The sequence below is a fragment of the Lycium ferocissimum genome, chromosome 6, assembly GCF_029784015.1.
Source record: "Lycium ferocissimum isolate CSIRO_LF1 chromosome 6, AGI_CSIRO_Lferr_CH_V1, whole genome shotgun sequence".
Classification (NCBI taxonomy): Eukaryota; Viridiplantae; Streptophyta; class Magnoliopsida; order Solanales; family Solanaceae; genus Lycium; species Lycium ferocissimum.
The window spans coordinates 52,664,685-52,736,773 of NC_081347.1; the positions used below are offsets into that span (position 1 = coordinate 52,664,685).

Here is a 72,089-nt window from a genome sequence, read left to right on the forward strand (position 1 = left end):
ATTTTGGGCTTAACAAAATGGGCTCGTCATTTATAGCCCAATTAAATGAGCTAGCCCAATGCATTTGGACCTTTTTAATTAAATCCATATTTATTGGACTTAAACAATTAATCCAATTACATTAGCCCATAATTTATTTGGACTAATATATCTTGAATTTAATATAATTCAAAATTATTGTACGGATTTGAATTTAATAAAATTTACACCACTACAAAGTGTTTTTGTACTGAATATATAAAATAAATTCTCTAGTTCATTAAATGTACTTATGCTCTTAATCTTGATATAATTATTATGATCAATGTGATTTGTTCATTATTTTGATTTATTATAAGGTACGACTCAATTGCGGGTCTATATATTCCTGGTAAATTGGATAATAGCAAAATACATTTATGAAATAATAATTAGTTGATAGAATCTATGTCTCGACTTTGAGATTTATGATACCCCTTTATGAATGCTTATAAGTCTCATGTGAAAATCCTGCAGGTGGAGTTTGTATCCATCACATGATATAAGTTAAGCGGAAATATAAAGGATTCAATTAGTCAATGAATTAAATTGTCAGTAATTTAATTTAATTGATTGATATCTGTAATCTTAACATGGGGAGTTAAATAAGATTTAATGAAAGATTTCGAAATTGAACTGAGTAGCGCAGTTACGATTTTTTAGTGGTATAATTCGTAATTTATTATGGTAGGATTAATTCAGATATTTCGAATTAATTCCATAATAGGAAGCCTCGTTAATTAAATTTTGTGGTCCCCGCTATGCCCGAATAATAAAGAATTAAATAGAATATTATTTCTTGGTGGAAAATAAAGACCCAACAGGTTTTGGAAAAGGGTGAAAACCCTAAAGCCTGTTGTTATAAAATAAGGGTCTTATTCCATAAGGAGGCCAAGGGTTTTTACAAGTTTCTATACTTTTTTCATAGAAATTCGCCCACACGAATTTCGCAGATTTTGGTATTATTCGGGTTACACAGTAGAAGACCGTGAAACTGGAGGATGAACGCGTGGATGATTTTGCTCGTGCTTGAAGGTTAGATTCGAGGTTGCATTCACGCTTCAAGAGATAAGTATCAATTTTATGTTTGATTAATATCTTGATTATGTGTTGTCTATATTATATGTAAATTAGATCCTGGCTATTTGCTTCCGCTGCGTATGCCTGTATTCCATCAATATGCAGTAGCAGATATGATTAAACTTTGTTTTATATATGAAGAACATTCGTAAATGCTTAAGCTTAATTAGTGAACTAGTGAATTTGCTCGCGCTTCGCGCAGTTTGATACAACATCGGCTAACAATTCTATGTTATCATGAAATTTTTTATTTATCGAAACCTTCTTATAAGTTACACAAAATACCAAGTGACAGATATATATCAACTCTTGCATCATGAAGTACTTTTTTTTAATTAATTCAACTGTTCCAACATATAAAGTATCAAGCGAATAAAGATGAAAAGTAGAAGAGAGAAAAAACAAGATACAACTATTCATGAAAACATTAACAATAACAATAATAATGAAAATTAAATAAATGGCATTACCAAAAATTAAGACATGGCTTGTGATGCTTTCCTTGAAATAAGAAAATTACAATTTTCGTATCTCTTTGAGTTTCTATGATCACCATATATTAAGCTGAAATACAAATTAAATGCGTTTTTATAATGTTATATTAGTAACATAATATAAAGCATAGGACTTGCAAAAGTTAGAAATTTCAACGTCTCAAGGTAGTACTTGGATCTGCTTGTATTTTGAAAAAAGAAATACAAGAGCCAAAAAAGTGCCACATAATATTTGTAAGCCGCGATTGAAAATTGGTTACTCCATTTATTTTGGAGAGAGGAATCAAGCCACAACTCCCTACTTGAAATGTTGCCTCGGTTAAAGAATACTTTAAATGTGACAATTGATTACTCCATTTACTTTGAGGAGAAGAGTCATAAGTTCATATATTTCAAGTCTTTTAGTGTATCAAAACTAATTAGGAAAGAAATTAATGTGAATAAATTTTAGAGAAGAGTTAAATAAAATACCTTTAAGTGACTTAAAGGTGCAAAAAGATGAAGAAAGAGAACAACAAATTGAAAAAGTGGATTGAAAGGGGAGAAAAAAAGGACCAAAATTATAAACTTTTAGCCAAAGAATTACTATCACTGTTATTCTCAGCACTTAGCGTGACATTCCCACTGATAATTTTAGAGATATTGGACTTTTAGTTGCAAATCGAAACAATTGATGACAATACATTAATCATCCATATTATAGAAGTATTTAGGCATTTGAGGGAAAGAAACAAAAAAAAAAAAAGGAAACTTATATTACAAGAGTATAATTAAAAACAATATTTAGATGCATAAATAACGTGTCTGAAACAAATGCTCACCATGCTTTAATATTGATCGTTCCATATCTCTACAAAATAGACAACAAATTGTCACCATTAATAAATCAGAAACAACAATTGAAAAAGAGTGTCTCGTTGCAAAAGTTTTCTAATCGATCTAGCTATAATAAGAGCCAAAACAAATTGAACACGTCAAACTTTAAAAATGCAATACCATTATCTCACTACTACTAACGAAAACAAAGCACCACATTGTTACCAAAATGAATATTCAAAAGATCTATAAAAATATGTCATATTTATAGACAAATAAAATGCTATTAATGTGAATACAACCACAAAAGAGTTTAAGGTAAAAATATATCATGTGAATCTTGAAACTGATATTATTATTCGAAGAGCAAATCATTTCCATTAACAGAACAAACCAGAGACTTTTCTTTACTTTGTGTGATGCAAAGCCCTTTTTAAACACAACTTTAAAAAATATTCCCCAGAAGCATGCATATCAAAGTTTATCACCGAATTGAAATTTTCTACTTCCATCAAAATGCACACTTTTTAAAGAAGACAAAGGGAAAAAACAAAAGGACGTAGTGACAGGAAATATTGGCATTAGCATATATAAAGTCAGTAGGAAGGAAGATGATAGTAATTACTAATTACTATGAGATATCAAACGACACAAACCAAAAATGGATGATACTAATTAATTTCTGCGTTAGGACCGAAACGCTTATTGGCAGTTATGTATGAAACTTTAGGGGATGCTTTAATATCAGGTAACTTCGTCGCCTTTTATTCTTTAATGACTAATGTTATTGGCTTTTTAGTATAGTAACACATTAATTTAAAATGAGGAAAAAAATTCAAAAAAAGGAGAAAAAAGATAAATAGTTTTTTAGGCCATAGAGAGGTGCCACATCACCTTATCTATGCCTAGCTTTATATTATATATAGATAGAATTGTTGGAAGATAAACAGGCATTGACAATAATATTTATTAATTGTTCAATTTAATTGGAGATTAAAATGGTTATAGACATGAACGGTAAAAATGAGCAAAATCCGCAGAATAAAAAGAAGATTAAAAGCATAGTCATTAAAGCATATTGATTGTTCCGTTTAATAAGAATAATTAAGCTAAATAAATAGGATGGAGGAGAAAAATTGCAAAAAAAGGAGAAAAAAGATAAATAAGAATGGTGGTCATAGAGAGGTGTAACATCACCTTATCTATGCCTAGAATTATAATATATGTAGATATTACTTTGGTCGTTTGACCAATTTTTTCCATCACTCTAATTTTGGACTTCACCATGGGCTGATTTTATAGCCCAACTAGGCTGGCAATTGGTGCAGATATGGCAGTCCCAGTTACTTGTTGAAGAATGTGTATAACTCATATGAAGTCAAGCAAAGACCAAGAGTTATTTATATTGGGTCGTTGGGGTGTCGTTCATTCTATAATATTAACAGAATACCTAAAACCATTCTAAGCTTGACACGAATTATTAGTTGTATGTGTAAACAGTTTGTGTTTGTAATTACTCCCTTGTATTAGCCTATTTGATTGGCTTTCGTGGACGATCTCATCCCAAAAGAGTGACATATATTCTTTTGCCACGTGGATTTCTTTTATTCATGTGATATTTTAATTTTTTTTACTTTTTCAAATGCATTAATTTTTTTTTTTTTTTTTATCATCTTTCTCTAGTCATATTAGTAAACATCTTGGCTAGACCCCAAAGAAGTATATAGCTGAAACTTTTTACAGATTTGACCTGGGGAAAAAATGCTGAATATATAGTTGAAATTGGAAAAAAAATACAATTGAAACTTCATTATTCAGGATAAAGTATTTTTGCTTCTCTAAAACTAATAGAGCTCTAACCAAGTTCTTTCTTTTATATAGTGAAGAAGAAAACATCTATAGTTGCAATAATTACTCATTACATCTAAGGAAGAAATAAACAAGAAGTACGCAATTGCAACTCCACTATTTTAGCTAAGTCTTTTTTATTTGCCTAAAATAATGAAGCTTTAAGTTTTAGCTTTCATAAATTGTTTCTGGCCCGGAAAGAAAAATAGACATTGCATCTAAAGAAGAAATACACTTTATTATTTTGGATAAAACTAATTTTATTTGGCTAAAATAGTGGAGTTCATGCCAATTATGTTTTTACAAGATGGCCTGAAAAATAAGAAATACACAGTTGAAACAAATAGCCATTAATTGCATCTAAAAAAAGTACACGGCCGATACTTTATTATTTTGGATAAAACTAATTTTATTTGGCTAAAATGATGGAGTTCGAGCCTATTTTGTTTTTTATAAACTAGTCTGGAAAGAAAAAAAATACACAGTTGGAACAAATAGCCATTGCATCTAAAGAAAGAATTTAAAAAATTTCAGAATTAAGGTAAAATATGCATTGTATATTAAGTTGACGCAATAAGAAATGTAGAATTGGAACAACTAAATTATGCATATGACTATGCAGTGATTGACTAATCAAAATACTCTGTTTGTGAATTTATTTTTTGATCTTTTTTATCGACACGCGCCTAAAAGAGAGTGTAGCTACGCTCTTTGTCATGTGATACGATCCCAAGGAGCACACATGATTCAAGATCCTTCACCCGAGGCCGAGCCAAGGAACTCCAAGCCTTACAAGCCATGATGATGCAAAGAGATGCGTTGGAGACCTTTGAGGAGCTTCATAAGAGATCATATGACGTGTGGATGATTGCTTGGTCGTGTGGAGTGAAGATGAGATGGAGGGAACCGATGGTGACTAGCCATGCAAAGAGGCTATTCTTTAAAATCAAGTCATCTGTTACACCCCGTAGTTCTGTACGTTGAAATTTATAAGTATTGGTTGTTTTAAGTAGGGACTCTGGAGTTTTCCTTCAAGGATATATATATGATTGTATGCGTTTATCTTGTGGTTATGAAGGTTTTAGTTCATATAATGAGCTATGGGAGGATTGGAGAGCAGCTGAATTAAGGAAAATAAGTTCATAGGAATTTTGGAGAAAATATGAATGGCAATTTTGGTCCGATTTGGAGAAAGAATATCTTTTAGTATATGAGAAGTTTTGAGGCAAAGCAAAATCCTAAATTGAAGTTCAGGAAGTCTAGTTTCCAACGCAACAAACCGCGCATCAATCCGACATCGGAATCAAACATTATGAGCATTTTAAGACAGACTGCCAGAGCAGGGAATTAACCCTGCGCGAATGCGCTAGAAGGTGGCGTGAACGCGCAGAGGAGAACCCAAAGAACTCAGAGCGAAGGCGCCACAAGGCAGCGCAATCGCGCTGAGCAATTTCAGAGTCGGTGCTAACCGAATCTAGCCAAGTATAAAAGGGGGTTTACCCCCTTATTTTCAGAACAAACACCCCTCTAAAGTTCCCAAATATTCTGGAAACCTCTCCCAACTTCCACACATCAAATTTTAACGCATATCTAGTATAACCCCCGAATTTTAGTCCGGACAGCGCATAGTTGCCATTATAAAATCATATAGTGGGGAGTCTTGGCTCGAATTCAAGGTAGAAAGTGAAGATATTGCAGTACTAGCGGGAGTAAGGTATGAATCTTTCCTTGTTAATATTCATTTCAGTTTATTTACGGAGATAAAGTTATTAAATTGTCGTATAACAAGTTGGTTAGTTGAGAATTTTGGAACACATCGTGTGGGATGTTTTATGGAGCATATTGATGTTGATAATGTCGTTGTTGATGTTGGTATTGTTGTTGTTGTTTGTTGGTTGTTGGATTGTGATTTCGGGCTAGACATATAAACAGGGGAGATCTTTGCTTGACTTTCATTCTAAACGAAATTAAATTGAAGGCTTAAGATGAGCATATGACATTGAGCCTAACAATAGTATGAATGGTTTATATGTAGATTTATGAGCTTGGAAGGATAAGCGTTGAGTGGCTAAGGAGACCGAAAGGTATGTAAGGCTAGTCCCTTCTTTCTAAAGGCATGATTCCTATGTTATGATTCTATACATGTCTTCCATAACATTCTTGTTCCCGAACAGCTAGAAGTTCCTGGTTCTCAAGGTTTTTATGATATTAAAAACAAGATGTTTTCTCTGATGACAATGATGACTCTTTTCTTGCGAACTCATATATATTTTCCATGACGTCCCTATCCCCACAAGTAAAGATTCATGATTCTTAAAGTTTCTACTGACGATAAAGATGATTATGTTTTCATGATGATAATGATAATGATAATGATAATGATGATGACTCTGTTTCTAGAAGTTTCAAAGTTTATGATTTTAATGCTATGATGAGATTATTGAGCTTATTTCATGATTTCCTTGATTTTACTCATTGTTGTTGATCTCACCTTATAATCATTGTTCCTTCAAGGTGAGGTAAAGTGATGATGATTGTTCCATAATATAAATCGGAGGTTACTATATATATATATCCAGCAATATAATATATATATATATATAAGGATCGGGCTGCACGTTCCGCAGTAACGTATATATATATATGGATCGGGCTGCACGTTCCGCAAAGAATGTATATGTATATATATATATATATATATATATATATATATATATATATGTATGTATATATGTATGTAATATATATGTATGTATATATATATATGTATATATATGGATCGGGCTGCACGTTCCGCAGCACTATTATGTATATATGAAGAAAAGTTTTCAAAAATGTTAAGCATGCATGATATCCGCCTTACGAGGCAATCAGATGCACGAGTTATCTCTTTATGTTCATATTTCTTGTTATATTGTTATTTATGCCTTACATACTCAGTACATTATTCGTACTGACGTCCTTTCTTGTGGACGCTGCGTTCATGCCCGCAGGTAGATAGGTAGACGGACCTGATCTTTAGGAGCTCCATCAGCGGAATCTCAGAAGCGCTCTAGTTGTTTCGGAGCCGCAGTTATTGGTACTACTCGTTTGTGTACATATACTTGGGGATGGCAGATTCCTGCCCCATCCTTATGGATTTGTGTATTCTATTTAGAGGCTCGTAGACAAATATATGTAACTAGGTGTTCCTTAGCTTTATCAGTTCTTGTTGTGTATAACATTTAGTGGCCTTATTGACTTATGCTTAAGGCATCGTTGCTGATGACTGTACTAAGTATGTTATTCATGAGTTGTCTGTGTGGTCCACCTAGAAGGGATTATGGAGTGTCAGACTGGAGGTGCTCGGTAGGCTAGTACCGGGTACCCGTCATGGCCCTTAGTTGGGTTGTGACATCATCATCCCTAAAGAAGACTACCAAACAAGGCCCTTACTTCATTAAGGGTATTTTTTTAATAGCTAGCCTAGTCTTCTTTAGCATAGAAATATAAATACTACACTTAGTTATTTCATTAATTAGACTTGAATGATGTTGTGATGAATACTCTAAATGAGTGATAGTTTGTTTGGTAGAATTAGTTTAGTGCTAGTCTAGTGGTTAGTGATAGTTAATTATGGTGGATTTCATTGTTAGCTATTGAACCCTTTTTCATTGATTTCTTATTAGAGTTGTTCATTTGTGGATTCATTTGATTAACTCTTAATTGAATTCAATAAGTATAGGTTCGTTAGTAGGAATTGAATAGGAGGGTTTAGGTTTCATATACCTAAGTTTGCCTATAATTCCTTTACTAATTGGATCCTACTCTATCTCTATATTTCTCATATCAATTTTTTCACTTCTCATATTTGATTTCTTCTCATTTTTAGTTTATGCGGTTTTGTCGTTTGAATCCGTGTCTTTCACAAACCGAATCATATTATCATGTACCGGGGTAAAGGCTATCAAATAGCCAACTCCAAAAGATAATTCAGAATATGAATTTAAGTATGCAATTATTAGTCCATGCCAAATTTAGGTATGTAATGTTTTTGGGTGTTCTGCCTATAATATTTGAATAGCATAAAGCATTAATTCTCTCACAAGTTTAGATTATTGTCAAACGTTGGAGGTTATATTTTCGAAAAAGACAGAGAATGAAAAGAGATAGAAAACTACGAGTACAGTAGCCAGCGCAACCTTGCTTTTTGGTAGGGAAAACTTTAGTCATGCAAATGCTTAAACTAAATAAAGTAATAATCAATACTTAGTGCATAGCAAGAAATTAAAGAAACAAAATTACAACCAAACGATAAGACAGTAACTTTTGAATGAACATGGCCGTTGGGCACGCCCAGGCGGGTCATCATCACAGCGATCCACCGTAGAGCTCACAACATTTGTGATCATTCTTCTTCAAAAGTCATATTATGCTCATAACATTCGTCACTAATAGTTCAGTTTTCGTGATAAAAATTGCATTTCGTATTTAAATACATAAGACACATATTTTTAGCGACGAAACACAAAATTTCGTAAGAAAGTTTTGTCCACTAAAGTTTCCCTCCAAAAAATGAGTTGACGGTATTTATTGAGTACAATTAGCCACGACACATTATTTTGTCATTAATGATGTACCCAATTTGTGATAAACTAATTTTGTCCAAAAATTAGTTAGATTTTGGACACGAAAAACTGTTGTCGCAAAAATTATATTGTATATTAGAATTTGTAGTTAATCATTGTAAACGTTAGCCACAAAATTTATAATTAATCATTGTAAACTTGATCACTTTTGGATGTGCCCCAATTTTTTGTATACTTATATGCATTTCTTGGTCCCTCTAAATGATACTGTTGCTACATACTAGTGGAGGAAAACGTGGATCATATTTTCTTCAATGGTGATATTGCTAACAAAAATTGGTCTTTTTCTTTAGCCAGGTTTATGGTTTCACTCCAGCAACTGATCATCTCAAGAGGACTCTTATGGTTTGGTGGCTGTCCAAACCTACTAATCTTGTCCATGCATGCTTGTGTACTTCAATGCCTAGCTTCGATCATTTCTCGGGAATTGTGGAAGCATAGATCTACCTAATGTCCGGAATTGAACGGGGAAAATTTTAGGGAGGAGGGAAATTTTTTGCCTTTTAGAATTGATCGAGAGGAAATTTTAGGGAGGAGGGAAGTCTTTTGCCCTTTCAGAATTATTGATCGTGGGGAGAATTTTCCCTAAAAGCAATATGGAGGAAATGTTAATTATTGTGAAAATATTTAGAGTACACTTAATAGAGTGTTTCTTCTATAAAAGTAAATATATCACTTAAAGTGTAGCAATTTTCATAATTAAGCATTGCCAATTATTTTATAATTTGGCAACACTTATAAAACGTCATCTATATTTCAAAAGGGCAAGTTTTTCAGGCGTTGCCTAATGTTCCGTAGCCAAAAGCGTTAAACAAAGGCCACAATTTAAAAGTGTGCCCTTATATATTTTTGAGAATGTTTTGTAAGTCATATTGTTTAAAACTAGTGTGGCCTTAGGTCAAATTTGTTATAGTGCGCGGGGGAAAAGAAATGAGTTGAGTCCTTGGTAAAGTATTCATGCAAAACTTTAACTCCCGCATATGAGTAATCTCGGCAAGTCCCCTAGGAACATGTCAGGATACTCACAAAACAATGGAACACTATCAATGGCAACATCCTCAGTCTGGGTATCACAAAGGTAAGCTATGAAACCTAGAAATCATGACTAATCCACCTGCGAGCCTTAGAGAAAAAGATGACATGATTCTTAAGTGTCCTTGGCATATATACCCTTCCATTCTAAACTTGACTGCCCAATAAGTTAAGTCTCACTATCTTGGCATGGAAATCAAGTGCATCATACGTGATATAAAGCCAACCAATTCAGACTCACAATGACATTAAAGTCAAGCACGTGTAGCACAATGAGATCAACCAAAGGTCTCTCTACCTTGAACCTGAAATCTTACGATCTAGTATACTCGATCTACCACAAAAGGATCAAGTAAGAACTCAAGTCCTCTCTCCAGACTCTAAATAAGAGGAAATGTATGGAGACACATATGAAAAGATAGATCCTGCAGGGTCTATCACAGCAAATGTAGCATGCGAGCAAACTATGACTATGAGCCCATTTGGATTGGCTTATAAGTTGCTTATAAGTTGCTTATAAGCTGTTTTCAGCTTTTTTGAGTGTTTGGCTGACCAGCTTAAAGTTATTTTGTGCTTAAAATAAGCTCAAAAAAATAATTGGGCCCATTTGACTTAGCTTTATCTAAAAAGCGAACATAAAAGGCTTAAAACGAACATAAGTCAAAAAAAATAAGTTAGGCTATTTAAATTTTTTTTTAGCTTATAAAGCATTAAACATATAGGCATAAGCCCATCCAAACAGGCTCTATAACTATGACTACTATAAGTCGGTTGAAAATATTTTAATTTTTCACTGTAACATGTAACAATAATATACTTAATTACGAAATAAAATATAATTGTAAACAATTAAGGTACTTGTCTCACATAAAATAATGATAGACACGGCTAATCAATATTACTTTTTGATTGAATGTTGCAACGTACGGCAAATTTCCTCATACTATTCCTAATTGGTTGAATGGGAAATCTCTAACAACAACTTTTCATGAAAGAGTCATGCACACACTGAATTAGCTCCTATGTGATGTTGTAGGTATTCAACGTATACTGCATGAATTTATGTCACTAAGTAACATATGACCAATTAAAGGAAATAAATGGAATAAATCAACTAAAAGAACAAAACTCACAACAAGGAAATAGTTGACTTTTGAGGAGCTATACAAGGCTTGAGTATTTGGGATTATCAGAATGAATCCGGGAGTTCCCCCAAACACTTCAAAAGGATTAGCTTTAAACCCTCATGAAGCGTTCAGGGGAACTCTAGGAAAGATCCTGAATTATTTACATGTCAAGAACCCTCATGAAGCGTTCAGTGGAACTTCAGAAAAGACCCTGAATTATTTACATCGCAAGGACCATCATGAAGCGTTCAGAGAAACTATAGGAAAGACCCTGAATTATTTATATCTCATCCCCTTTTTGTAATCTCCATATATTGTTAAATTCACTTGTTTGTTTACTCTTAGCTGCACTTTCCTATTTATAGCCTGTTTTCTTCTTTAAAAGAAGCTCACTGCAGATGGGACATGAATATGTATTACTGAAGTGAACCTGGTTGCAAATGTGGCTACTATGGAAGTTGAAGAATATCAGTACATATGCCTTTCCCTTTCTTTCTAGTTTTTCCAGAACCTTTCTTTCTTTTTTGTATTCCTTTTTTTGTTTGTTTGTAACGTTTCTTTGTTTGTCATGAACATTAATTACGTATCTCTTCTGATCAATACAAGCTAATATACTATAGTGTAAAGATTTTATATTTTAACTGATTACAACAGGTTTTTAAATTAAAAATTACTCCTATATATTAGGATTACCATAGGCAATTGAAAAAAAAAAAAACATAGGCAATTGCCTATTGCTATGGCTCATGATCTTAATTAACCTGATGCTCTGAATTTTCTTTCTATTATCAGTGCACATTAACTTAAACTCTATTGTATTTATTCAAATCAGTAGTAATCAAATGCAGTTGAATTACTCTCCATTATAAATGGATCCCAACAATCGCATTTTCCAAAGTCTGATTGTGAGTACTTTGGATGACTAGCTAGTTTTGGTAAATATGTTTGATTATGGAATTGTTTCTTTTGCCCTCCCTTTGCATGTTTGTTTAACCGCGTAAGAGGCTTAAAATTTACGAAAAACGCTGAAAGGGATATCAGATTTTGAAATGAAAAAAAAAAATAGAGATAGCGTCCACTGGTTACTTTTTAGCTTTGTTTCGAAAAATTAGTCATTGTTATAGTCTTATAGAGTTACAAATTTTACATATGACACTTCATGATAATATTGTCTTAAATTTTACTTGTGGAATTTGGAACTTCATAACAGTTATTATTTTTCAATTATAAAGGTTGAATGATGACTATCCGTAAAATTATCTTTACAAAATTAGGCCAGGGAATATTAGGCTACTTGTCAAAGTATAAAATTTTCTAGTCATCACTTCGTACATAATGCAGGTTAGATTCGAGAAATTGCTCACAGCTTTTGCTGCTCTGTCAGAATTTTTGCATAACAACTTGACTAATGAGTAATTTTCACTCTTTTTCAATCAACAAATGATAACCTAAAAAATTTCACTCTCAGCATTTATTTTTATTGGGTGTTTTCTCTATGTTTGGCGTGGTGGGGAGTATCACCTTTCTTTTTTATTTCAATTTTCATCAACAAAAAAAAATAATTTTGCTAAGAAATAATTATTAATTGAGCAACCATAAAAAAAATCAACTGTTACATTCCCCTGCCGCACCCAACGCGTAAGGATTAAAGCTAAAGAAAATAACTAAAAGTATAAATATAGAGAGAACTGAAATTTCTGATTATTTTCATTTATTGATTTAACTAAAAAAGGAAATCACTTTCGTCAAGATGACCAGCTCTCTAACTTCTGAGAGTGCAGCAAAAAGTTCGAGCGTCATCTTGAATCTAGCCTAAATTATGTGACAAAGTGATGACTTAAAAGTATCACTTTAACAAGTAGTCGTATATTCTCTGACCTCCTTTTATCATGTAAATCTAACTTATCTATCAGAAACAATTGTTAAAGTATGCCTCAAGGTTAATTAGCATCTAACATCGATGATGATTAACTAGCATTAACTCGAGCAAGACATTCACTACTCAAAATTAGAGTTATTATGACGCTCATGACAGAGGACGGGTAGAAAAAGACATAGGCATGTGGCAGTTTTATAAGGTTGTAAGCTTTTGAAGAAGGGGTGCACTAAATGATACCTTAAGCAAATACCATATCAGAATTGGATTCACATGCGCACGTTTATTAACTCAACGATAGCATAGCTCGAAGGAGACAATTATATCTGTGAAGTGTATCTGGCCGCAAAAGTTAATGATACACGCTATGAGCTCGAGCTATGACATACCATATCAATTTTTAGTTTTTTTCCTTCATATAAATAATAGTGATGGCTTGACCAACTTGCACGCACCTCAACTATACGCCCGCTTGCTACTTCTTACAACATATATACGGCCAATGACGGATGGAGCAGCTGAACAATGGGTTCAATAAAATAGAACCTAGCACTTTGAATGCGGATTATAGATATATAGGTGAAATCACTAGAGTTTCAAAAGAAATTCCTCCCACCTTCCTTTTTATGTGAAGGTGTTACTGTTACTATTTGGGGAATCAAATAATTTTCTAACCTTTCTTTAAAAAAATATTTTGAGTCATTAGTTATATTGACTTGTAGTACTTTTCATGTAGTTTTCAAATATATAATTTTTATTTTTAAAAAAAATTGATGAATGTATACAAAAATTAATAGTCAAAGTTTGTTTTGACCCTCTAACCGAACACCGTCACATAAATTGGGTAAAGGGAGTGTCATTTTTATCCTGTAATTTCAAAACTGTAATGTGTTTTAATGATAACAATTTATAGATTGAATAAAAATTTATAGATTTGTTTACCCCGAATTTAGGTAAAAATTGAATTTGTAAGTGAAGTATAGGATATGTGGATAACTTTAATCTATTTGGGTTTATGAGAAATATTTATGGATTTGCGTGCTACAATATGTATATACGAATATATATCAATGCCTTGAATGAATATGTTGCTATAGATGATTAAGCTAATAGTGTTAGAAGAATAAGCAAAAACCACAAAGATCCACTGATTCGGACTAAAGAGAGAGAGAGAGAGATAATGCTTTAATATATATTTGCAATTACAATGTTCTAGATCTCAAAAAACTAACCCCTAAAAGTAGGGAAATGTCTTCTATTTATAGTTTTGCCTCATGGGTCTTTCATACTACACAAAGCCCTTTTGGAATAAAGAAACCCTAAAAGGATAAGATAGAATCGTACGGTCTGACACCCGTACGGTTGTCAGTACAAAATGGCAGAACGGTCTTGACGCGTGGCTGTTCTACAGCTGGTAAATCGGACTAACGACTACGTTCAATTCGGACACAGAGAAACCGGGCTAACGGCCAGGAGAACTTGACTTGGCGAAATCGGGCTAACGACAACGCAGAGTTTGGTCCGAAGACACCGGACCAACAGACTTACTTCTCTTTTCTCGGATCAGCTACATCTAGTGCAATCCCCGGTCTGAAGAAAAGACTGATCATACTCGTGCTCATTTGATCTTACTCCCGGCCCTGGTGTCACCGGTCTTGCGCATATCCGATTTTTACCGTATACAGATAGTCCCCACACTTTCTGGACCGTAGTTTTACCGGAGTAACGGAAAGTGGATAAGTCACAAAACTGGTGGTTTCACAATCTAGCTCTTATCTTTAAATTTTGGCGGGAACAGTTGTGTCACGTCCCTCTGCCATCAGCCACGTGTCTCACCCCGAATGGCCGACTTCGGTAACCTCCGTAACACACGTCTCTTCAAATCACGTCTCATTAATTGTGGGACACGTGGCACCCTCCGGTTGGCTGACCTCTGTAACCGTTTCGGTCCCCCATGCCTATATAAGGCTTTTAACCCTCTCATTTTACCACTTTCAATTCTTCACCTTCTTACTTCTCCACTTCTGATCGTTTCCCTCTCCTATTTTCTTACTTGTTTCAATCGTGATCATCTCCTTTTCTTACTTGCTTTCATCGTGGTCATCTTTTCTCGCTTGTTTTTATCGTAAAAATAAACCAACCATGCCAACTTCTCCATTGTTGTTCTTTGATCGAAAGTGCTGTTGTGTTTCTTCTTTCATCTCGTCATTTTGAATTTTTTTTTCAACTGCCTCTTCAATCCTTCTTACACTTTCAATTTGTTCCGTATCCTACTTTGAATTCATAAATCTCCTTTTCCATATCTTCTAAATGTCTACCAACACCGAAACTACCTCCCAGGATGTTCCCTCGGTTTCTTCTCAAGGAGCCGAGCCAACCTCACAACCCAAGGGAAAAACCTTCATTGAACCTACCGCTTCGGACATAGTACCGTCCAAACCCAACTACAACAAAGAATTTGAAGCCGAGAAGCCTTCTCTGGTTGCGGATAGAAGGTTCAATGTAAGGCGATATCCTTCGTCTATTACCGAGCATAAACTTGATCAGGTCCGGGCTGGTTGCGGATGGGATAACCGTCCGGTGCAAGTGTTCGCCCCCGGGCCCGACGAATCTATCACCGATCATAGGGAAGGCTTTTTGTATGTTTTCACCTGTCCCTTCACACTCAAGCTCAACCCCCCAATTGACCCGGTTATTTTGGATATATGTCAAACATACAGCGTGACCTTGGCCCAAATTGATCCGATAATCTGGAGGACCGTAGCCTGCCTCCGGCTGTTGGCCAACGATGTAAAAAGGGAATTTACGATGACACATTTCATCCGTTTTCTCGCCAAGCGAGGTCGAAACCCGATCTTTTCGAAGATGGATGAAGACAGAGACCGAGGTTGGTTAGAGCGCTACGTCCGGGTGAGGACAGCGGACATTATTTCGGCTGATTATATGCCCTTTTCGGAGAGGTGGAACGATAATCGTAAGTTTCTCAGTTCTCCCTTCCATAATTAATCTTGAATGCTTTGTCAAACACTTGCTCCCTTGTATTCACACGATTTCTCCCCTTCTTTCTTAATATCAGCCATGTCATGGATACCTCCGGCCGTTCGAAACATGAATGAATGGGTTGAAACACTCCTCGGTCAACACACCCATGAAGAACGAACATGGGGGAACCTGTCGCGTGGCCGATGGGTTGCCCAAAATCACGGAAATACTCTGCTTGAATTGGAATATATTGTATCTTCTACTTTTTCCTTTCCTTTTTATAACCTCTTCAGTATTCAGGTTTACCCAAGGGCTCGGTGGAGCTAAGACCGGAGCCAGCAGCCGAGCCTGCTACGCCGGTACCTGAATTTGATTCAGCAGGGACATCTTGTCTTATTGCTGCTGCCAATAAAAGGCGGAGAAAGCCCTCGGACAAAGGGCAGAAACCGAAGAAGAGGGCAAGGAGCGTTGTTCGGACTCTAAGGGATGAAGTAGAGCCCGATTTCCTTATTCGAAGGGTCGGTGTATCCCCCTCCGTCGCCTCTGTTCCGGAGGAGGAAGCCACCATTCCGCCATTTCCTTCAGCCGGGGAAGGACATTCAACTCCGACTTTGCACACAGGTGGGGAAGAAGTTCTTTATCCAACTCCTCTAAGGTCAATTGAATATGTTGACATTTCAGGTGATGCTTCATCTAAGGAGACCCCCCTGCAAAGGACTAGAAGATCCGGGCTCGCCTCAACTGCTGAGGCCGAACAAAGAGCTGAGTCAGTCCCTGACACCGAGGCTTCAGTGGATACCGGCCCACTACCCGGTGGTGACCCAGCTGCAATATCTGAGGCACCTACCTCTACCGAGACCGCTGGGGCTGCTCCAACTTCTCCTGCGCTGAGGTTAGATAACTTCAATGACATGTTCTCGGATACAGGGGAAGCAGCCGGTTTCGGATATCTCCTTATCCCACGGGTCACGAGGGCAACTAGTCGGTCTACCGAAACTGGTTAAAGAGAAAGCCTAGTAAGTGTCTTCCCGGCCCCGAGCGTGGAACCGAGGAGGACAAGGTCAGTCGTGGTCACTGTCCCCAAGCATTGCAGTTTCTTGTCCCGTCCTGTGGGAATTGCAAGCTATCTGAGGCCCCTCATCTCGGACTCGGATAAGCGAAGATGGTCGGAGTCCCCTGGCAGAGTCTCATTAATAAAGGCATGCACGCGGGTAACCAGGTAAGCTTATCACCCAATCCTTCCATAATTCAATGTGAACTTTAGCTACGATTTTATCCAAGTTCAACTTCTCGTTTCTTTTACAGAGTGTGGTGCTCGTCAACGAGGCCTTCATCCGTGCTCAGCAAGAGGTTGACGACCTTAAGGGGCTAGGCCGGATGCCCGAGGTCGGGAAACGAGAGAAGTTCCAACACCTTTTCGCAAGTAAAGGTGGATCAATCAACCGGCAGGAAATGCCTTTCCAACCTTCAACCCGAGCTCGAAGCAGCGAAGGCTGAAAATATTCGGTTGAAGGCTGAGTTGGCCAAAATGGTCGAAAAGAACCGGCTCCTGGAAGCGGACAAGTTCGGCCTTAGCCAAGACAACACCCGTTTTTCTTCGAGGCTCGGTGAACTCGAGGCCACTGTCTCTCAACTTCGGAGTGAGCTGGACTCGGTCAAGGCTGATGCCGTGAAGATGGCCGAGAGGCATAGGCTGCTTGAATCCAAGAATGCTGAGTACAAGGAGAAGTTGAGGGTATTCGAACAAAAAGCCGAGGATAGGGCCCGGATATGTGTCGAGCTCAAAATTAAATTCGAGGAGACAGCCGAGTCCAATGACATTCTGAAGGCCGAGCTTGAGTCAGCTACTCAAGTTCAAAGAATCCTCGATGAAGAGAGGTTGGAATTAGTGGCTAAATTGGCCCAAGCTGAGACCGACTTAGTTGAGTCTCTTAAGAATGTGGAGGCTGTCGAGGCTCATACCACGATTGCGGTTGAATATGAACGGTGGAAGTCTCGGAGGGCCACCCTTAAGCAAGCCCAACAAGGATTTGGGGACCTCTCGGCCCTGATACTCGAAGCCAAAACGATCGAGGAGGAAGCTAAGAGAGCCCTCGATACCGATTCTGAGAGAATGGTATCCGAGCACTCCGGCTCCAGTCACACCGGGTAGACCAGGGCATGCATTAGCCTTTATTTTGCCTTTTCCTTTTTGGCTCGTTTTGTTTTTTAGCTTTGTAGAAATTTCGGATGTAAAAACTTTCATATATGGAATGTGGATTTTTCTTTCCGATTCTCTTTATTCTTTTACCTGAATGCTCGTTACGACTTTTTCCCTAATTGCTAGTCTCATTAAAGAACAAACAAAGGCTCGGAGTCATTTTTTCGGACTGTGCCTAAATATTGGCTTTTATTTTCGTTCGGTACATTTTGTCCGGGGATTTGATCGAGTGGTTTGCCCGTGGGACTTATTTATGCTCTGTGAATTCAGACGTCTCCGAATCACGTTAGGCATTTTAAGGTCGATATTTTTCGACAGCTTATTTATCATAGATTAGGTTCGGACACCTGAATCCCTGCCTTATCAGTTTTTGATATAGCAGTCCCCATTCGACGGTGTTAAAAGATTTTGGCTTGGTTCAATGCGACCTTCTTGCCTTTGTCGAATTTCGACTATAGTCCCCGGTATAGGGTATTTAGATAAAATAATGCTGAATTTCAGTGGTAATCATCGGGGTAGGGTGTTTAACAAGAAGACATATCCGAAATGCAATAATCTGAATTTTCAATAATCTTTATATTACAAGTACTTGCATGTACATAATATGAAGATTTCGTCCGTTTCCTTCTGATTTGCCGTAGCAACTACTAAGTGGAGACGATTCATTCTGATCGTTTGGTCCTTACATCGAAACCTAATACAGAAGGCCCGGTTTTGGATGAAGATGAGAAATACAAAATTTCGAGGACTTCTTCGGGGTAGTACCTAACAGCGTTCACTTGCTTTGTTGAGCTGCTTCATTTTCTATTAACCGGGATAAGCCTCGATGTGGGTATAGTAGTCCCCTAGTGTTTATCCGAGCTGCATGATCGGGTAAGCACTATCAAGCCCCCACTCATAGGGTATAGCCTCGAGTTTTCGGACACTTGTCCTCGTTTTTATCAAGTAACACGTTGTACTTGTTGCCTCATTAAAAACCTTGTCGGAAAACCCATTTTGGGACAAAACCGTACTAAGGAAAAGAGTGCAACACGTGTTTTCAGACTAGCACCTAACTTCATCCGGTACTAGACTTCCTGCAAAAAAGAAAGATTAAAACCACAAGGATAAGTGTCCATACCTTAGCAGTAGTATCTCTTCAAATGAGCCACATTCCAGTTACTGCGAAACCATTGTCCGTCTATGGATTCCAGCTGATACGACCCTTTACCCATTATTTCGGTTATCTTATACGGCCCTTCCCAGTTCGGACCCAACTTTCTATCGTTAAGATTCTTGGTGTTCAAAGTAACTTTTCGAAGCACCAAGTCTCCAACTTGGAAATGTCAAAAATTGGCCCTCCGGTTGTAGTACCTTTCAATTCTCTGTTTCTAGGCTGCAATACGGACCAACGCGTTTTCGCGAAGTTTATCCGTGAGGTCGAGTTTTACGGCCATGGCCTCCTCGTTTGACTCACTGGTGGTGTATCTGAATCGGAGACTCAGTTCACCAACTTCTACGGGGATGAGGGCTTCGGCCCCGTAGACCAACGAGAAAGGCATTTCTCCCGTGCTTGATTTTGATGTGGTTCTGTAAGCCCACAATACCTCCGGTAGCACTTCCTTCCAGTGATGCTTCGACGTTTCAAGTCTTTTCCTTAGATTTTGAATTATTGTTTTATTCGTGGATTCTGCCTGTCCGTTTGCACTTGGGTGATGCGGAGTTGATACAATTTTCTTGATCTTCAACCCTTCGAGGAAATCATTGACTTTGCTGCCAATAAACTGAGGACCGTTATCACAAGTTATCTCGGCCGGGATGCCCAAACGACAAATAATGTGGTCCCATAAGAAGTCAATAACCTCCTTTTCTCTAATTTTTTCGAAGGCCTGCGCTACAACCCATTTGGAGAAATAGTCAGTCATAAACAAAATAAAACGGGTCTTACCTGGTGCCCATGGAAGAGGACCAACAATGTCCATTCCCCACTTCATGAAGGACCAATGTGATATCACCGAGTGTAGTAACTCTCTGGGCTGATGAATCATCGGGGCATGTCTTTGACACCCATCACATTTTCGGATAAAATTCTTCGAATCCTCCTCCATCCGGTTCCAGTAATAACCGGCTCTGATAATTTTTTGAACTAAGGCTTCTGCACCGGAGTGATTACCGCAGGTCCCCTCGTGGACCTCTCTCATCATATAATCGGTTTCTTCGGGACCCAAACACTTGGCCAGGGGCCCAAAGAGAGACCGTCGATACAATTGGCCGTCTATTAAACAGAATCGTGCTGCTTTTGTCCTTAGTAACCGTGATTCTTTTGGGTTAATCGGGAGCTTTCCATCTTGCAAGTAGTCGATGTATTTGTTGCGCTAATCCCAAGTTAAGACCCATCGTGTTTATTTCAAAGATGCCGGTTTTCTACCACCGAATTCATCAACTACACTATAGTGTCGAGGTTGATTTCTTCCCCTTCGACTGAAGAGCTTAAAGTGACCAATGCATCGGCTTCGCTGTTCTGCTCCCTGGGTATATGTTGCACGGTCCATTCTTTGAACCGGTGTAGTATCACTTGGATTTTCTCCAGATACCTTTGCATTTGTTCATCCTTAACCTCGAATACGCCATTTACTTGGTTAACGACCAAGAGAGAGTCGCATTTTGCTTCGATTATTTTGGCTCCCATACTCCGAGCTAATTCCAAACCTGCAATCATAGCCTCATACTCGTCTTCATTGTTAGTCAATTTAATAGTTCTAATCGACTGTCTAATGGCATCCCCGGTGGGGTTTTAAGGACGATGCCTAGCCCAGAACCTTTAAGGTTCGAGGCCCCGTCCGTGTGTAAAGACCAAATACCCGAAGCTTTTCCCGAGGTTAGCAGAAGTTCTTTCTCAACCTCGGAGATCATAGCTGGGGTAAAATCTGCCACAAAATCGACCAAGATTTGGGACTTAATAGCCTTCCGGGATTTATATTTGATATCGTATCCGCTAATCTCTACGGCCCATTTGGTCAGTCTACCCGACAATTCCGGTTTATGCATGATGTTGTTTAGAGGATAAGTAGTTACTACGCATATCGGATGGCATTGAAAGTAAGGTTTGAGCTTTCTTGAAGCACTTACCAATGCCAAATCCAACTTTTCAAGGTGGGGATAATGGGTCTCCGCATCCCTTAAAGTTCTACTCACATAATATATAAGAAATTGCGTACCTGATTCTTTTCGGACCAAAACACCACTTACCGCTACCTCGGATACTGCAAGGTAGAGAAACAACTGCTCATCCGCCTTCGGTGTGTGCAGTAGAGATGGGCTAGACAAGTACTTTTTCAATTCCAGCAAGGCTCTTTGGCATTCTGGTGTCCAAACGAAGTCATTCTTCTTCCTTAATAAGGAGAAGAAACGGTGAATTTTATCTGAAGATCTCGATATGAACCGACTCAGCGCTGCTATCCTTCCGGTGAGCCTCTGCACTCCTTTAACGTTATTTACCACCTCAATATCCTCGATGGCTTTGATCTTGTCCGGGTTAATTTCAATTCCCCGGTTGGACACCATGAAACCCAAGAACTTGCCCGAAGGCACATTTTTTCGGGTTAAGCTTCATGTTGTATTTACGGAGTATATCGAAGGTTTCCTGCAAATGTTTTAAATGGCCCTCTATTTCCAGGGACTTGACTACCATGTCATCAATATAAACTTCTATTGTTTTCCCTATCTGTTCTTCGAACATCCCATTAACTAGGCGTTGGTAAGTTGCACCGGCATTTTTTTAATCCGAAGGGCATGACATTGTAACGTGATAAATCCCGCACCGGGTAATAAAGGATGTTTTCTCTTGATACTTCGGGTGCATCCGGATTTGGTTGTACCCGGAGTAAGCATCGAGAAAAATTAACATCTCATGCCCGGCCATCGCATCGATCATTCTATCGATGTGAGGCATCGAAAATGAATCCTTCGAGCATGCTTTGTTTAAATCCTTATAATCAACGCACATTCTAAATTTATTACCTTTTTTCGGCACCACCACTACGTTAGCTAGCCAGTTCGGGTATTTTACCTCCCGGATAGAGCCTATTTTCAAAAGCTTTGTTACCTCATCCTTTACGAAGGAGTGTTTTGGCTCTGCCATGGGCCTCCTCTTCTGCTTCACCGGGGGAAATCTCCAGTCAAGGCTGAGCTTGTGAGTCGTCACTTCCGGTGGCACACCTGTCATATCTATATGGAACCATGCGAAATAATCGGCATTAGTTTGAAGAAACTTAATTAACTTGTTCCTGAGCTTCGAGGTTAACCCCATGCCCAGGTATACCTTTCTATTCGGTAGATTTCGAACAAGATGAATTGGTTCAGCTCCTCTACTGTAGACTTGGTTGCATCCGAGTCATCTGGCATGACGAATGATATGGGTACACCGAAATCATCCTCTTCATACCCCGTGTCCGACCCCTTCTGCTCCGCTGTCAAACCCATACACTTTAGTTGTTATTTAGAGTCCTTGCCACCGACTGACTCGTCATCTTTTGGATCCGATTTTTTGGGAAAGAGTGGCGCTTCCTCGACCGCGAACATCTCCCTGGCACAGTCGTTCACCTCGGATGGTTTTTTTCCTCCGGTGTTGGGAATTTCAACGGTGATGTAATATCGATGGCACAACCCTCATGCTATGTATCCACTATTCACAAGCAAAACATTATACTTCATATCCCCTTCGATGACATAGAACACCGTCCGAATGGTGCCATCAATGTTGGCCGTGAACAATTCTCCCCCTTCGTGGTTTCACTCGCCATATTGAATCCACTAAGCACTCGGGCTACCGGTACAATCTGATTGAGTAGCCTTAGCTGTTCAACCACTCTCCACCGGATAATATTGGCCGAGCTACCTGGGTCAATCAAAATACGTTTAACTTGTGATTTAAAAATAAGAATAGAAATTACCAACGCATCATTGTGTGGCTGAATGATGCCTTCTGCATCCTCGTTACTGAAGGAGATGGAACCCTTGTGCACGTAATCCCGGCTACGCTTCTCACGCACAACGGTAACCTTTGTTCGTTTCATCATCGGCCCTCGAGAAGAATCTATACCTCTGATTATCATGTTGATTATATGCTGAGGTTCCACCGGTTCGGCCCGTTTGTGGGACTCCCTTTCTTTGTAGTGGCTTTAGCTCGTTCACTCGGGAATTCTCGAAGGTGGCCATTTTTCAATAACCTAGCCACCTCCTCCCTCGGTGGCGACGGTCTTCGGTGCCCATGAGTCCCATGGTACTCACACATCATGCTCGGGTCCCTTTGACTCGGATCTGATTTCAATGGTCTTGGCCATCTTGCTTCCGCGATACGACCAATGGCCGAGACGAGATCCGAGGTATTGATGCTGAAGTTGTACTCCGATATCCTCGGTAGGTCTTTGGTACTGCCGAAGTCCCGGCATCACTTCTAAATGATAGACCTCGACTGTTCAACGGGCGCTCGATCCGTTTATCATCCCGACCGGAGAATTGACTGGTACCAACCCTTGATTTTTCCGACCTGAAGCTTGGCTTTTCCGAATCAGAGTATGGACGATACCTTTCCCTTGATGTTCTTGACTCCGACTCATAACTTTTCCTCGATCTCTCAGAGCTTTTGCTTATACTTATAGGCCCTGAGGGAAGTTCGAATTGGTCATCCTCTACCCGAATCTTTGATTCGTATACGTATGGACATCGCCTGTGTCGCGACCTCGTCTTCCAGCAAGTTTTCTTTTAGTTTGAACGAGGCCGTCGAGCTTCGAGGATTAAGCCCTTTGGTAAAAGGTTATGCAGCCCATTCCTCCGGAACCAGAGGGAGCTCCATCCGTTCCCTTTGGAACCGGTTGACAAATTGATGTAACAACTCATCGTCCCTTTGGGCTATACGAAAAATATCCGCCTTCTGGGCCTGCACCTTTTCAGCTCTAGCATGGGATTTTATGAACGCATCCGCGAGCATTTCGAAAGAATTGATTGAATGCTCGGGCAGATGGTCGTACCAAGTCAATGCTCCCTTCGATAGGGTTTCCCCAAAAATTTTCAACAACACGGACTCAATTTCATCCTCTTCGACGTCATTGCCTTTTATGGCACAGGTGTATGAAGTCACGTGCTTCTGTAGGTCCGTTGTGCCGTCATATTTCTGGATATCCGGCATTTTGAACCTCTTCAGGATCAATTTCAGAGCCGCACTTAGAGGAAAAGGCCTTTGAATGTACCTCTTTGAATCCGATCCTTTTAGAATAGGTGGAGCCCCCGGGATCTGATCCACCCGAGAGTTATATGTTTCTACCCTCTTCTCAGGTGAGTCTACCCGCTTTGCCAATGTTTCGAGCATTCTCAGAACTTCGGTGGATGAGCCGGCTCCCGATCCATTACTCTCGACTATCCGTGTTTCGTCCCTTCTTGGTTCGGCGACGCCTTTCGACCTCTCCGGGACGACTTTTATCATTTTTACTTTGCAGCTGAGCTATTGTGATTCCTTGTTCGGCGATGGCGGTTCTCTGTTCCTGCAACATTTCAAAAATTAAATGTAAGTTAACCTCGTCCGGTACTTTCCGGCCTTGTGCCCGGGATAATTGAATTATGAGTATTTAAGGGATCAGTGGCCGGCTGGGTGGCATTCTCCTGGTTCACAGTGTTCTGCCGGTTGAGGCCTTCCCTCGAATCAACAGAATTTGGGTCGATGGGATCTGCTAGTAGGTCCTGTAGCACACTGTTCTCGTTTTCGGTCACAATCTCGTTATTGTTGACATGACCAGATTGCCCACTGCTTGCCATTTGGTCCAATTTCACAGAGATCAGCAAAAGATTTCTTAATCCAACGGGTAGGAGATAGAAGCCAAGATTAAAAAACCACTATTATCCTAGCCTCACGGTGGGCGCCAAACCTGCCACTTACCCGGATTTAGGTAAAAATTGAATTTGTAAGTGAGGTATAGGATATGTGGATAACTTTAATCTATTTGGGTTTATGAGAACTATTTATGGATTTGTGTGCTACAATATGTATATACGAATATATATCAATGCCTTGAATGAATATGTTGCTATAGATGATTAAGCTAATGGTGTTAGAAGAATAAGCAAAAACCACAAAGATCCACTGATTCGGACAAAAGAGAGAGAGAGAGAGAGATAATGCTTTAATATATATTTGCTATTACAATATTCTAGATCTAAAAAAACTAACCCCTAAAAGTAGGGAAATGTCCTCTATTTATAGTTTTGCCTCATGGGTCTTTCATACTACACAAAGCCCTTTTGGAATAAAGAAACCCTAAAAGGATAAGATAGGACCGTATGGTCTGACACTCGTACGGTTGTCAGTACAAAATGGCAGAACGGTCTTGACGCGTGGCTGTTCTACAGCTGGTAAACCGGACTAACGGCCACGAGAACTTGACTTGGCGAAACCGGGCTAACAGCAACGCAGAGTTTGGTTCGGAGACACCGGACCAACAGATTTACTTTTCTTTTCTCGGATCAGCTACATCTGGTGCAATCCCCGGTTTGAAGAAAAGACTGATCATACTCGTGCTCAGTTGATCTTACTCCCGACCACGTGTCACCGGTTTTGCGCATATCCGGTTTTTACCGTATACAAGATTGAACCCATCAAATTAAAATCCCGGACCCGCCTTTATATACGGAATAACTTACACCAAGAGTTATGAAGATATGGGGAGTTCACGTTCAACTCTAGTGAGATTTACCTTGGTTTCCAATGTTGCTACATTAGGATCCATAATTGAATTTACTTACCGATTTCCCATATTTGTTTTAATACGTACGAGCTTTAGTCAATGAACTGCTGAAATTTATGTTCATGACAAGCAAACGCAAATATGAAATTGAAAAAGAAATCCATGCAAAAAGAAAAAGGAAAGGTACTAGACAAGACGGAAAAAAGTAAAAAGGCATATTTACCACTAATATTCTCCAATTTCCACAGTACCCACATTTGCAACCAGGTTCAGTTCAACCATGGATTCATGCCTCCATGACCTTTTATGTGCACATTTCCTATAAACTTCTTTTTAAGAAAAAAACATGTTATAAATAGGAAGGCTCAACCAAGAGAAATACAAGCAAATGAAGTTATATGGCTGTTTTTCAGAACAGTCATTAAAATCGACATTATCAAGACTATGGTTTTTGTAGTGATTGGAGATCGATAAAGAAGGGGATGATCATATATGATTCAGGGTGCTCCCTAGAGTTCCTCTGAATGCTTCATGAGGGTTCTTGTTTAGCCCCTCTTGAAGTGTTTGGGGGAACTCCCGGGTTCACTCTGATAATCACAAGAGTATACTCCATCGTATAAGTTATGTTCGTCTACTTTATTTTTTCGTATTTATTGCTTTTAATATGTCATTTGTTATTGAGTTCAATTTCCATATGTGTTAACGGTGCAGAAGTTTTCCTATACTATGATTTACCGTAGTAAAATATTCCAGGTAGCCTATAATTAGTGGAACATTTTTCTTATCATATTTATGTGGGATTAGTTTCTCTTTCACGTGTCTCGCACGTGCGCCCCAACCTATTATAAATAGTTTATATCTGAAATTTTTAACACAATACCAAATTTGAAAGTAATTATTTAACCTATAAGTAAACGTCAAAACATACACAAAGTGCAAATTCCTATATTTGATTAGTTTCATATGTTTGACTACATATATTTTCTGGAATCTGACAATATGAAAGGTTAATATGAGCTTTTTTGGACAAGCTTCTAAAAATTATTTTACTATACTTTTGTCAAAATAGCTTTATAAAAGAGTACTTTTGGAGAATAACTTTTGTTTGGCTAATTCATTTTGAGAAGTGCTTCTTTTGGTACTTGATAAAGTGATTTTGTTTGGTTAATCTTCTTAAAATATGCTTTTAAGTGTTAAATTATGAAAACAAATGTATTAAGGTTAATTAGCAGTACTATTTAAATGAGAAAAATAATTCATATATTTTCTTAAGGGATTTAATTAGTTTTTTATTCGTTTATAGTTAAAATTTAACACAACAACAACAACATAATCAGTGAAATCCATAAAGTGGTGGGGTCTGGGGAGGGTAGAGTATACGCAGACCTTACCCCTATCTTAGGAGGTAGAGAGACTGTTTCCGGTAGACCTTTGACATAATTAAGGACAAGCAATTCAAAGTAGTATGAAAAAAGATATGATGAAAACAAATAAATAATGACAGCATACTATAAAAGCGTTATAGAGCAATAACAACCACAAAAAGGAGTAGTAACAACATATTAAAAAGGTAACCCACCATTGTTGGACAAGCTTAAAGAAGTGGGTTTGAATTTTGTTTTATTTTTGTGAGAAATTTGGAATGGGTGTGCTGTGTACAAGTATGTCAACCGAAAATATAGCTATTTGGATGTAATGTTTTCTGTTGGGATGTATTTTAAAAAAGGTTCCTATTTACGTCAGTATACAACAGAATTAGTTGTAGCAGGGAGGAAAAAGGTCATAATAAACAGGGGCAAAAGTGTACGACAAAAGGAAGTGGCCCATGCAGGTCTCGAACCTGCGACCTTCGCGTTATTAGCACGACGCTCTAACCAACTGAGCTAATGGGCCAGATGTTCAAAAGTTGCTTTTCACTAGATTAATAGACTGTCTTGAAGATCAATATAACCACGACAGTTTCAAGCAAGAGTTTAGCGTCGAAGCATAGGCTTATTATGCCTTGTAATTTCAAGATCTTAATATATGGAACAATAAAATTGAAAATATATTACGTAAAAATTTTAATCCATTCAGAGTAATTGCAAAGATTCTAGGCATGATTACATAGTGCATCATAATACATTGAATGCTTTAAAAAAAGATCTTAAGAGAAGAGATTTCTCAATCCACAATAGGGACTCCATGACGACTAGAGAAGTGTGCATCTCACTTATTCAAGTCTACAAGCTGGACCTTAATAAGATTACTTCCTATTAGGGGTGTGCAATTTCGAGTTAACCGATAAATCGAATCGGAAAAAATGCTATAGGTTTATTAGTATTAGTTCAACGGTTTTTAAATATTTTATGTTTTTAATAGTGGCCTATGATTATAGGTTCTTTGAGTTTACGCTGGGGGGAGGGGGGCGGGGGCATGGAACATTTTCTTGTACTGTACAGGTCAGAACTTCATTTTTCTTACCATTAGCCAATTTGGTTCACTGACACAAATCATCTATGACACAAAGCATCTAGGAAGTCTATTTGAATTACTATATAATTTGAACTCAAGATCATCAGTTTGTAGTGTTAGCCTTTTCTAGCTATCCCAATGTGGGTCCCTTGCACTAGAAGTTTGTCACACTTACATTATAAGACATGTAACTGAATAGAGTTATGCACATAGAGATATTTTCTGGCTGATACTTGTAGTCATTGAGACAACTAATTGCTCAGAAGTATACCGTCATATGTAAAAGGACTGGATGAGGTGATTCTTTTAGCATTCAATTGGATTCCCAGCACTGGATGACTGAAGTAATTTTTGTTGCAGAGTTAAAAGACCTTTCATTGTTATTATTTTACATTCTAGGTGGACATACTGTCGTTGATAACAGTATTTGCTTTGCAAAGAACTTCTCTTTTGTTCGATAGTAGTGATGTCCGGACCAGCTAGTACTCACCTCAACTATTCGATCGATGCCTGCCACCTCCCACCAGTGAGATACGGAGAAATTCTGCCCACCAAAGCTATAGTTTAGTTGATTTTCTTTAAAATGAAATTATTATTTAGGGAAAAGGGTCAAATATGCCCCCTTTACTTTGTTTTATTAGCTAACTTTATCCTCTGTTAGTGATAGTGAACAAAAATATCCCTGCTGTTTACAAAGTTTACACTTATACACTTAATTGGATGGAAAACCCCAAATCTCACAAAATTATCCGATTTCAATTAAAATTATCTAACCCGCGACCCTGGGACTTGCATCTCCTCTCCCTCACCGTTGCTTGCTCCACAGCCACCACCGCCGGCGAGCTCGTGATACCGGAGCTCCAGCCACCATCACATCAAAACATCGTACTGGAAGGGTTAAATGCTGTACTCTCGTCTCCCTCACGGCAGGGTATTTTTGTTCACTATCACTAACGGAGGATAAAGTTGGCTAATAAAACAAAGTAGAGGGGTATATTTGACCTTGGTAGACCCAATGACATTTTTTTTCCTAAGCTGGACAATGCTTTAAATAATGAGATAGTCACCTTCCTGGACCCTGTCTGAGCATCATGTAATTCTAATCACTAAAGCACCAAAGTCTTGATACATTATATTGGACAATCAAGGTCAATTCTTGTCTTTTACCTCACTATTTAGGCTACACAAGGAGAGTGATTGCCAGTAGAATCAACACTTCAATCCATATTGAATTCCCTTCACCCTTTTATCCCCTCAATTAAATGTGTTACAGACTTAGGGCTCGTTTGGTTGGAAACAACTTATCCCGGGATAAGTTATCCCGGGATTAGTTATTCCACCCTCAAGGTGGGATAAAATAAGGCTACAATCTCGGGATAACTTATCCCGGGATTAGTTATTCCGGATTTTTATTCCAACCAAACATGGGATAAAGAGACACTAAAATTTTATCCCGGGACTATTTTTGCTTATCCTTCACACCAAACGACCCCTTACAATACATATAGAACTGGCAAAAGAATTTCCGAAATGCACTAAAACTCTGTTAAGTAACATCTAAATGCAAAAAGAGCAGCAAATAAAAGAAACAACAAATGGGAGGTCTGATCTTCCTTGCTTTCACTATGTTCCCTTAATATTTCTCTTCCATATTCTCAATAAGCTTTGGCAAGTTGCCAATTTGTAGTTACACTATACATTATGTACAATAAGCTTATAAAATGGCAAAAACTTATGCACTACTAGAAATAGAGGTTTTTCCCACCAACATTCAGCGAGAAATTTAGTGGGAAAATAGAGACTTTTTAGTAGTGATGGAAACATCGAATTCCCCCATTCGAGTTCCACAATAACACAGAAAAAGAATGAGACATTAATACAGTTGATCACAGGCTTTGGAGGAGCGCCCTTTTGCAAGATGGAGGTTGCGTGCTTCGATGAGGGGATGTAGGCTCAACTCCCAGTGTCTTCAATAGGAACTGCCTCTCCTGAAATATGGTGCAAAATTCATGTCAGTCGTGCATCTGAATTCACATGAAATATATGATTCGATGAAAATCTATGATGAGGAGAATTAAACTACGCTAGAAATAGTAATTAGATTATCAGAACATAAGAAAGAATTTTGAGTATAATCCGAACTATGGAAGTAGTGTTCGGAATCCTTGCACTTTGGAGGAAATAAATTCTGATTTTTCTCTTGCCCAATTCAAACAACAGCTTGGATTTGAAGAGCTTTCCCACCTTTTAAATTTTCAAAATGATCAATATTTAAATTAGGGAGGTGCATACATTGTATAGTTTGCATTGTGTGGAAAAAAATGGGGTTGGTTTATATAGGTTCCTTTTCTGTATATAATTAAGTCCATTAGTTCCTTTTTCTCATATTTAGTACTGTCCTTCTTTATCTTTCACCCTATATACTAAAGCTACCGCAAGATGTAGGCCTTCACTTATGCCTTTAAGTTATGACAAAACGTTAGAAGAAATCTGCTATTTAAATTTACAGGAGGATGAACGAAAATACATCTGTAGGAATAAAAGTCCAATTTGTTATCTGTTACCTCAATGCATTTCAAGTGGAACTGTTTTGTTCCAAAGCATTACATCATCTTAATATTAGACAAACCATAAAACTGTGATTGCTTACACTTTCAGAAAACTTTGGGCTAGGAATTGCTGCAGCTAATGATCTGAATGGTGGAGTTACTTGGAGAGGAGAACTGAAATCTCCCTCAGGATATTCGCATTCAACTGTTGCCAATCCATGATTGACTCTCGTTTCATCACAAACAGGCAGAGTATCTGCTGTAATCAAAGTCACAATTTATGAAGCAATTTAGCATGGTTATAGAATAGGTAAGATGCAATAAAACCCTGTAGTTATTTTCCCAAAATATGAAATTCTTTGTACCATGAGGGGGTGAAAGATCACAGCAGATTCCATTTTCCAACTCTTGAACACCAGTTTGATCACCTATTTGAGAACTTTGCGCACACGGCTTAACTTGATTTCCTTCTGTTTTATCACCCAGTGCATGCGACAGTAGAGTTGATCCGGTACCGTACTCTGAACTGCCAACAGACACTTCAGATATAGCAGGTTGCCTGTACATCTAGAATTTTAGACTCTGGTAAAGGATAAGCTTATGGTAGGAAAAATGACCTTTAATACCCTTTAGATGGTCGGATCCCTTCGTTACTACTTGAGTCTATTATGAGGTCCATTTGAGTATCATGCCCTGAATTCGTCTCAGGAAGCCGTAACTTGAGCATATCACCTTCCTTCGTTTGATGAAGAAAATCCTGGAGTACATGCACAATATTTAGATCATCCCATCAGAGCTTTGGCAGAGTAATATCAGGTTGGTTCCTAGGTTAAGGAACCCTAGAAAAGAGCAAAAAAAAAAAAAAAAAAAATCTATTAGCAGGCTAAAGCAATAATCTTTAGTTTCTCATATTGTCGCGGAGCTGAACAATCTTTTGCCATTATCAAAGATATGAATCATGCAAATAGGTGGATCATGAGTCCTGCCTGATTACAATTAAAAAAGTCATATAGGAGTAGAATAGAAGAAACTAGCTTTACGGTCTATAAATGGTTATTAACTATTGTTCAAAACAAGAAAATTATAACTGTTCCGATACAGAAAGGTAAAACAAAAAAAAACAAAAAAAAACAAAAAAAAACAAAAAAAAAAAGAAGGAAAAATAACAACTATTGACCCTCACCTTATAGGTATTTTCAAGACTCTGGTTACTATATTCCGCATTAACATTGAGTGCAAGTGAGCTCAGTAGTTCTGCTTGCTGCATCAAAACAGATATCTTTGGATCGTTCTTCTTAAGGAATGTTCCTCGACTTTTGTTATTACTAGCTGGTTGAAAATCCAGAAACAGTCAGTTACATATTTGTTTTGCTCAGTAGAAATAATCAATGGTATGCTGTCTCTCATCTGATCTTCCACTGTCCCTTTTATATACAAAGTTCACTGTCAAAGATTGAAAAATACTAGTTGATTACCATTTTCAGATGTCTCTGTCATGTTATTGACGTGCTGATGAGATAGTGCATTTCCCCCCGCAATATGGAAATTCTGAGTAAGCACTGTAAATGGACGTCTATGCGGTTGATTTTTATTCACATAATCATCTAAAATGTGGCTCTTCCTGCATCAAGACAATTGCATGTTATAATACATAACTTTGGTCTCTGTGCGACATAATATATGCACGGTGTATTATTTTACCTCAACCTCTTAATAGGCTCGGAAACATCAGATATTCTTTCAATATCGAGCCTATATGGAAAGATAATCCTCTTGTTATTTAGATTAATGTATGAAGTGCTGTTTTCTTTGGCCAGTGCTTCATGCTTTGCTTTCTTTTTGCACAGTGTAGTGAACCGATTCTTCACAGCATTATCCGTTCTGTAATAACGTACAGGAAAAGTTCAAAACACAACTTTCCGAACTAAACACAGAAAATTCTAACAATTAGTACCAAATATATTGATGCTTACCTGCCTGAAACCACCTTGGCAATTTCGGTCCATCTGTTTCCAAAGATCTTCTGAGCCTGCAAGGCACGAGCAATCTTTTTTTATCAGATATGGACATTGTTATGACAATTTCAATCTATCCAACTCCAAATAACATTAATTGAAACAGAAACTCCACTTAATAACAATGCTAAATTAAGTGACAATGCTGAAAGTTCAGAAAGGAAGCAACCATATAACAATTTTACCTCGCATAAAAGCATATCTTCTTCAGGTGACCATCCACCTTTTTTGAAATCTGAGTTCAAATAAGTGAACCATCTACAGATTTAAAAACACTCACCATCAGTTGACCAAAACAAAAAGTATATAGTGCTCCCTCCGTCCCAAAGTAGTTGTCATGTTTCGCATCTCAAAAGTCAAATGTATTTTTTCATCAAATTGACATGAGAAAAGTTGCAACTCGTAGTACTTTTGACATAGTTTGTGAGTAGCTAAATTTTAATTGTAAATTATTGAATTGATCTAATCCAACTAGCTACCAAAATTAGTCAAATGGACTCTCGATAAGCGAAACAAAACAACTAATTTGGGACGGAGGGAGTAGTAAAAGATAAAGGGAAAAAGTCAAATACAGAATGATTGCCCTTATAAATTGAGAGAGAGAGAGAGAAAAAAATTGGACTAACCTTCTTTTGCATTGTCGGGTTGTTTTATCCTTGAAGTTTGAAGCTATGATCGTCCAACTACACAATGCATCATGACCAAAAAAATTCTTTTTAGCTTCAATAGCCATGTCCAATATCAATCACTCAATCAAACCAAACCACAATCCAAACTTTATGGTTTTATTAGATAAAAACAAAAATATGGTCTTTCATGAATTATTGAAAATAAAATCAAAAGGGTAAGAACTATACTTATCAGTTCCATCGATACGAATTTGCTCTCGTAGTATATCATCCTCCTGCAACTCAAAACAATCAGAGGCGTGGGCATAATTTAAAGTTTATAGGTTACGGGATTCTAGTCCATTAAAATTAGTGTGTTCTAGATTAAATTTGTACATATTCAATGAATTCCATTGTTTTTAACTATTGGCCAATCCGTAGTTTGGACCAGATTCTACAACCTCAGAATCAAGTCTTCGACGTAGCTACATTAAAAACAATCCATTTCATTTAGGAAAATCATCAATAAACGACCCAAAAAGAAAAAACTTTCTTGTAAAATCCCAATAGACGGATGCCAAAACACAGATTCAAATAAATCTATTAAGTATGTCTCAATTCCCAATTAGTTGGAGTCAAGAACATGCAGAAAAACAACTTTAAAAAAAAAAAAAAAAAAAAAAAAAAAAGAAGAAGACAAATAACAGTAACTACTAGTCTACTACCTCTTGAGACCAAGAAACAATACGTCTTTGTTTTTGATTAGCTCCATCACTATTATTTACATTACTATTAGAATTGGCTGCCTTCTTCTTCTTCGTCATACTCTGCATTTTTTTATTACAATCTATACTTGTGTGTTCTTGCATGCATAATGTACATAAGACCCTTTTGGATGAATGATTTATATACAAATAGCTAAGGGGACAGAAAAGTGGAAATTGAAAACTGTTCCATTTCTCTATTCCTTTCTCCTCGGATTCGGACTTCCGCTCCACTAGTTTTTATGGGAATTCTATGCATTCCAACAGAAAGATAAAAAGAGAATATATGTTGCCTCGGGATTTGGTTTGACAAAAAAAAAAAAAAAAAGTGAACTTCAGAACGTAGCTATCTAACGGTATACGAAGCCTTAAAAAATGATTTTTTGAAGTGTTTAAGTTGATCATACTCCTGATATTCATGATGAAGACGAGAAATAAGGTGTATGAAGGGGAAAGGTTAAAAAATAACCTAGAAATCTACGACAGTATATTAATGGAGTGGTTTCATTTTTTCTTCTTCACTTGTTATAGTGTACGGAGTTTTTTCCTGATTGTTTGTTATGGTACTTGACAATATTCGTGGCCCAACTGCTTAGTATTATGAGATTATCATATTTCCGTACAGATTTCTTCAATTCAAAATTGTGCTTGTTTGGGGGGTATCGGATGGAGGTTTATTTCTGGGTGATTGAATTAAAGGGATTGCAACCTAAGTGACTTGATCAAATTTAATATTAATTATAAAATCACATATTTGTCAAATATTAGCTTTTGATAAATAACGTTATTTTTAAAATTTAATCTAACTGTTTAATAATACTTGTGCAGCCAAACAATATGCTTGTAGTTGCACTGTAATTACGTTATGATAAACAAATATGTCGTCGTAATTACTATAATGTGTAATTACATGGCTTTTCAAACAGACCCTTCTGTGATACTCAGGCAAATCAAACGACTTTTAAAAAAAAATAAAAAAATTACGGGCATTCGGGAAGCTCTCAGCTAGTTGAAGAGCGGCTTTGTTAATAGTCGTGTGGTGATTGAGACAAATAATCAACTAGTTCATCAAGCTCTGGAAGGAAAATTTTCGAATAAATCTTGTTTTGATTCTCTTCTTTATGATTGTAAGACACTAATGAATGGTTTTCAAGTAGTGTATGTTTCTCTAGTTTGAAAATTAGCGAATCTAGCTGCTCACGCTTTGGTTAGGGCAACTGTTTCTATGTATGGTTCGATGAAATGGGGTCAGTCCCACCTTTTTGTTATTTCTGATGTACTCGTTTTTTATTTGAGTAATAATTGAGAAGACATCTTTAAAAAAAAATAATAATGACTTTCTTGTTACTCCTTTCATTTCATAATAAGTGGTGTTTTTACCATTTCATTTTTTTTTTCAAAATCAGTGGTGTTCTACAAAATCAAGAAATCATTAATTTTTTCGTCCAATTTTATACTTATTAGATTAAATGGAGTTTTACATAACCAATAAATCATTAAAGAGTTATTTCTTTTTCAAGGCGGGTGATTAAGAGTAAAGTTAGTAAAAATGCTTCTTACTCTCTAGGAGTGAGTAATTTTTTTAAGTGGTGGGCCCAAACTAAAAACATCACTTATTTTAAAATTGAAAGGGTACAAAAAGTAATTTAATAATTGGCTTAATGCATATGCAGCCTCCTAAACTTATCTCTTTTTTCTATTTTGACACCTTAACTAAGTGTTGTTCCTATTGAGCTCCTGAACTCATCCTCAAGTATGCTTATCAAACCACCTGATACTGATTATTATTAGAAGCGGAAATTAAATTGGGAAAATGAAGGTATAGTAATATTTTAGACATGTGGTAAGTTATTCTTTAGGTCATAGATGTGTTGGTTTTAGTTCGATCTTCTAACTTGCCCGGCAAGTAAGAGCTACTCTTTTTCTTTTTCCTCTTAATTATTGTTGATCTTAGTTAAAAGATGACATAATTAAATTAGAGTATATCTTAGCATGTTGCTACATTCAACATGGAACACTATGTAAGTTGGATTGTGTTTGTTAGACACAATTGAGGATGAGTTCGGGGGTTCAATAGGAACAACACTTAATTGAGGTGCCAAAATAAAAAAAAGGGATAAGTTTAGGGGGCCGCATATGCATTAAGCCTTAATAATTCTAGTGAAATAAAATAAAAATTGAGGGATGGTCGGTAAAATTAACCACAAATTAGCTAGTAGCAACGTCTATGTCATTTATTCATTAACTATCTTCCAAATGCTAATAAGCCAAAGGATATATATACTCCATTTATACAATCTACTCTCATCTCCCGAAAAGTAGGAGAAGGAGAAAAAAGGAGAGGGGAAGGAGGATGTTTAAATATAATTAGTCAAAAGAGAGTTTATATATAACTTTGTTCTTGACCCTTGAGCTCAGAAATTTCTCTATAATCTTTTTTTTTTTCAATCAAAACCACTAATCAATTTCTATATCTTAAGTGACACAGTAAAAGTTTTTTCTATTCAATGTTTTTTGTTTGTCGGAGCATCCCCTATCGTGCTAATTATAATAAGGTGTCTTTTCTTATTCTAAAAGTTAGCTTTGTATGGTCATTTTCTTTTGGTTTAGTTCTTCTAGCTCCTATGATGATCTCTTCTTCTTGATATGAAAAGGGGATGATAGGGGCACGGGAAATTACTTCATTTGGGATAGGCGTCAAACATGCTCTATCTTTTTGTAGGTGTGTGTATAAAGTTATCTAATTATATAGGAGTATAGTTTTTTGATAAAAGGATCAATTAACACCCCTTAAGTACGTATGGCTCCACCACTATGTCTACAAAACAAGCATTCTAGAGAGGGAATCTAATTGCGAGGTGCATGTAAAAGGAGAGATGGGAAACTTAAAGGTCGGTGTGGCAGAGCCAAAAAAAACTCAAAAAAGTCAAAAAAGATGAAAACCTGATGGTACCCTAGGTAAAAGTTTCTCAACGTTGTTATATTCACCCACACAACACAATCCTTGTTCTGTCTACCTACTTTTTCTAAGTTGAAAATTGTTTAAGTTCCTATGCATTATTCTTCAAAAATATTTACACAGTTAAATTGTTTATATTATAAATTATAATTACATGTAACTTTTTTTAAGATAACTATTAATTGATAGCTTGATAAAAATGACAATTAATTTACTATAATAATTTAAGCTACACTGTAAGTTTTTTCAATAGTGCAACTATATATAGCTTAAATTAAATCCACAGGCATATCCTATTACTATGCGTTGATTTTGTCATTTTTTGCATTCTTGATTTACTTTGAAAACATTAGTCCATGCGCTACAAAAAAAATTGAAGTTAGCAACAAACAAATTATGTATCTAAACAATAAAATCTGTCACCAATCCTCTTCCACTAATGGATTAGGGACAAATTATCACAAAAATCATGTTAACTATGAGAAATTTAACGGCTGATTAATGATAAAATTAATACTTAGCTAATTTCAGTTTCTGTTGCTTCTAAGGCCTTCACGTCTACCTCACTTCTCTAGATCTTTTGCCTATCACTTTATATATTATATGGGAGCGTATGTTGTGTTGATAATTAAGCAACTCATAGCTTGCGTCAGATGGAATGTGATGATAGCATTTTACTTTTTAGGATCATATGATAAGAGTTGATCTTGAAAGAGTCTAATTATATTCCAATGGAATATATTCAACCTAGAGCCGAATGTCTTAATGATGAGCTTGAATGGTTTTCATTATAGCATTCTTAGATTTTGAATTCAAGTGTAATTGACTACTTTTTACTCTGGTCATAACTAAGCCATAAATAAGGAGGAGAGAAATTATGAACTCGAGTACTTGCACGACTCACATCCGTCAGTATAACATTTACTGAACACAAATAAAGATGGACGAGTTCAAGTGTAGTGCATGAAGGGGTAAAAAGCAATTGCACAATTAAATTACTCTAAAAGTAATATGAAGAATAACTTGCTATCATAGATTAAATTGTTCTGATAATGCACGTTAGTCCCAGACATGCATTCTTTCTATTATGTTACTCAAGACAGATAAAAACTTGAGGTTGAAAAATAATTGTTGCATTCATCAACTATAGTATAATTGGTAAAAGATATTTCGAACTCTTTCTTCACAGATAAATAGCTAGCTAGAGGTAGGATCCTTCACACAACCATCTATGATTTTGTAACTTTTGCTTTGTTCCAATAAATCTTTTCGCTTTATATTTAACTTGTTCATTGAAATGTACCGTCTGGATTTTTGTTCCCTGAAAAAATTATTTAAAATTAATTTGATGTTAATAAAGAAAATATGAATAAGTAAGAAATATAAAATAAATATACAACGAATATTACCTCTTCCTCCACAAATGTCAACTGCATACGGGAACCATCACCGCTTGCATTTTTATATTCTATTATCGGTCCTCTTCCAATGACAAATACCTTTATTACCCATTGAACATCACACCTTCTAAGATCATTTATAGACACATATTCTTCTAAGATTATTTATAGACACATATTCTTTCGCCAAATCTGATACCATTGTTATTTCAGAACACCTGTAATAACTAAAAAGAAAGTTGCAAAACAATATCTACTCAATATAAATTAATTTTTATTATCTAATAAGGTTGATTTACTTTATTAGAAGCAAATATCTAATATTTCTAATGAGGAGAGACAACCTGTACTGGCAATAGCTATTGACAAAGCGGCAGACACCTCTAAACATTAATAATAAAGTTGAAAATAAAAAGTATAATAATGAGAAGAAATAATACCTTTCGAGAAGTTTGCCGAATTTTGTTATCTTCTTCCTGAAGCGGCAATACCAAAACTTACGATGGAAAATGTGGAGCAATGATATTTTTTATAGAAGTATTTGGCTCCTATCAAATTATATTAGGAATACAATTCAAATCGAAAGAAGAAAGGAGATCAAATTGTTACGTTGTAGTAATAGCCGATCTGTTAGTAGTCGTTGGTTTTTTTTTTTTTTGGTTCGACTGTTAATTAGTTTAATAGAAATAGAATTAGCAATTAATATTCAGCCAAAAAAAGGATTAGTAATTAGTGATTTTAGTAGTAATAGTTAGGATGGGTACAAAAGTCGGCTGTTAGATATTTCAATAGAAAGGATTAGTAATTAGTTTTAAACCAACAAAAAAGAATTAGTAATTAGTAGTTATAGTTAGTAAGAAGGATTAGTAATTAGTAGTAACAGTTAGTAACGGTATAAAATTCGGCTGTTAGGTAGTTCAATAGAAATATGATTAGTAATTAGTAATCTTAGTGGGCGTTTGGCCATAAGAATTATTCACTTTATTCTGAATTTTTTTTCACTTTTTTCACTTTTCAGCGTTTGGCCATAAAAATTCCAAATACAACTTGAAGTTGGATTCCGGAATTCCAAAAACAAAACAAAAAAAACTTGTTTTTTTAAAAAAAATCACTTTTTGACTTTTTTACAACTACATTCCAACAAAAACTATAATTCCAAAAACTATGGCCAAACACAACTCCAACTTCAACTCCAACTCCAAAATTCTAAAAAAAGTGATTTTTTTTTTTTTGGTATCTATGGACAAATATTGCATTAGTAGTAATAGTAAGAGTAAAAAAGTCGTTCAATATTTTAAGGCTATTTTGGTCAGCCAACATTTATATTCATGCGTTAAAAGATAATATAGATATATATATATATATATATATATATATATATATATATATATATTATAATGAATAATTACGCGTGAGTATAGATTGGCCATTTCGTTTACCAAAGTTGACCCATGTTTAAATTCTTAAGCAATTTGGCCCACTGTTTGATCGAATGTGCGAAGACAAAATTAAAGAGAACAAAAATCTGGTTGTTACTTCAATCTGGAATATTCAGATATGTGTTTCTCTGTTTGAGGAGTAGCTTACTTTAGTGATTTCGTTTGAACAAACCTGGACAAAAAATGTATACATAGTTGCTTTGGTTTGAGTAGTACGAATTTGTTGAATAGAATCTGTCGGAGAATGTTGTTTGAAGTTGAAAAATGTGGTTATCCATGATTTAAGGCTGAGAACGTGAACGGAAAGCCGAAACTCCATAGAATGTCATTGTTGAAGCTCAATGTTTCAAAGTTTGAAAATCGTATTTCCGCAAATATGCTCCGTTTCGAGTGGTATTGTTGCAAAAGATCGGGTACGTATTGAGGAGCTTAAATCTGAATTTTAGGGTGATTTGGTGTAGCTTTTGAGATCTTTTAGATGGATTTGGTGCTTGGATTCAAGGAAGAAGACGTAGTCAGTTTTTGTATATTAATATTGTATACTAGCATATATGTTACATCCCGTATTTTCGTGCGTTAAGTTGCATCATAGGTTAGTCACATAAGCTCAAAGGACAGAATTATGTTTGAAGTTATAAGTGTTTATGTTATGTTCAACAAGTGATAAGTAAGTGCCGCGAAGGTTGGAGGTCAAACGAATCGGAAAAAAATAAAATAAGTTTTGCTAAGTTTGGGATGTTGAATAAGTTATACAGACTGTATGGAGTTTTGGACATATCCAAGTATGCAAATTGTTACATCCGGCATTTTTGCGTATTTGGAAAGTTTGGAATTAACTTTGGTTTGTAAGAAATAAGGTCATGCTGGATTTCTCTTAATATGGGTATGCCGGTTATGGAAGTATTGATGCGGAAATACGGAGAAGGGCCAAGGAAAAAAAATTGGAAACCTCGGAAATTAATTTCGGGAATTACCAAATAAGATCTACAACTAATTGGGCTTGGAAAAAAAAAATGAAAAATGAGGCCCAATATATAAGGGTGGCCGGCCATGGCCAACAAATGGTCCAAGCCCATGATTAATTAAATCATGTGGCAAATTAATAAATAAAAAGGGACTATGGTTCATTCTAGACTATTCATGAAATCAAAAAAAAAAAAAAGAGAGAGAGAGCAAGACAAGCATAGGCCATTCGGCCATAGAAGAAGAAGAAGAAAAAAAAAAAATTCCAAGCCTTTTGCTCCATCCAAAAATCTTGTTCTCCTTGAATTCCTAGTAAGTTCAAGACGCTCGTCAACGTGGTATAATTAGTTTGGCGAGAAAGCGACGTTTGTGGCGAGTGAAAGTTGGAAGAGAAGGTAAGGATTTCATGTTCTTTACATGTTATGGAAGATTTGTTTGTGTTGTAGTATGGAGAATTGGATAGAATTTATAAAAATATGAAAATTTCATGATTTGGCCGTGTGCATGCATGTGTTGTGTAGGCAAGACTAATTGATTTTTATGTTATATTCTAGTTGTAGTTGTTGTGTATTTTATATCGGAAATGGAAGTTTGATGACTTTGGTTGAAGTTGTGGGTGTTGAAGTGTGGTCGTATGTGTGTGAGTAAGGTGCATGGCCGTGTGATGTGGTGTAGTGTGAAGGAGATGGATTGCATTCTATTTAGTTCGTTAGTTGTGTCGTTGTGACCTTTGTGACGTAAATAAAGGCTTAATGAATTGAGTCGGCATCGAAAATGGTTGTATGTTGTTATGGGGAAATTATGCGAATTTTATATGATTTTTATATAAATATGGAAGTAAGGTTTAAAGGTGAATTATGGTTATTGTTAATGCGTTTGAAGGGAAAATAATGTAGTTTGGTAGTTTTGGTTGCATTGTAGAAGTTGGGATGGATTATGGTTTGATGGAATTTGGTATACTTTGTAGAATAATGAGAAATGTGTCCGAATCGTATTTGAATGGCCTTGAATTAGTAAATAAATATAAAAACATCGAAATTGGATTGAAAATGTGAAGTGAGAACGGAAGATGATGTATTATGTAGAAAGGAAGACTATTTATGTTAATATGTGTTTTGTAGCGCTTATTGGTATTGTTGTTGTTGTTGGGATTGTTGTTGTTGACATTTGAGCCGAGATAAATTCTCGGGGTGTCATATTTATAGGGGAGGTGCTTTTGCGAAACCGGTAGGCAAGTATAAACCCAAGATTGAAATGTTAACTCTCATGAATAGTAACTGGTATAGGTGACCATTTGCAGATTTTTGACGAAACGAGATTGGAGTTTTAGCAAGCGTAAAGGGCAAGGAAGGTATGTAAAGTCTTCCCTCCTATCCTTTGGCATGTTCTAAACGCATTAGGCTCGGACGCGAGCCTTAGATATGACTCTGTCTCTTGAAACCCGAAGTTGAAATTGACCCCATTTCTTTTCGAGTAGCGATTGAACCAGTTTCCTTACAAATTGTCATCAAAGTGACTTGTATGTATGCAACCTTCGCAAATGGACTCGGATTGTCTCAAAACTCTCATGAAAGATTCCATAAGGTTTATGATCCATAATTTGAGTTCACCACCTCGATTTACCCGAGGTGGGCCCACAGACTCCGAGACCTCTTACTATGGTTTTAATTGATTTATTTCTATACAATGCTTAAAGGAATCTTTTGATCATTGTACCGTTGTCGAATGATAGATATGACAAGTCTATAATATATCCCGATATGTGTTATGATCCTAGAAACATGACTCGATGTAAGTAATCGTGCCATCCCCAAAAAGGGCCTACGTATATACTACGATTGTTATTCGACTTCTTTGAAGTGATTGACATTTAAATTGTTCCGTTTGTTAAAGAATGATCATTATGAATATTCCGTGAGCCTTGTGATATATTTGTTACGTACGAACAATCTCAAAAAAAAATTCTGCTTTGACATAATCTGTCACGTCATCCGAAAGGTATGTAATATGACATATTGTTTGATTTGTCTATTGAGTCTGGACTTACATGCATATGTTTCTGCATTACTCTGTTCGTGCAAGTCGTGATATGTCTTTTCACTGAGCCCGGGCCAGGACATGTTCTCGTGCGCACTTCTTTGCATTACTCACCGAGTCCCTCGTACTTGCGGGCCGGGACACGTTATCTGTATATGACTATGATATGATGATACGGGGATGGTGGCCAGGACGGCACATGACTATCATTCACCGAGACCCGCAGTAGAGGGCCGGGACACGTTATGTATACATGATATATGATTTTGACAGATATGATTCCATATTACCGAGTCCCTTAAAAAGGGCCGGGACACGTCATCTGCACACATGATACATGATTTGCTATGCACGACTTCATTTACCGAGTCCCTTATCAGAGGGCCGGGACACGATACATGTTTGCATGACATTATATGATCTGATATGCATTATGTTTCTGAGGTCTCGGACAAGGTATTACCTTTTGTACTTCAGATTCTAACCACAGCTTCGTCTGTTATATTCTGTACTCCTGTCTCTGATTATGATTATACTTGTTACTTTTCTGCTTTACATACTCGGTACATTTTCCGTACTGACCCCCTGTTCTTCGGGGGGCACGCGCTACATGCCCGCAAGTGCGGACGCACCTCGAGATACGCCACCAGCTTAGGGTACCTTTCTGCTGTTGAGAGTGCTCCTTTTGATCCGGAGCTGATATTTTTGGTATATATCTTTTGTTGTTTCGTCTGCTTTGTACATATGGTCAATTGGGTACGGCGGGGCCCTGTCCCGTCTTCTGATTCTGTTCTGTATGTTAGAGGCCTGTAGACATGTATGTGGGTTATGGCTATGTCTGTACAGTGTATGTATATGTGATATGTTCTGGGGAGGTTCCCCGCCACGGCGGCCCCTTGCCGCTCGCCTATATATGTGTATGTGGATATGTTGGCTCTGTATGGCCTTTGTTGGTATTTTTACGCGTGCAGGTTAATTTTGGTTAGTAAGAAAAACAGAGGAAACTCTGACCAAATTTTTCTAGATACTTGAGTTACTACTTTTGGGCTTTTGGTACGTACGGGTGCCTAGGTCGGGCACTAGTCACGGCCTACGGGGCTGGGTCGTGACACAAATAAAGAGATCGGTGTATAAAAGTTTTAGGTCTCGAAATAATTTCCGTGGATGAACAAGATCGCTACGATGGCGGTGAACGATCTTGCTACGGTGCGACTTTGGAGCAACTATATAAAGGGGTTTAACCCCTCATTTTCAGCCAAGAAACCACTCCAAAAAAAAAAAAAAAAAAAAAAAAATTCCCGAAAATTCTAGAGAGTTCTCCAATCTTCCCTCCATTAAATTTCAACGCGAGATAAGTAAAGATCTCCGGATTCGGGTTCCGCCGGCGTATAGTTACGATTATAATATTGTGTTGCGGTGAATTTGTGGCTTGGGAGTAAGGCAAGTATTGGAGATATCGCGGTATTAGCGGAAGTAAGGTATGAATCTTTCTCTTTTGGTATCATTTAAGGCTTATTACGGAGATAAATTTATGGAATAATTATGTAGCGAATTCGTTTGTGGAGGAGTTGGAGAAAATATCATGTGGAGTATTTGATGGAATATTTTGGTAGTAATGAGGTTGTTGTTGTTATTGGTTGTTGATTGTTGGTATTGAGAATTCGGGCTAGGCATATAAATAGGGGAGATGCTGTCCGAATTTCGGCAGACCTTAAAAGGAATTTATTTAGAGACTTAAGATAAGAGTGTGACAATGAGCCTAATGATAATACGAATGGTTGCCTATGTAGATTATGAGATGACGAACGATCCTAAATAAATCGCGCGACAGGAAGCAAGTTGGAAAGTCGGAGAGTAAGCTCCAAAGGTATGTTAAGGCTAGACCCTTTCTTTCCAAAGGCATGATTCCTTTCTTGTGAACCCATACATGTTTCCCAAAATGTCCTTATTCTCAAAAGCTAGAGATTCATGATTCTTAGAGTTCGTACGAGGCTAAAGATAAGTATGTTTTATGATGACGATGATCCTATTTCTAGAAACTCCTATGTTATGATTCCCTACATATGTTTCATAACCTCCTTACTTCCAAAAGTTAGAATTCATGATTCAAAGGCATGACTTCTTTCTTGATAATCCATAAATGTTTTCCAAAATGTCCCTATTTTCCGAGTCAAAGATTTATGATTCTATAAGCTTTTATGACAATAACAACGGACATGTTTTTACAATGTTAATGACGATGCTAAAGATGAGAATGTTTCTATGATGATTATGACGATGATGATGATTTCATGTTTAAAAGTCCCAAGCTTATGATTTCAATGTGAATATGAAAATGTTGAGTTATTTTCGTGATTTTCTCGATTTTTATTCATTGTTGTTGAACTCGCCTTAGAATAATTGTTCCTTCAAGGTGAGATATAGCGATGATGATTGCTCCATAATATACATCGGAGGTTACCGACCTTACGTCACTCCGATAGAGTCGTAGCTTTTATTGGGCTCTCATGCATGCTTTATATATATGTATGTACTTTCTCACACCGAGCCGCGCTATAGTCGGCCGGGTACGGCACCTATTGTGCAACCACTGATCAGTTGGTATTACACACCGAGTCCCGAAAGGGCCGGGTACGTTACACACCGAGTCCCGAAAGGACCGGGTACGTTACACACCGAGTCTCGAAAGGGCCGGGTACGTTACACACCCAGTCCCGAAAAGGCCGGGTACGTTACACACCCAGTCCCGAAAAGGCCGGGTATGTTATGATGATGATATTATATATATATATATATATATGTAAGAAAAAGTTTTTTTTAAAAGCTAAGCATGCATGACATCCGCCTTATGAGGCATCCAGATGTACAGGTTATCTCTCTTATTCCATGTTACCTTCCATATCTATATTATGTTGTTATTCATGCCTTACATACTCGACATTATTCGTACCGACGTCCCTTCTTGTTGACGCGCGTTTCATGCCACGCAGTGTATACGATGAGTAGAGGATATTAGTAGAAAATGTTCCAAATTGGATTGGCGAGCTCCATTTCCTTCCGGAGTGCTGCCGAGTCAAAGTATCTATGTTATGGTATCTTGAGTTATGTTAGAGACTTTGCAGACAGAGTCACGTATATAACATGTCAGTCTTGTAAGCGGCTCTGTAAGCCGATGTATCATTATGCATTATGTTACAAATTTCACTTGATTTGAGAAAGACGAAAAGCATGTTTTTGAAAAGCTTTCATTATGCACTCATTTCATGATTTAAGAGTCCAGTAAGATTATGAGTATAACGAGAACCAGCGGGTTCGCTCGGCCCTAAGCAAGGGTCGGGTGCCCATCATGCCCTATCAAAAGTTGGGGTGTGACAATATATGAGTGTATAAACACCTTTTATACACTATTATGCACCTATATACATAATGCACATGTCTTTGTATGTAAGTGTATGACATCGTATAAAAGTGTATAAGCGTCTGTAACTTGTCCAAGATCAACCCAAAGCTCCATTAAATGACTTCAAGTTTTGTAACAACCTCCTTATATATTTCTAACAAGTCTAAACAACACCCACTCCAAATTTCTCACAAAATCGTATTCGAAATTTAAACCCACTTATTTATGTTTGTTCAACTATGATGGATTATATTAAGAATCTAATTTTCACCACCCTAACGGATTTTATTTGTTGAACTAAAACTAAATATGGTATTTCTTTTGTTCGTCTTAATTTTCCCCAGTTAGTCAATAGTCAACACCCCCTATTTTCTCTTTTTACTCAGTACGACTATTTCGATTTTATATTTTCTTATCATTTTAATTAGACCATTTGGTTTACCTTAATCTTCTTGTTCTTGTTGTCTTTATTGTGTTTCAATTGATGAATTAGTGGATTCAATCACTATTTTCTTTTTCAGCCCATTTGAATTTGAGAGTGATACGTACTGGAGGTTCAAAATTTGAGGGGAGAAGATCTACAACATGTTCTACAGTTTTGAGCCTATTGTTTTCGGAGCAAAGCTTTGCAATGTAAGTTATGGGCTATATTTTTGCAATGTAAGTCAGCCAATTGTATTTTTTTGAAATTTATCCAAAAAAAACTTATATGCTATTAATGTATATAACCTAAATCTAAAATGATAGAGAAACAAGAAAAAGTGTACTTTTGTAGTCTTTTTACTTGTATTTCATGTAGGGGTGTCACAACTCAAAAAGTCAAAATTAGGACATGTTGCCGGCACCCGAAAACCCTCTTACCGAGCAATAGGGGTGTACAAAGTAAACCGACAAACCGCACCAAACCGATAAACCGAGTCAAACCGAGAAAAAACCCGACTAGTGGTTTGGTTTGACTTGGTTTGGTGTTGAGAAAAAAAACCCGATCATAATTGGTTTGGTTTGGTTTTAATTAAAAAAAGTCAAACCGAACCAAACCAACCCGATATTACATGTATTCAATTTTTAAAATATTTTATACATAAAAAAATTTATTTGTAATGGAATTTATAAATATTTCTTTTATTTTTTCGTAATTTTTTTTATCTATTATCATATTATTCAAGTTTTAACTTAGAATTTTGAATGTCAAAAAGTTTTATATCCTATGGATATTTGTAACTCAAATAAAGTTCAAACCAAAAACTACTCAACACTAACGCTAACAAAAGAAATTCAATTTACCACTAGGAATGACAATAATGTTGGATATCTATTCTTTAGTTTTGCATAATTAGTTTAGAGAGTGAAAATACATAACTTAAGTTTTTTTTTCTTTGTCATGTAATTAATACTTATTAGCCGTGCTTATTTTAGCATGACTTAGTATTTTTAGATTATGGTCATTTTCTTTATGGCTTGTTAATTAGCAATATTTATTTTAATCGATTTTATTAATTTTTGTTGAATATTTTAATACAATGTCATCACTCTTCTCACATTTTGTGTTATTTTCTTAAGAAACACCTTAATTATATAATTGTATCTTACTAGGACAGAAATATTTGAAGTAAAAGTTATATGTATTGTATCAAGACTATTTCGGAAAAAAAAACCCGAAAAACCCGAGAAAACCGAATAACCCGAGAAAATCCGAGGTTGAAAAACCCGAATTTTATTGGTTTGGTTTGGTGTATAAATTTAAAAACCCGACGCGATTGGTTTGGTTTGGTGTTTAAAAAATCCGAACCAACCCGGTCCATGTACACCCCTACCGAGCAAACTAACCTTAACTACAATTCAATCATTCAAATTCGCAGCAAATAAAACTGAAACAAAGATATAACCATATTGAACAAATTAAGATAGACTAATCCGTGACAAAGCAATATCCATAATACAACGTTAAACTAAATTGGTATAGGCTCACACACTTATTCAAAAGCATCTAAGAAATTTGGGAGCATAAAACCAATTGCTGAAATAGAAATGAAAGATGAATAGGAAGGTTCGGCCACCACTGAACTTTGTGGTAGGTTGACTATTATATAAACTACAAGTCTGGTTCACAATCAACCACATGGTTCGCTAATGCTAGGAATCCTAGAATCTGGTTCTGCAAAAGCACATAAAAAGAGGAAAAGAAAAAGGGATGAATACAGAAGTACTCAATAAGTATCATTAATTGTCCTAATGAATTTTTGATGAAACTAAAGTATGAAAATTGCCTTTTCATTTAAGAACACGAACATGTAATACTATAATCAACAATAAGTGTACATGAAGAAAACAAGATAACAACAAATACCACATACATCCGATGCACAAATAAACATAAGACAAATGCACAATAACAAGCATATAACTATATGCACAATAATAAATTATATATCACTATGCACAAATGTGAAGTATAAGAAAAATATATTTACAAGTAAAGTCAACCGGCATGCCCATTATCGGCGATGCTCACCCACAAGAACCATCTTTATCATATCATACACGATTCAACATCTCAAGGCGAGTTGTTCACTCTAAAGCACTCTGAAATGAATTTGTAATTTTCTCCTTATAGTTTTTTAAATTTGCGGAGTCATATTTATAGTGATATAAAAATATACCCTGAGTCTCAGGCAAATGAATTCAATGCTGATTCCACTTCCAAAGCAAGTGAAACATCTGACTGTAGCATGGTTTCTCTGAATGAATTACCTAAGAATAATGTTGTTTGAATAAGTGAATTAGGTTGCAACTAAAATACCTAGTACAGGAATTAGACAAACTGTAGAAAACTTAAAAGAATTTCAATCTCAAGACTTAGTTCTTCAGTTTTATATCTCTCTTTCTTTCGGGATCCGCCTTATTGATTTTGTTATCACAATGCTCTTGATATATGTGTGTTTCCAAAACAAAAAAAAAAAAAAATCAATCTCAACAATATATAGACCACCTATTAGCAGCAAGGGTTAGAAATTGGCATGAATCAGATGAAATCTCCTACCCTTGTAGAATAAACAAATATGAAGAAAACCACGACTTTCCATCAAATAAACTCCTATTATTACTCCACTTCCTTAAATCTAAGCCAATTAACGAATTCTTAGTGCTTATTTTCGATTTATCTGATCAGATACTATCTCTTAGTCATCCTTATGAACATAATTATGTGAGCTAGTTTATCTGCAAGATTTTTATCTATAACTAAAAATCTAATTGATTAGTCCATGTACATTACAGAAGCAGAAGTTTAAAATAGTTACTTCATATATTACTATACGTTTTAATTAGGAAGTTTTTATTCACGTGATGTTTGGCTCAAAATTTTTATAGAAGCTGGAGAATATTGAAATATATTTATTGGTAACAAAAAGCAAACCTAATAAGGCCGACTATAGCTTAAGGAGAAGTGGAACTCCATAATTCATAGTAAATAGTGTTGACACCAAATTTTTGACCTCCCATAGTTTATTTTAATCATTCAGAACCTTTGGATATCAAACAGAGTGAAGTGTGTATTTTCTACATACCAAAATGATTTTATAAAATTACTTAGATAAAATTTCGTCATTTTTATTTAGTAAAATAACTGATAAAATTATGAATCATTTGGAAATTTTTTTACGTATTTCCAAGAAAGAGTAATCTGAAACAATTGTCTATTTAATTGATAAAATTATCAGAAAGTCAATTAACAAGCATTTCACTCTGATTGATTCAAGGGATCTGATTAATTGAATGAATTAATCATTGTGCCCCTCCATTCTTAATTTTGCATATTTAATATGCATTTGTACAAGTTATTAGAATTAATCATAATTAATCAAGTGTTTAATTATGGTTAAATTCCATAAATTATTTACTATATGGCTAATAGTGGCTACAATTGAAATAATCAATTGTTAAGTTTAATTACGCCTTACTAAAATAGCCAATTTTCATGGTTTTAGTTAATCAGTGTCATTATTACAAAACTAGCCTTTAATTTCCTTAATTATTTTTATTATGACCATAATTGAAATAACCAATCCATGGTTCAAGACAATTTAGGTCATTATTGCAAAATCAGCTTGTTAATGGTTTAATCGTTTAATGTCTTAATTTGGTTATATTTGAAATATTGTGGTTAATAATCAACCCTTTTAGTTTTGCCCAGTTAATTAAATTTCCCGTTTTGCCCTTTATACATATATATACACTATATATATACGTATATGTATACATTGTGTGTATATACATGTAAAAGGGCCCCTTTCTCCTCTTTTTTATTTTGGCCGAGCCCAGGCCCAAATGACCTAGACTCGACCCAACGGAGGCAAGTATATATGGCTGAGCCTTCAGCCAAATGAGACCCCTAAGGGGTCATTTGCATTGTTGCGGCTAGGGTTTCTATAACCCTAGTGCCGCAGCCTTGTCTCTCCCCTTTCCCTCCTGTCCCATCACCGTTTAAGCATACTTACAGAGGCGGTAGGTGCGTACAGGCGTCGTTATGGCAGAAAAAGGATGAAACATTTATTCCTTCATCCTTTTCACGAATTTTCCTCGACCAACTCCTATCCAAACACGCTTAGAGGTACAACCATCCCTTTCTTTTCATCATTTTCGTTTTTACTTTGTGTGCAAGTTGGTCCTTCACCTTGAAATCCTCGATGACCATTGGTTCGTTGGGAACCGAATGGATCGAAGAAAATCAGCTCAAATCGAGCCGTTTGTTGTTACTTTGTTTTTTAATCATGTTTGTTCACTTTGAAAACAAGTGAAAATTTACAAAAATCAAATGAGTTCCACATCGAGAAGTTGGGTTTATAGAACCCCAAACTGTACAAAAAAAAAATGGAGAGAGGACACACGGACAGAGACGGAGATACACCTATAAACCCATATTTTGAGGATTTATACTCAAAATTAGGGTCTCAGTTAAAAAAATTTTACTTAACTTTAAGGGTTGGGTTTGTGAGTTTAAAAATTTGATTTCCTTTGTTTCTTGCGTGGTATGAGTTTGGATTGGGAGCACAAGAGGTTTCCAAGTTCATTCTTGAATCGGCTGCGCATAAAAAAGGTAACAATTTATCTTGTTATTGCTTTTTCTTTTATTTTGTTCAGTTTAAGTGTTAGTTTATATGCTGCTTAGTTAAGTGTTATGATATTAACATCCTGCTTAGTTCAAGTAATTAGTCATGTTTGTCTAAATTCAAGTATTTCAATGATGTTGTAGTCGTTGTTGTTGGCTTTGACCTTTGGGCTTTATGGTGCTAAAACCCCCTTAATGGCTTCAAGAATAATCATATGAAGTTAAAATATTGACATTGTCTCAATGAGTTAACCACTTAGTTTCAAAGGTTAAAAAACCTAAAGAAGAGAAGAGGATGAGAAGTTTGATGTGAAAGTGTCTAAATTCTTTCTCATATGAGTCTGTTAGTGATGAATCATGTTGGTTGGCATTTGTTTGTCCAGGCCAAGATTTATATGAACACCTTAAATGGTTTAAGTCTATTTACTAGTATCTATGAATGTCTCATAATACTCTTTAATGTGCTTCTTGATTTGATTGAATGAGTCTAAAAGGTTTTAATAAGTGTGAGTGCACTTAAACAAGTCTAAATATGATTGAAAACACTTGAAGGTTTCTGAATAGACCTAGTTGTATCTAAACTTTCTCATCTGAGTGCGTTTGAGTTTGCCTAAATCTGTCTGAATTTATATTCGAAATGATCTGAACATGATGGCCTGTTTATTGTACATTAAAGTAAAGCATGGAATAGGTAGAGATTCTCAGTGGTAGTGTGTGAACCAATAATAAAAGTAGACTCAACCCTCTTGTCTTAAGCTCTAATCTAGCTTAGGTGATCAAAATAAACTAAAAGATCCTAGGAGTACTTTACTTGATTTGTCCATGACTTAAAATATTTTGAAACGAATTGTATACATGAAACTGACCTTGTGTGGTCCTTAAAATTAGCGAAAAATAATCTGGGGGTTGAAACATAGGAAAGAATAGAAAAAAATAGGTGTAGGTTTGGACCCCTTTGGTTTTCTTGATGTATTGCTTGCTTTCCCCCCATCTCTGTGTATGACTTTGCCCTTCTTGACTAAGTCTATCTAAATTATTTCAAAAACTATTCATGATTGACCTGGAAGTTGGGATTAATAAGAAAAAATGATGATATGAAATGATACTATGAGACTGGAAAGGTGAAGTGGTTGTATTCAGAGGAAAATATATTTGTTGTGATTCTGTCTTGATTTGCACTATCCCCAAAGATCAACCTCAAAATAGATGTCTATATGGTTTTAACTTCTGTCATGCTTAAAAGAAATTCAAAACAGTTTTCATGATCAAGGCCCTAGTTTGAGTTAACTAAAATTGCTAACTCTGTGTCGATGTTGATTAAACATTTAGCTGGGATTTGATTTAAGGGTAGTTGTTTGGTAGAATCGTAAGTGATCATGAACAAACCGAATCACTTGACAGCAGAGGATCCTTTTAAAAGGAACCTCAGAGAGAGGATGGAGAAGTACCAAGTCCTACTTGGTCCATAGTGTCCACCTCCAAGTAAGAGGTGCCACGGCATACTCCATTAGTCCATGGGGTGTATGTTTGCCTTTATTATTACATTTGACTCCTCAAACTTCATCATTAAGTCAAAGGTTGAAAAAAATGAAGTGAGTACATTAGGTGTCTAAATAGGCTTCTAAAGTGAAAAGAGGAAGTGATCCACAATAGCTTGACTGTTTTTTTTTAGGAACGAAAAAGAAATAAGGAACTAGACAAAATGGAAATCTTTTTGATTAAGTTATTGCTCTAAAAGGGGTATTAAAACGCTAACTAATTGGCTCTGTTGGGATTCTTTGTCATCCTGCTCCTTTATAGCCTTGATGAAACTGAAGGCCATAACTATTTTTGTTATCCGAGTTATGAAGTACATAAATCCTGTACCTCTTTTATATGCACCTTTGTCCTACCGAATCAGCTGAAGCAGAATATGTGCCTTTATGTCATATGTGACTGTTTGAGTTTGCTAGGTCCTACCTATCTTGTACCATTTTGCCCAGTTAAGATTGCCTAAGTTGAAATTATCTTCTGTCCTGATTCTTTGATTCCTAAACTCTCCTTGTGATTATGGCTTAATCCTTCTTGATTTGTATATCACTGTTAAATTCTTGGTACTGTTTGACTCCATGGATGTATATTGCTATGATCTTACTCCTTTGCTAGGTCAACTGTTGCTTGAGTAAGGTCATGTGTTTTTCTTTTATATTGTGAAACTGTTCCTTTCTCATGGTGTGTAATTGACTAGTTTAAGTTCTCACTAACCTCAGTTATAATGCTGAAGTTTCCCTAAAAATGTGTAAAGATTTACGTAGTAGTTGGTCAAGACATAAGCCCGAGCTCTAAATTAATGATTAGGTATACATAGAATACACAACATTTGATAAAGAGGAGGGAGTATACATATGGTATACACTAGCTATATATATCACCTAAGTATATCATGGTATATCTAAAAAGTTAGCTTTATAAAATGAGTACAAAGGGAGATAAAACTCATTAGGCTTTAATTTCAGCCCAAATATAGACTTAGCAAAAATCTGGGCCTAGCACATCACATTTAGCCCAAGAATAGCCCATGTCTATACTTAGCCAAACAAGGGGCTCGGGCAGAATTGTTAAAGTGTAATCGATGGCCCTTTTAGGTCCAATTTTGAAACTAAACATGTGTATATGTGTGTTTCATTTTATGCATATGTATGTGTTATATATATATATATATATATATATATATATATATATATATATATATATATATATATATATATATATATATAGTGATAGTATAATTTCTAATCGGTTTCCCCTTTTTGTTTCTCCTCTCCACTGTATGGCCACTTGGGCCGAGTCAAGCCAAGTCTGTTAGGCCAAGGCCCTTCTTTCAACAATATGAATGTTCGGGCTAAGGGAAATGGAAAATATATCAAAGGAGTGCATCAAAGGCCCAACCATAGGTGAAAATGGCCAACTAGGGGCTTGGTACGCCCCTAGCCTACCCTTTCTCTTTTTATTTATTATGTCCTCTTGTTTTTTTTTTTTTTGAAATTGTTGTATTGTATTCATGTACTTGCAAAAACTCGTATTATAATGGAATCCTTTATGGTTGAACTAGACGTCTTAGGACAATGGTACTTGTGCCATTTAGTTGACTTTAGGTCCCCAAACGAATTTCAAACAAACTGGTTTAAGTATAATGTTTTCGAAGTTCGAAAAAATAATGAAAATTGATTGGTGATACAAATTAATAAGCAAAGATAAAAGGAGTTTCAAAAATGTCGAAACAAAAGATCACATCTTACAGACTGTGCACAAATTTTTGGATAAAAGAATTAAGTTCAAACCAAGTGATTTTGGGCTAAGCCCAACAAATCAAAACAAAAAATGATTTTAGGCCCAAGGCCAACAGCGGAAGAAAGAGACTTGGGCTAAAGCCCACCTGGGACAAAAAATGTTTTGGGACAAAAGCCCCCTTCTCCACCTGTTTTTTTAAAAAGCGGAAAGAATAAGGATTTTTTGGGCCAAAGCCCATTAGATTTTTAAAGAAAGAAATAAGGCATACGATTTTGGGCCAAACTCACCATAAGCCATCTTTTAAAATAAACATCTTGGGCCTAAGCCCAAAAAACAAAAGTGTCTTTTGCAGTCTATATGAAAAACGGATTTACAAAGAGTAAAAATTAAGCCACATTTTTTTACAAGTCGGGCTTATTCAAATAAGTGATACCATTTGTAATACGAAGTTTAAGATAGGGCGTTCTAATGCACTATACGGACTGACCCGAGACAAAGTGTATGATTTAAAGGGATAATAAATATACTTACACTCTTAAACCAAAACTTTTTTTTTCTTTAAACAAAATACCTTATCCTTATATATAAATGGACCTATTCTTATCTGGATATTATAAATCCAATCTAAACTACCCTATATATATAAAGGGAATATATCTAAATCTTTTAAAACCAATGATATGCAATCCAAAGATTATATTTTATAAAGCGGAAAATAAACACCAAATAAGCAATTTAAGCAGATAATCACACATTGGAATTCGAAGGTCAACCGTATAGTAAGGATCCTTAATATTGGGGTGCCTGACACCTTCCACAGGGGATTATCAGAACTCTTACCTAGAACTCTGGATTACGATATTTTGAATAAACCCTTGACCACTGATTTTTCTAATTTTCTAAAAATTAGGTGGCGACTCTTTTTTTCAAAACAAAATTCGAAAGATCACCAACAAGTTCTTAGTAGGTTTCCGAGCACTAACCCCGCCCGCAAAATGCGAACCGTAATAGATTGCGACTCTGCTGGGGAAACTTAAACGTTCTAACCATAAGGATTCTAGTATAATGTGAATTTATGTGCTTAAATTGCTTATGCGTTTACTTTTCAGCAGTTATAAACTATCATTGCATGCATAGCGCTGCTTCTTGGGTATCTCAGACCTAACTGAGGCTCACTAAGAAGACTACCCTGTGTTCAGGTGGTCTATGACCCGAAGACACCGCATCTCATTTACATGCTATATGGAAACGATGCTTATGCCTATGTGTTGAACCATTGGCCCTGCGGGAAGGGGGGAATCATAAACATGTGTTATTTTGTAGATGGAAAGAAGAATTCAGTTTGATATTGTTGCACCTCGAAAATTTTGTGTCGTTGTGCTGTAAATAGACTAACGCGAACTTAAAGTGAACATGAAGTTCTTATGACAATGAGGAGAGCATGTGGTAGCTTCAAAGCGTATACGATAAGATTTTGAAGTTATATGAACCGGTGAAACTAAGTTCGTCGAGGGGAAGTGAAGTATAAGTTGTGTTTAGGAAAGGTTTCGCAAACTATTGAGTTAAGGATTACTTAGTAACATCTTGAGGAGAAGTTATAAGGCTCCTTAGATGGTTAATGAAGTATTAAACAAGTTCTAAGAAGATTCTATAAGGATTAGAGATCAACGAATCGACAGAACAATTTTAGAAAAATGTGAGTTGTACGACCACTTATACGGTTTGTATAACTTTATACAGCCGTATAATGGTCCGTATAACGGTCCGGAAGTGTGGGGTCAGTCTTGGCGAGATTATACAGTCACTTATACAGACCGTATAAGTATCCGTATAATAGTTACAGAATGGATCGATTGTTGGTGCAATTCTACGGTCACTTATACGGACCGTATAAGTGTTTGTATAAACCATGTCGGGCAGCTTTCATTTTTTTTTATATGAAAAGAGGACCCAAGTTCTAATTTCTTATTTCCCATATTCTCCATCACTCTTGAAACCTCTAGAATATTTCATACACCATATTAACACATATCTAAGAGAAATCAAAGATTAAACACCAAGGATTAGTAGAATCAAGTGTGTGGATGCTCACTAGGGTTAATAGATGTCAAGGTTTCCCTTAGAATTGAAGTTGGGGGTTTTCTCAAGTGGAGTATCTTCATCCAAAGATCATTCCTACATAATGAAAGGTGAGGTTTACATCTACTTCATGTTATTACAAGTATTGAGTGGTTGAAAGACTTGGATTAGAGAAGAAAGTAGAATATGGAGCCCAAATGTGGAAATAATGACATCCTTGAATAGTAATTTGACTTGGACCATAGTTCTTGATATGCCATGAGTATAATCTTGTTGTGAAGGATACAAATGACGTTAAAGAAGTATTATATGGGAATGAATATGATGTTATGTCATAGCTATGGCTATGGATGACCTTGAAAGGGTGTTTTGAGAATTGAACAATGTTTAACGTAAAGAAGTTTATTGATTATGATATGATAGGCGTGCTATTGATATTTGGGAGTTATGTATTCTATGGAGGAAGTTGTTGAACAAAGGAAATGCTGCCCAATTTTTGTTAGCTCTTAATCGTTTTAGTTGAGACTTAAGTATGCTTCCAATTATCTAATTTTGGTACGAATTCTCTTGAATGTAGAATCGTGAGCTTGGAAGGAAGCGTTTAGTTGATAAAGTTAAAAAGACGTAAAGGTATGTAAGGCTAGTCCCTTCTTTCAAGGCATGACTTCTATATCATGATTTCCTTTTTATTCTTCTATGACCTTCTGACATCCCAAAAGAGGAAAGTTAAAGATTCTTAGGAGCTTCTTATGAGATAGAGATGAGATATGTTCTATCATATTGATGATGATAATGATGCTATCATGAGGTTGATACTCCTATCTTTATGATTTCTTTGATGTTATTTCTTGTTGTTGTCTCACCTCATGATATTAGTTCTTTCAAGGTGAGGCATAGCGATGATGATTATTCCATAATGTAATTAGAGGTTACCGAACTTACGTCACTCCGATAGAGTTATAGCTTTCACTTGGGCTCTCATGCATGCCTTACACTATGCATATGTTTAATTACACCGCGCCTATTTGGCCGGGCAGTCACCACTACGATGGGCGTAGTGGGCAACTATGATAATGATTACACCGTGCCTATATGGCGGGCAGACACCACTAGTGGGCGGCATGAGATGTTTATCCAGAACGCGGGATAATAAAGATCACACCGTACCTATATGGTCGGGCAGTTTACATATGCATACTTGATATGATATTGTTTATTATAAAAGTTAGCATACATGACTCCGCCGTAAGAGGCAATCAGTTACAGGTCATCTCTTCATCTTATGCTCTCTTATTTCTTAATTATGTTATTGTACATGCTTTACATACTCAATACATTGTTCATACTAACGCCCTTTTTTCTTTTATAAACGTTGTGTTCATGCCCACAGGTAGACATGGAGACGGACCGGACACCTAGAAGCTTTATCAGCAGTTGTACAGGAGCACCCACTACTCCGGAGGTGCAGCCTATTAGTATATTCTTTTGTGTACATATTGGGGCATGACGGGGTCATGTCCCGTCTTTATGATTTCAGTATCCTAATTAGAGGCTCATAGATACTCGTGTGTGGGTAGTAGATGTTATGTGACCTCTTCAGTGTATATTTTGGTATATCATTTTGTAGCCCCGTGGGCTTATGTACATTTATGTTTGGAGAGATATTCGAAGTTCGTTTCATGATAAGCTTGTGTTGAGATGGCGTATGTTCAGGTTGGGTATGATAGTTAGCATGATGAGTGGTGCTCGGTAGTCAGCTCTGGGTACCCGTCATGGCCCATTAGTTAGGTCGTGACAAAAGTGATATCAGAGCAGTTCCGTCCTACGGTGTGTCTACGAACCGTGTCCAGTAGAGTCTTGTTTATGCATTAGCGGGACAACAGGATCTTGAGTCCTTCCCTGATATTGTCACCGATATCCTATCAGTATTCTCTCATGATGTTTATGCATTGATTGATCCGGGTTCTACTTTGTCGTATATTACTCCGTATATTGCTGACCGTATTGGGGTGAAACCCGAGTCAATTAAACCTTTTGAGGTGTCTACTCTTGTTGGTGACTCGGTAATAGCTAGACGGGTATATAGAAATTATGTGATTGTGGTATGTGATCGTCAGACTACAGCTGATTTGATTGAGCTGGAAATGTTAGATTTCCATGTTATTATGGGCATGGATTGGTTAGCTTCTTGTTATGCTAATGTGGATTGCAGAACCAAAATGGTTCGATTCCAATTCCTAGGAGTAACAGTGCTTGAATGGAAAGGTAACACAATGTCTCCAAGAGGTAGGTTTATTTCCTACCTCTAAGCGAGGAAGATGATTGCAAAAGGCTATATTTATCATTTGGTCCGGGTTCATGACACAGAGGCAAGGTCACTGAATCTTCAATCTATCTCGGTAGTAAATGAGTTTCCGGATGTATTTCCATATGAACTTTCAGGTCTTCCACCAGAGCGGGAGATTGAATTTACTATCGATGTGTTGTCGGACACCGAACCCATATCTATTCCTCTTTACAGAATGGCTCCTACAGAATTGAAAGAGCTAAAGGCACAACTGAAGGATTTGCTCGAGAAGGGATTTATTTGGACCAGTTCATCTCCATAGAGAGCACCTGTCTTGTTCGTAAGAAAGAAAGATGGTTCTTTGCGAATGTGTATTGACTATAGGCAGTTGAAAAAGGTGACGATAAAGAATAAATATCCGCTTCTGAGAATCGACGATTTGTTTGATCAATTGCAGGGTGCTAAGTTGTTTTCAAAGATAGATCTAAGATCAGGATATCATCAAGTGAGAGTCAAGGAAGAAGACATTCCGCAAATGGCTTTCAGAGCTAGATATTGTCATTATGAATTTCGGGTAATGTCATTTGGGTTGACTAACGGTCCAGCAGTGTTTATGAATTTGATGAATAATGTATTCAGGCCTTTCCTAGATCTATTTGTGATTGTGTTCATCGATGACATTCTGGTATACTCTCGATCAGAAGCAGAGCATGCATATCATTTGCGTATTGTCCTTGGGATCCTTCGGACTCGAGAATTGTATGCCAAGTTTTCAAAGTGTGAGTTCTGGTTGAATTTTCTGACTTTTCTAGGCCATGTGATCTCGGTCGTATTCGGTCGATGCTCAAAAGATTGAGGATGTGAAGACTTGGCCAAGGCTCACAACACCTACAGAGGTTCGTAGCTTTTTGGGATTAGCAGGTTATATAGAAGATTTGTGAAAGGATTCTCTTCTATTTCAACACCATTGACGAAGCTAACTCAGAAATCAGCAAACTTTCAATGGACCGATGCTTATGAGCGCAGTTTCTATGAATTGAAAGATAGATTGACTTCAGCCCCAGTCCTGACACTTCCAGAAGGATCGGATAGTTATGTTGTTTATTGTGATACCTCTGGTGTTGGGTTGGGCTGTGTGCTGATGCAAAGACGGTAAGGTTGTTGCCTATGCTTCCAGGCAGTTGCAGAAACATGAGATGAATTACCCGACCCATGATCTTGAATTAGCTACGGTTATTCATGCTCTAAAGATATGGAGACATTATTTGTACGGTGTTCATATTGATATTTATACAGATCACAAGAGTCTTCAATATATTTTCAAGCAAAAGGAGTTGAATCTACGACAAAGGTGATAGTTAGAGCTATTGAAAGACTATGATGTGAATATCTTATATCATCCCGGAAAAGCAAATGTGGTGGCTGACGCACTTAGTCGTAAATCTATGGGCAGTCTATGTGGCATTCAACCGGAAAAGAAGGAATTAGTTCGTGAGCTCCACCAGTTAGCTAGCCTAGGAGTCCGCTTAATGGACTAGGGCAATGCAGGAGTTACGGTGCATAATCCAGCTGTTTCATTCCTAGATATAGAAGTGAAAAGGTGCCAATATGAAGATCCCAAGTTGAGTCATTACAGGGATGCACTTCCTCAGAAGAAAAAGTCACCATTTGAAATTTCTACAAATGGGGTTCTTAAGTATCGGAACAGGCTATGTGTCCCGGATGTTGCAGGATTACGTCGACAGATTCTAGAAGAAGCCCATTACTCTCGTTATTCCATTCATCCAGGTGTGACAAAGATGTATCATGACTTAATTCAATGTATTGGTGGGATGGAATGAAAAAAGATATAGCAAAGTTTGTAGCTCAATGTCCAAATTGTCAACAGGTGAAAATTGAGCATCAAAAGCCCGGAGGATTGTTGCAGGCTATGGAGATTCCAACCTAGAAATGGAAAGTGATCAACATGGACTTTATTGTAGGCTTACCTCATTCTCGGCGTAAATATGACTCCATATGGGTAATTGTTGACAGACTCACAAAATCAGCTCATTTTCTTCCAGTCGGGACTACATACTCAGCAGAAGATTATGTAAGGTTATATCTTAAAGAGATAGTGCGACTTCATGGTGTTCCAGTATCTATTATCACAGATAGAGGAGCACAATTTACAGCTAATTTCTGGAAGTCCTTTTAAGAAGGTTTGGGAACTCAAGTGAGACTTAGCACTGTATTTCATCCACAAACTGATGGACAAGCTGAATGCACTATTCAGACTTTGGAAGATATGTTGCGGGCATGTGTATTAGACTTCGGAGGTAATTGGGATTATCATTTTCCACTAATCGAATTTGCTTATAATAACAGATACTATTCCAAAGATCCGATGGCCCCATATGAGGCTCTATACGGAAGGAAGTGTAGATCGTCAATTAGATGGTTTGAAGTAGGAGAAACACAATTAATAGGCCCAAAATTGATCCAAAGAAGCGGTGGAGAAGATCAAGCTTATCCGAGACCGATTGTTGACAGCCCAGAGCCGCCAGAAATCCTATGCAGACAATCGTCGACGAGACTTGGAATTTCAAGTTATTGATTGGGTATTCCTGAAAGTGTCACCGATGAAAGATGCAATGAGATTTGGCTAGAAGGGTAAGCTTAGTCCTCGTTATATTGGGCTTTATAAGATTGTGCGCAAAGTGGGCCAAGTGGCTTATGAGCTGGACTTACCTTCAGAACTTGAGTCAGTTCATCCAGTTTTTCACGTGTCGATGCTCCGTAAGTGTGTTGGAGATCCTTCCAGAATTGTGTCTGTAGATGATGTTTAAGTTATAGAGAAGTTGGCTTATGAAGAAGTACCCATTGTCATACTAGATAGGCAGGTGCAAAAACTTAGAACTAAGGACGTAGCTTCAGTTAAGGTTCTGTGGAGAAACAATAATAAAGAGGAAATGACTTAGGAAGCAGAAGAAGACATGAAGTCCAGATATCGGCATTTATTTCCATCCCTAGAGGAGATTTAAGATGAGACATCATTGCCTTAAGGTATGTAATGCTTTCTCTTAATGCTTTTGGTCGTGTGTGGCCATGTTTTCTTGGTGTTATTGTTGTAGCCCTGTGAGGCAATATTATTTTGGGTTGCTGTGACAGGATGGTAGTGCCATATTATAGGAAAAACTCTGGCTAAATTTTTTTAAAATCTCCGAGAGCCTAACATTGGAGGACGAATGTTCTTAAGGGGGGGAGAGTGTTACACCTCGGAAATTTCGTGTCATTGTGCTGTAAATAGACTAACGTGAACTTAAACGGAAATGAAGTTCTTATGATAATGAGGAGAGTATGTGGTAGCTTCAAAGCATATACGATAAGATTTTGAAGTTATATGAACCGGTGAAACTAAGTTCGTCGAGGGGAAGTGAAGTATAAGTTGTGTTTGGGAAAGGTTTCGCAAACTATCGAGTTAAGGATTACTTAGTAACGTCTTAAGAAGAAGTTATAAGGCTCCTTATATGGTTAATGAAGTATTAAACAAGTGCCAAGAAGATTCTATAAGAATTGGAGATCAACGAATCGACAGAACAATTTCGGAAAAATGTGAGTTATACGACCACTAATATGGTCCATATAACTTTATACGGCCATATAAGGGTCCGTATAACGGTCACAGTGAGGGGTCAGTCTTGGCGAGATTATACGGTCACTTATACGGATCGTATAAAATTATATAGATCGTATAAGTGTCTATATAACAGTTACAGAATGGATCGATTGTTGGTGCAATTCTACGATCACTTATACGGACAGTATAAGTTATACGGACTGTATAAGTGTCCGTATAAACCATGTCGGGCAGCTTTGATTTTCTTTTTTTTTTACATAAAAAGAGGACCCAAGTTCTAATTTATTATTTCCCACCTTCTCCATCACTCTTGAAACCTCTAGAATATTCCATACACCATATTAACACATATCCAAGAGAAATCAAAGATTAAATGCCAAGGATCAGTAGAATCAAGTGTGTGGATGCTCACTAGGGTTAATAGAAGTCAAGGTTTCCCTTGGAATTGAAGTGGGGGATTTTCTCAAGTGGAGTATCTTCATCCAAAGATCATTCCTAAATAATCAAAGGTGAGTTTTACATATACTTCATATTATTACAAGTATTGAGTGGTTGAAAGACTTGGATTAGAGAAGAAAGTAGAATATGGAGCCCAAGTGTGGAAATAATGACATTCTTGAATAGTAATTTGACTTGGACCATAGTTCTTGATATGATATGAGTATAATCTTGTTGTGAAGGATACAAATGAGATTAAAGAAGTATTATATGGGAATGAATATGATGTTATGTCATAGCTATGGCTATGGATGACCTTGAAAGGGTGTTTTGAGAATTGAACAATGTTTAACGTAAAGACGTTTATTGATTATGATATGATGGGCCTGCTATTGATATTTGGGAGTTATGTATTCTATGGAGGAAGTTGTTGAACAAAGGAAATGCTGCCCAATTTTTGTTAGCTCTTAATCGTTTTAGTTGAGACTTAAGTATGCTTCCAATTATCTAATTTTGGTACGAATTCTCTTGAATGTAGAATCGTGAACTTGGAAGGAAGTGTTTATTTGATAAAGTTAAAAAGACGTAAAGGTATGTAAGACTAGTCCCTTCTTTCAAGGCATGACTTTTATATCATGATTTCCTTTTTATTCTTCCATGACCTTCTGACATCCAAAAAGAGGAAAACGAAAGATTCTTAGGAGCTTCTTATGAGATAGAGATGAGATATGTTCTATCATATTGATGATGATAATGATGCTATCATGAGCTTGATACTCCTATCTTTATGATTTCTTTGATGTTATTTCTTATTGTTGTCTCACCTCATGATATTAGTTCTTTCAAGGTGAGGCATAGCGATGATGATTATTCCATAATGTAATCGAAGGTTACCGACCTTACGTCACTCCGATGGAGTTATAGCTTTCACTTGGGCTCTTATGCATGCCTTACACTATGCATATGTTTAATTACACCGCGCCTATTTGGCCGGGCAGTCACCACTACGATGGGCGTAGTGGGCAACTATAATGATGATTACACCGTGCCTATATGGGCGGGTAGACACCACTAGTGGGCGGCATGAGATGTTTACCTCGGACGCGGGCTAATGATGATCACACCGTACCTATTTGGTCGGCAGTTTACATATGCATACTTGATATGATATTGTTTATTATAAAAGTTAGCATGCATGACTTTGCCGTAAGAGGCAATCAGTTACAGGTCATCTCTTCATTTTATGCTCTCTTATTTCTTAATTATGTTATTGTACATGCTGTATATACTCAGTACATTGTTCGTACTAATGCCCTTTTTCTTTTATGGACATGTTGTTCATGCCCACAGGTAGACAGGAAGACGGCCCGGACACCTAGGAGCCTTATCAGCAGTTGTATAGGAGCACCCCCACTACTCTAGTGGTGCAGCCTATTGGTATATTCTTTTGTGTACATATTGGGGCATGGAGGGGTCCTGTCCCGTTCTTATGATTTCAGTATCCCAGTTAGAGGCTCGTAGATACTCGTGTGTGGGTTGTAGATGTTATCTGATCTCTTCAGTGTATATTTTGGTATATCATTTTATAGCCCCCTGGGCTTATGTACATTTATGTTTGGAGAGATATTCGAAGTTCATTTCATGATAAGCTTGTGTTGAGATGGCGTATGTTCAGGTTGGGTATGATAGTTAGCATGATGAGTGGTTCTCGGTAATCGACCGGCCTGTCATGGCTTATTAGTTGGGTCGTGTTCAGATATTGCCATCACAGCTCCGGATTTTCTTAGAGCTTGGTGGGAGTGGTTTGGTGATGAGCACCGTAGGACTATCAGTTGCACCCTAGGTCATTTACCTTCAATCATGACCACGAAGGGTCGCTCGAAACTAATAAAAGTATTGGCCGGGTATTGGTACGACAAGGAAATATTGTTCCGCTTTGGAGACATTGAGATGACACCCACCCTAGAAGAGATTAGGGATGCTATAGACAACAATGGAACTTTTCTGAGGAGAAGACATAATCCAGACCTTAACTTGTTATTCCCTCAGAGGCTGTCAGTCAGCCAGATTCAGAAGCATCTTGCTTTGACTCAAGCACCGTGGGATCATGGGCATACAGTAGCTTTCAGAGACTTGTACTGGAGATTTAGGGATACCACTGGGTATACGTTGCATCAGGAAAAGTTAAAGAGTCGAGAAGAATGGGAAGCCACTAGGCCTTTAGCATTTGCAAACGTGCTGTTAGGTACTATGGTATTCCCGAGGGACGGACCAATAGCTATAGACACACGAGTCATCTACCTAGCTCAGGCCTTTTTCCATGGCATAACCAAGGATCAGGAGACTCGTTATGTCGACCTCGCTCCCATCATATTGGCTCTTTCGAGCTTTAGACCGGTGTCGGAACCGTTTAAGATACTTCCAGGGATGTAGTATGCTGTTAAAATGGTAGATTGTCAAACACCTTCGCATGGAAAAAGAGGTCCAGGGTTTGAGTCGTCACAATAGGGTAGATCGCCTCATTGATTACTGTCCAGGTTGGGGCTACATGTCAAAGAAGGCGTGGGCCAGCTTCTTTGCAGAGTTGACTGAAGACAGGATCCCGTGGATGTTCCTAGACTTCTTTTCTGAGACTGTAGTAATAAAGGGACGAAACTGCCTATTTCTACCTTTGGTTGGTGTCCGGGGGACTCGCCCATACTACCCTCCCAAGTTCTGAGACAGTTTGGGAGAAGACAAGTGATACCCTAAGTAGGGAATACTGAACAGTTCATCATAGAGCACACGGGAAAGAAAATCCCGAATGCTAAGGAGATTCTTCGAGAGTGGAACGGGCGTACGAGATTAGGCCCAGAAACAATAGCCCCCGATAGGTTCGAGGCAGGATGCGATCCAAGGTACCACATTTGGCTGCATGGTTACCTAGACGGCACCAACGCCCCGGGACCCATACTTCACCACTTTTTAGGGACAGATTCGCACAAGCCGAGGCTAGGGTTCGCCTGATTTGGAGAAGAGCTAACGATAGGGACTCCGAGTATTTGGAGAAGATGGTGCATGATCAGGCCATTATAGCTGGTTTGATTACGGAAGGGGACAGCTTGAGAGAATATTTTGAGAAGGTCGATGGAGGCTGGGCTACTATTTTGGACTAGACATATCCAAATCATAGTCAAGATGGGACTGTATCAGGCATGTCTTTACATTCAGACCGCCTTCGAAGGGCCAAGAAGGCCAGATAAACCGAGCCTCAACATCAGCTGGAGGAGAGTTCTGTTGATTCATCGCTTTTTTTTTTTTTAGATAGCCCTATGTCGGCTTCATCATTTTTGTAATCCCCTCAGGGAAGATATTATTATTATTATTAATGAATGATGATTTTCGGGGCAATGGTTCATCTTTACAAATGGCGCTTGCATGTTTCAAACGATTAGGATAGCCTTGGCTCAAAAAGCCTTAGGAACACGAGTAGTATAACTGTTTACAAATTACATGATTGTTTGCTACGTGCTTCACATGCCTACTTGCTATATGTGCTATCATGTATTAAAGCCTGAATACGATTGATCCAATGTTTAAATTACATACCTAAAAGAAAAACCTATTGACTTAAAGACTTACCTTAAAGATTTACCCTAGTTTATCCCCACTCAAAAGGTTGACTTGTAAATGGCAAACCAATGATATCAGAACATGCTCAACGTAGGAGAGACTGCTGAAATGCTGCAACTCAAGGTTCAGTAAATGGAAAGACATCTTCAGGAATAGGCAGAAAGATTAAGGAAGTTGATAGGTTGCTGGATCTAGTTGGTAACCCACCGGAAGGGATACCACAAGAACAATACTATGAAGAGAACGTCTCTGAAGAGGTGAGGAAGCTGGTGCTAAACTACATATCGTTGCAAAAGAGGCCGGAGACGCCTCGAATGGGAGTCCTGGAAGAGGAGAATGAGAACCAGGGAGTTGAATTTGACCCGTGGCTAATAGAGTCTGACCCACAAGAAGAGTCGGAGCCTCAAGAGAAAGCCCCCGAGCCACGAGAAGTTAAAGGGGAACAACCAGAGGGAGCTGAACCTCAAGATATAGAACAGGAAGAATTTGGACCTGTAGAAATAAAAGCTGAGAGAGACCTGGAACCTCTGGAAATGTTCCCCGAGTTCTAGGTGGCAGGACGTGATGTGGACGAAGAATCTGACAACTACGAACCCATTAACGAAGGATCCGATTACTACGAGCCTTCATCAGAACCAATGCCAGCTACATCCATCATGGCATCGGGGAACTTTGGAAGAGCAGATCCTCATTCACCCATCTAGTGGGGAATAGCCTTCAAAGCCCGATCCCCTTCTACCGCAATCAAGCCGGTCATACTCTGAATGAGTGTTTGGGTCTAAGGAAAAGAATCGTCAGTCTGATAGACAACAGGGTTATTGGAATTTTATGGGGGCTACACACCCGACCAGTCCACGACCCTATCACCCCAGGAGGAGGAGTCATCGTCGAGACATAGATCTGGCGTTATGATTTCACAGTGTTCGAGAAATTTTACTCTCGCATCTTCTCAACCCTAGCAGTCTTGGGAAGAGTTAGACCCGTGGAGCCTGCCCATAAACCCCGACCAAGAGAGGGCCCAATAGAAATAAGAAATGTTTGTTCCATACGGGAGCTATGGGACACGACATTAAAGAATGTGATGCTTTCAAGCTCAACTCGAGCACATGCTCAGAGTTGGGGAGATCTCGGTCATCCTCCCACCACAATTCTAGAAAGAAAGAAAGACAACATGGGAGAGCGAGTTCGTAAGTACAGCGACTCGTAGAGCTACGTTTTTGGGTAGATATTAGATGTCCCCCACTTTTTGCACAAAGAAGTTACCCCCTCTCCATAAGTATGTAAGGAACTATGCCGACCTGATGTCCCTATGTAAGGATACGTGGGAAACCCTTATCGGGACTGGTCTGGGGATGTCTTAGTTCAGGTTTAGCCGAAAGGATATTTAGGAAAACATATATCCTCCTTTGTAAGCTGAACTACGATAGGGCCTGATTTCCCTCGGAGGGATACGTAGGCAGTCTGCGTAAGACTCGACCCCTATATGATATAAATTATAATCCTCCCCCTGGTTGTTTTATAAAAGAAGAAAGATTTGCCAAAGTAAGTCAACCTCAAGGCCTATTGGACCAAGATCCACACAAACAAAAAAGGCCCATAACATCCGAACCTTTAGAACAAAGGATCAATTAGTTATTTGGGCTTTAATACAGGACTTTGTGTGCTACATGTGTTTTCAAATACAACATATGATATCTTGCTTTACATTATCTTTCGGAACTAACTTTACCTGTCTTTGACTTATTTTTATTTCTTATAGAACAAGGCCGATTAGTCTAGAAACAAAAATTGGCATACTTCACAAGATCAAAAGCCGCGTTGGCATCGCTCTCAAATGACAACAACGGGAAAGAAAAAATGATTGGTACACCGGATGACGGAAGGAATGAGCTCGTTCTCCGCGAAGGAGATACCCAGGACCCCCAAGAGGCATCGCCTCAAAAGGACGTAGCTGCAACATTAATAAGTGCCATCACGGCCCTCCAAGACAAGATTGCTAAGACTGAAATAGCCAACGCCAACAAGGATATTTCTGCCGAAGGAAGGAGGCCTCCTCCTCCTTTCCCCTCGCTCAGCTCTCCAATACTTGAGCACTTCCCCGTCTACCCACCAGGGACTATCCCACCTCCACTAAATCCAGCTGACCCACATCACATCGGCACTTCTTACCGCACACCACCTCCAGTCAAATATACCCAAATCCCGAGAACCACTCATTCGGTACCTTCATGTCAAGCTCCTCAGCCGGTGTTTATCAATCCGAAAAGTCGACCATATGTTTCGACTTTGCCAAGTGGGCAAACTAGGTCAGTCCCACAAGGCTACTTTACTCGTCAAACAGTGTCCTTCTATACGCCTAACGCTCTAAATGAATCCTTTCTAGGACACAAAGAACTGGACCACTCTGAGGAAATTGAGAAGGCGTGGAGGGCCGAACAAGACAAGCGTGAGCAGGACATAGAGAGAAAAATGAAAGAATTACTAGAGAGGTCCAACAGGGTCACAAGAAGGCCCACAGGATTGAGATACAATGATCTGTGCATGCACCCGGACTTAGACTTGCCAGAAGGATTCAAGATCCCGATACTATCTCGATGAATAAGGAAACCCAGAACATCCACCGAGAATACCTGGTCGAGAATTAGCATGCGACTATTCAACGCCAATAGAGGGCCGTAAACCCAAGACAAGCCCATGTGCAACTGCTAATGTGTGAAGGAGAATTGGTCTTTATGTTTAGCTGGTCACAAGAACCGAATTTCTACAATAGAATGTTATCCATAGTCGGGAGGCCATTTGCTAAATTGGTTAAGATGGGAGAGGCTATGGAAGATGGCCTCAAGTCTGGTAAGATCGTAAGTATCTTCAACAAAGCATCTGGTCAAGCTGCTGCAGGAGTTTTCCGCAAAAAGAAAGAGGACGTGGCAAGCATATCCCACACTCCGAACCCAAATACCAAAAGACGGGAAGAACCACAATCTTCTCACCAAACTCCACCTCTTGTCAATTACCCAACTTCTCCTTACAGCCCTGTGCCTGTATTTTATGTACAACCAAACTTTACAACTACTGCGCCACCATACTCGGCTCTACCAAGCGTCCGAGTACCTACTTCTACTTACCGACCACCACAAAATGACCCACCACAGAGCTACCAAAACCATCCACCTCCAAACTACCCAAAATCAACCACCATCTCCGGCATACAATGCTCCACACCCTGATTTCAAGAGAGAACCAGCAAGAGAGTTTGCAATGCTGCTCGAACCAAGGGCTCAACTCTTTGAAAGGTTACATGTCACAAGCTTCAGCCATAAAGTCCCTCCTAAGCTGGTTCAGCTCGAAAACAGGTTCTATAGATCCAATCAAACATGTACCTATCAGTCAGGAAGCAATGGACACAGCACCGAAGATTGCATAAATCTCAAACACAAGATTCAAGATCTAATAGACAAGAGAGAGATCGTCCTGGAAATCGCATCTCCCAATGTAAACACGAACCCGTTACCAAATCATGGAAATAACGAGGTCCATATGATTGAAAAGAACGAAGACTGGGTAGTCTACAGAGCATTGATCCCCAGAATGGTCAAGTCTATTGAACAGACAGTAGCCTCCCTCACGCTTCAAGAGTGTACCAGTTTCAAAGTCTTGGTTCCAGTACCAGGAATTCCCCAAACTAGGCCAATTTTCAAAACCCTAGTCCCAGCACCAGTGGTGGCTCAGGCGACACAGCAGATATTACCTGCTCACCAGGAACTAATCATGGTGCAAGCAGCCATGGCACAAGGCCTGACTTGCTCAAGAAGATGCTATGCTCCAGAAGAATTAGCTCAGAATGCCGCAAAAAATATAATCAAAGGAAAACAATCACTGAAGAAGAAGCGGAAGACTTCTAGCTACGTATGCAGCCGAAATACTACTCCATTGTTGAGCATCTGAAAAACACACCCGCCCAGATATCGATGTTATCCCTTCCTGTCAGTTTGCTGCCTCACAGGCAAGCTCTTATAAAAGTACTGGACGATACACATGTGCCAGAAGGCACCGGCAGTGAAGATTTGGCCGGACTAGTGGGCCACGTCATCGGAGAACACAAAATCTACTTCTCTAAAGAAGAATTACCAGCTGAAGGAACTATCCACAACAAAGCTCTCTATATTACTTTAGAGTGTCGCGATAAAGTGATCAAAAGAGTGTTTGTCGACAATGGGGCATGACTCAATGTCTGTGCCCTGACCACGCTGACCCAGCTTGGCTACGACATAGGCAAAATCCGCCAAGCCAGACCAATGTTAGAGCATTTGATGGATCTCAATGCAATTCTATGGGCGAAGTGGATCTCTATATCCAGATGGGACTCGCCTCTTTTACAACCGAATTTCAAGTCATGACAATCACCGCCAACTATAATCTACTCCTGGGAAGGCCATGGATACATTCTGCCGGTGCGGTACCATCAACACTACACCAGGCAATGAAGTTTGAATGACAAGACTAAGAAATTGTGATTAGAGCTGAGAAGGATGCGCAAAAATACCCGTACAACCCGGTGCCAGTGATTGAAGGAAGTCCCAAAGAATCGGATTTCCACGTGGTAGGATATATTGGAGCAGCATATGAAACAGAAGAAATCATAAGCTAATGCGCAGTCTACAGAATGATTGCCTCCATAATGCTGAGAAATGGATTCGAACCGGGGAAGGGCCTGGGAAAATATTTGGATGGCATAGCAGATCCTGTGCCAATACCAAAGGAAAATTATCACTTTGGTCTGGGGTATACTCCTAGCTGGAGCGAGGGCAAAAAATACCACCAAAAGGGACTCAGAAAATAAAGGATTGCCTCGGTCGATTCTGGGGCTATACCAGTCATTTCCCAAGCGGGTGCTGATGCAGAATGACGAAGAAGCTAATAAGAGCCTGGGGCCGCTATTCCGAGAGGAAGAGTGCTGCGCTATTATCGAAGAATGTCAGGAGGCACCTACCATACACAGTCTGAGGCCGAGAGAACGCCTGGACAACTGGACATCCATTCCCCTCTTAGCTGCTCGGTAGAGAGATGGGCTTTTTTAAAATTGTTTTGTTGAAACCGGTGACCTCGGCCGAGGCCATTTACTCCGTAATGTTAAAAAATAGGAATAGTCTGATGTTGTTCCGGACCAGGACCGCAGTGTGTAATCAATTACTTTTGAATTAATGAAAGCCTCGATTTATGTAACAAACATTCTTTACTAATAATAATAAAACATTCTTTATAAACCATGCATAATG

General features: G+C 37.5%; 2 protein-coding genes and 1 non-coding gene across 4 annotated transcripts; 1 reads left to right on the forward strand and 2 right to left on the reverse strand.

Moving 5' to 3' along the window:
* The first annotated feature begins 17,429 nt into the window (after positions 1–17,429).
* Positions 17,430–18,053, forward strand: LOC132061385 (uncharacterized). The gene has a single exon (XM_059454215.1). It carries the CDS (start codon positions 17,430–17,432, stop codon positions 18,051–18,053), a length of 624 nt encoding a protein of 207 aa, XP_059310198.1.
* Positions 18,054–27,635: 9,582 nt separating this feature from the next.
* TRNAI-AAU (transfer RNA isoleucine (anticodon AAU)) lies at positions 27,636–27,709 on the reverse strand. The gene has a single exon. It is a non-coding gene; the product is annotated as a tRNA-Ile (tRNA).
* A 2,092-nt stretch (positions 27,710–29,801) lies between these two features.
* Positions 29,802–34,665, reverse strand: LOC132060812 (transcription factor MYB124-like). Of its 2 annotated transcripts, none has more exons than XM_059453725.1 (12): positions 34,168–34,665; positions 33,692–33,738; positions 33,461–33,517; positions 33,020–33,092; positions 32,793–32,848; positions 32,521–32,700; positions 32,295–32,440; positions 32,003–32,148; positions 31,446–31,576; positions 31,185–31,378; positions 30,921–31,078; positions 29,802–30,258 (listed from the first exon to the last, which is right to left on the reverse strand). In XM_059453725.1, exons 1-12 carry the CDS (start codon positions 34,309–34,311, stop codon positions 30,157–30,159), a joined length of 1,434 nt encoding a protein of 477 aa, XP_059309708.1. In that variant the 5' UTR covers positions 34,312–34,665; the 3' UTR covers positions 29,802–30,156. The 2 variants fall into 2 exon arrangements, with proteins under 2 accessions (XP_059309708.1, XP_059309709.1); XM_059453726.1 differs by having other exon boundaries at positions 30,921–31,075; positions 34,168–34,660.
* Between the last annotated feature and the right edge of the window lie 37,424 nt (positions 34,666–72,089).

Bases quoted from the DNA above. Each gene is read 5' to 3' on its own strand.
- LOC132060812 (XM_059453725.1), bottom strand. From the start codon at position 34,311: ATGCAAGAACACACAAGTATAGATTGTAATAAAAAAATGCAGAGTATG. The intron at 31,577-32,002 runs GTGAGGGTCAAT...CATGTACTCCAG, and splicing joins GTCTTGAAAATACCTATAAG to GATTTTCTTCATCAAACGAA. The intron at 30,259-30,920 runs GTAAGCAATCAC...ACCATATTTCAG, and splicing joins GCCCAAAGTTTTCTGAAAGT to GAGAGGCAGTTCCTATTGAA.
- LOC132061385 (XM_059454215.1), top strand. From the start codon at position 17,430: ATGGTCGAAAAGAACCGGCTCCTGGAAGCGGACAAGTTCGGCCTTAGC.